General features: G+C 43.4%; 3 protein-coding genes across 9 annotated transcripts; 1 reads left to right on the forward strand and 2 right to left on the reverse strand.

The window, feature by feature from the left end:
* Window positions 1-4,191: 4,191 nt before the first annotated feature.
* On the reverse strand, window positions 4,192-18,275 carry ppp1r1c (protein phosphatase 1, regulatory (inhibitor) subunit 1C; the record flags this gene model as incomplete). The annotated part of the gene is made up of 6 exons (XM_083682075.1): window positions 4,192-4,486; window positions 5,560-5,712; window positions 8,856-8,922; window positions 9,853-9,884; window positions 16,489-16,549; window positions 18,195-18,275. 6 exons carry the CDS (start codon window positions 18,273-18,275, stop codon window positions 4,344-4,346), a joined length of 537 nt encoding a protein of 178 aa, XP_083538201.1. The 3' UTR covers window positions 4,192-4,343.
* Window positions 18,276-23,125: 4,850 nt separating this feature from the next.
* Window positions 23,126-55,064, reverse strand: itprid2 (ITPR interacting domain containing 2). 7 transcript variants are annotated; one of them, XM_083682456.1, is made up of 19 exons: window positions 54,960-55,064; window positions 45,108-45,348; window positions 44,528-44,570; window positions 43,218-43,270; window positions 42,576-42,629; window positions 39,086-39,128; window positions 38,779-38,877; window positions 38,244-38,452; window positions 34,435-35,156; window positions 33,647-33,707; window positions 32,138-32,226; window positions 29,076-30,821; window positions 28,179-28,253; window positions 27,713-27,840; window positions 27,275-27,419; window positions 26,646-26,711; window positions 26,102-26,548; window positions 25,140-25,273; window positions 23,126-25,007 (listed from the first exon to the last, which is right to left on the reverse strand). In XM_083682456.1, exons 2-18 carry the CDS (start codon window positions 45,295-45,297, stop codon window positions 25,166-25,168), a joined length of 4,278 nt encoding a protein of 1,425 aa, XP_083538582.1. In that variant the 5' UTR covers window positions 45,298-45,348; window positions 54,960-55,064; the 3' UTR covers window positions 23,126-25,007; window positions 25,140-25,165. The 7 variants fall into 7 exon arrangements, with proteins under 7 accessions (XP_083538582.1, XP_083538583.1, XP_083538580.1 ...); XM_083682457.1 differs by having other exon boundaries at window positions 23,126-25,273; window positions 43,218-43,267; XM_083682454.1 differs by having other exon boundaries at window positions 23,126-25,273.
* A 4,746-nt stretch (window positions 55,065-59,810) lies between these two features.
* Window positions 59,811-60,869, forward strand: neurod1 (neuronal differentiation 1; the record flags this gene model as incomplete). Its single annotated transcript, XM_083682463.1, has 1 exon — window positions 59,811-60,869. The coding sequence occupies one exon, from the start codon at window positions 59,811-59,813 to the stop codon at window positions 60,867-60,869; it is 1,059 nt and encodes a 352-aa protein (XP_083538589.1).
* Between the last annotated feature and the right edge of the window lie 11,220 nt (window positions 60,870-72,089).

Consider the following 72,089-nt stretch of genomic DNA (forward strand, 5'->3'; position numbering starts at 1 on the left):
AGGATTGTGTGACAAAATGTGTTTTCCACCAGTGGAAAAGCTTAGTCTGGAGCCCTCCCACCCCATTAACGGCGACTTATATACTGTGCTGTACTTACACTCACAGAGCCCTTTATTAGGAGCACTATACTAATACTGGGTAGGGCCTCCCTTTGCTCCCAAAACAGCCTCAGTTCTTTGTGGCATTGATTCCACAAGATGTTGGAAACATTCCTTTGAGATTCTGGTCCATGATGACATGATTCCTGCAGATTTTTCAGGTGCACTTTCAAGCTGTGAATCTCCCATTCTACCACATCCCAAAGGTGTTCTATTGGATTCTGATTCTGATGGTGACTGGGAAGGCCACTAAAGAACACTGAACACATTGTCATGTTCATGAAACCAGTTTGACACGACTTTTGCTTTGTGATATGGTGCATTATCATGCTGGAAGTAGCCATTAGAAGATGGGTAAATTGTGGCCATGAAGGGATGCAAAAAAAACATTTCCCACACCATTACACCACCTCCACCATGAGAAGGTGTACACGTGTTCCTAATAAAGTGCTCACTGACTGTATATGGTCACTCAATTAATAGCCTCCCTAGGCCTTTATAATGTGCTGGAGAAATGCCATTTTGAGTGAACCACAATTAATACAGCCGAAAAAACAAGAGGAGGAACATTTATAAATACAAACGGTAAGTGGATACAAGACAGGACATATCATTTGCAGGTTGGGGTAGGATAATAGGATAACAAATCAAGTCAATATGTTGCATGTCAAGAACTCACAGACAGCTGCTGTGAACCCAGCAAGCTCTGAGAACCAGGTCCTCTCAGAGCTGAAGAAAAAATGGGCCAATCATGACGCACAACGCATACTGTACCTGGCCTTAGTGGGAGTGAATTTACAGAGTAAAGTATATGTTATTTGCGAGGCGTAGCTCAGAATCAGAAACATGTGGTGTGCAAGCACCGTACATTTTCGTCACTCTTTCTATTGGCTTAATGAAGCCCAAGTTTGACGTGTTGGTCCACCAGATCTTTCGGGGGAACAAGGCTAGTCCGATCAAGGTAGAGGCACCCAAACAATGCATACCTACAAAGCCAGTACAAAGAAAGGGCACAGCGGAGCTCTCCCCCTTCAACCAACGGATCATGGCAATCAAAACGTGGCAGTGATAGTGGTAGATAAGGGGGGATACGGGATGCCCCCTAACATGGATATTACAATTAATGACGACAAATTCTCTACCACAACGTCTAGACCTAATAAAAGCAAGATAGAAATAATAACCATAATAATTCAGCCATGTGTAATAACTAGAAAAATAAGTTCCAGAAGAAACTTTGTGGGCTTGCAAAGTCTTAATTTGGTAGTGGAAAGAAGTGGAAAGATGGTTTGGACGATCGATAGATTTGCTGGGTAGTTGAAATAAAGTGAGAGTCTTATTATAGTAGCGGATAACGTTAAAGATGCTTTGGTTGGTTGGTTGGTTGGATGGATGGATGGTTGGTTGGTTGGTTGGGTAGATGAATGGTGAAAGAGAGGATGGATAGATGACAGAGGGGAGGTATATACAATGTAGTGCATCCTTAACGACATGTAGAGTGAGTCATCCGCTTCAGATGAGTGTAAACTCCTCGCAAACCGATTCATCTTAACTTGAGGGCATGGTAAAATAGCATTTTGGGGTATTCTTCATGGAATCTAGGGTCCGATATGATCGATTGTCTGTCACACAGGGATGAGCAAAGCATTATCAATCATTATTAACCATGAAATATATTTTGGAGTCAGATATACAGTAATGTTAACTTGTGTTGATTGGTCATGTGACCACTCGTGTTGAGTTTGCTTCATCATGTCCATAACCGTCTTTAGTTGTACTGGGGAATAAATGTGTGTTTTTATTCTTAACCCGTCCTCTATTCTTCAGTGTTTTATTTCCAGTTCTTCAGATAGATAGGTAGCCAAAAGTGTGCATTGTTGTGTAATCATTCTAAGAATGTGTTCAGCAGGTCTCCTGTTGTGTTTATTCAAGAAAGGTCCATAGCAATTGCAGTAACAACGGTGGCTCTCAGAATGTTGGCCTAAATCAACATTCCACCATGTTAACCGGATGAGAGTTTTTGGAGTTACAAATACCTTAATAGTTTACAAAGTTAAATAGGTATCAGGAAGCTTTTATCAGGGTTGATAAAGTTGTAGGAGGAGTAGCACTGCAAATAATTGGAATAATAATAATAAGTATGTTGAAGAACAATAGTTGGACGTTACTGAAGCAAGCCCACTAATAATAAAATAGTTGTGAGACAGGTTCCCAGGTGCGCGCTTGGCGTCACCTTTGATCTTACTTGATGATGTTACTGTATGCTGCTCCAAAGTTCAATTAAACATACAGTATAAAGTGAGAAACACTAAACCTTTCTCCAGTGTATAATATGCACGTCATACATAAGTGGTGACAGATCCCCAGTGTTTAATTTCCATGAAAGAGAGAGTACAGTATGTTACTTGTGTAGCGCTTCTCACAAACCCAAACTTTGCCTCTACATTGTGCGTACACATGGACAAAGGTTTGCATTGAGGTAAGCACATTCACATGTCAAATTAAAGTTTTATAAATGCTGACATTTGCATGAAAACTGGTGCACACATGTTTTAGGGTCTATTTAGTGCATATGCAATTTTTATTAATGAGGCCCCTGGAGATTATCAAGAAATACAGGAAACATTTACATAAGCCTACATTTGGTGATAGGTAACAATTTATCTTCAACAAGACAAGCAATATTCCAGTGTTATAATCTGATTTGCTACTACATCATATCAAAACTGCTCATGAATAAGTCTCTGAAACACTGTTATTCAATGGGTAATATGTCTCACTTGGAGGTGCTGTTGCACTCTTTTTCCACTGTAATACCCCTTCCCCCCTTCCCCCCCCTCTTCTAGTTTACTCAATAAATATACTGAGCACGTATACATACATTTTATTTGTATTCTGAAAGATCTCATAATTAACAAGAGTGACTAAAATAAGCCTGGCTATGGCTATACACATATAATATTTCAAGACTCTAACTTGTATAATCTGGCATAAAGCATTGAAAGGAAAACACATTTCGATGAGTCCTCAGACATGCAAAGGAAATTGAAGTTAACTATAAATGGTACACTTGTAAATTGACACATCAGTGACTGTTGACATAAGCAAACTTATCCTGAAGGAAGAAGGAAGGAAGACTAAAATGTTGTGAGAGGGTCGAGTTCTGATGATGCTCCATTTTATCCATGGCAACGGTCACCATCACGGTCACCAGACAACCTATCTTTTCTGTGCTCCTCTACAGTGTCCACTAGGCTCAGGAGAACGTTTGAGTAACATTTGTTAGTAATGGTAAGTTTTTTTGAGAGAATTGAAGGGTGAAGAAACTTACAGGTATAACAGCTGTTCATAAAATGATGAACTTTATTATTTGGTCACACCAGTCTTGCACATGACACAGACGCTTCAGACCCTGCAGGGAACTTATTTGTACTAAATACACAAGTCTGTTAAACTGCATATACAAAAGCCCTGCTTCAATATAAAATACTACAAAAATATCAGAAGTCAATCCATCTGAAATATCAACCAGAGTGTTTTTACATTATAAGATGATACTACCAGGAGCCAAAAATAGAAGTAGACATTGTGTTATTTTCTGTTATATAAGAAAAACAAACATTGGTGCGTTTCCAAATAAGTCAGTATTGCTGTTTTCCATATACTCTCTTATTACAATCTTTAATGATAATTAACAATTTCCATAATAAATCAAAGGATTACAAGTACAGTTTTGGATGAGAGAAATTAATCAAAATGGTATTTTCTGAAGAACATAAATGGCCTGAAATAGCCTGACTTCAGAGGTGTGTGTGCGCTTTAGCCAACTTCTATGACTATAATAGTCATGCCATACAGTCTGGCCTCACCTCAATCTAAACCAGATCTGGGTTAAAATAGTATTTGAAATCATTTCAAATACTCGGCTGTGCTTGATAGTGTTTGCCTGGCGCAATTGAACCAATGGAATAGTCCCAAAAGTGCAAAACCCACCCATTTTGGCACTCCAGACAGGCTTAAGCAAACGCTCAAAGTATTTGAAAGGATTTCAAAAAAACTATTTGACTAGGTCTGGTTCAGTAATTCCCAAAAGCTGCACAAATCTGGAGCCAGGCTAGAAGAAAATGATTACCAGGTTAGAAATAACACAGTAATGGCATAATATATCACCAAAAAGTTCATAACCCACTGATGTCTGATCCAATCACGATGACCTGAAAGCCTGAAGGTCAACAAGCACTCGTTTACTTTGAATCGCACTTCTGTTCACTTTTGGAGTCTTCCTCCTCATCCTCTTCCTCCGTCTCTTTTTTCACCTCCTCCTCTTCCTTCTCCTCCTCCTCTTCACGGAACGTTATCTCTGCCTGTGTCTTCAGAAGCCTTGCCCCTAGGAGTGGAGAACAGGGTACAGGGTCATGCGTACTGGGCCAGACTCTGTGTCTTCAGAAGCCTTGCCCCTAGGAGTGGAGAACAGGGTACAGGGTCATGCGTACTGGGCCAGACTCTGTGTCTACAGAAGCCTTGCCCCTAGGAGTGGAGAACAGGGTACAGGGTCATGCGTACTGGGCCAGACTCTGTGTCTTCAGAAGCCTTGCCCCTAGGAGTGGAGAACAGGGTACAGGGTCATGCGTACTGGGCCAGACTCTGTGTCTACAATCACACCAAGGGAGATCAATATGAAACACCCGCAGTACACTATGTTCTACTAGCACCCACCCACCCACGCACACAATCTTATCCAGTGCCCTGCATAAGTAATGGAACAGTGAACCATTTTTGCTCTACACACCAAACGTTTGCGATTCTCAGCTTTTATTTGATGGTATTCGTGTACATATTGGTTTCACCATTCAGAAATTACACCACTTTTTATGCATAGACCCCCTATTTCAGGGCACCCAAAAATAATAGACAGATTTATCAAATGTCCAAATTAAGCACCCATGTTTATTATGTGGTCGGCAATCCTTTGCACGCAATAACCGCCTGAAGTCTGCGACCCATTGACCCCACCAGACACTGAGTATCTTCTCTGGTGGTGCTCTGCCAGGCCTGTACTGCAGCCATCATCAGCTGTTGTTAGTTTTTAGTGTTGTTTTTTTTGCCTAAAATCTTACATCAGGAAATAAAATGCATGTTCAATTGGATTTAAATCTGAAGATTTACTTTTTTCCAGACCTCTGCAGGCTTTTTAGGTACTTTTTTTTTTTTAGCAAACTCTAACATTCTTTTTGAGAAGGATAACTAGTGGTTTGCACCTTGCAATGAAGCGTCTGTAGTTCGGCTGGTGACGTATTCTGCGGATGATAGTCTCTGACGCATTGACACCTACCTCCTGGAGAGTGTTCCTCAACTGTGGGACAGTTGTTTTTTTGATGTCAATGTGTTATAACCTAAACTGCCCAACCCCCCATTGCTATGTAATGGCAGTGTTATTACACAGGTAATAAGAGGGCCTACCTGGAGTGAAGGGAGGCTGGTGCTGGTAGGGGGTGTCTTTACGTCGGGGGGGGGCCCCTGACGACTCCTCTGAGGCTGTGTCTGAGTGGGAGAGCTGGGAGAGTCTGTCTTTGTCCTCATGTCCTCGCCAGGAGTCTGCCGAGGGCTCCCTGCCTGCGGAGGGGAAACAGTACACATAGTACTTAGTACATAGTACACAGTAAACAGTCCTGTTAAACTCTGTAAAATTTGAAAACGTTTTTGTTTCTGTCTGTTCTTGAGAAGTCTCCTCCTGTGAGAAGTGACCAGGAACAAAATGCCATCATCAGACAAACAACTGGTGTCATAGTATGTGGTGCTACAACACTACCACAGACTTGGGCTGGAAAGTATTTAAACTTGGCTGTTTGCTTAAGCTTGCCTGAAGTTTCAGATGGGCGGGGTTTGCACGTTGGTTCCACTGTGCCAGGCAAGCTTAATCAACCACTGCTATGCAGTATTTGAAATGATTTAAATATTGTTTAAACCCAGGTCTGCACTACCTGCAACCCTGCAGTCAACACAGGAGACAAGTCAGTTGTTTTTATTTATTGAGTTCTTGATCATTTCACATTGATCATTTTCAAACTGAACTACAAACAAACATACAATAATGTGCACTAACGCACAGTATAAGAGAGGAAACAACATTGGCATACTGTGCTGTACATGCACTTCATATTGAAAATGAATTTCAATGTCATGAGAGATACAGATGAAGGTATAAAACCACTTACAGTGCAAAGCTGAAAAGTACACAGTTGGTAAGAGATCACCTTAAGACTTGCAGCAGGAGGATTGACAATACTGTATGTGTGGATAAAGCATATCATTTGTGGTTTTTTTGCAGTTGTCTTTTTATTTTCTACATTGTATTTATTTTTGTCTGTCTGTTTTTACATTTGTATGCCAGCGTGCGGAAGAAAAATGTCAATTTTATGAACATTTCATGGGCAATAAAGTGTTCTGGTCTTATCTTAGGACAGTGCTTGTGGAATACAGTGGTGTTATCGTGATATAGACGATGGACTCGACAAGCTTTTCTGATCACACTCTGGTGTTTCAGGCGACTCTCCTGTATGATACATAACATAATATAACATAGGGACACAACAAAAGGGAACAAGGACACAAACAAAGTGGGTTCAATACACAACTCATATATGATACAGTACCATGGTCACATATATACGGATATGTCATATATCATATATATATATATAGTATCATATAATATATAATCAAGCCTATGTTTGATTATATGTATTATATATCTATATTGTATCATATATAATCAAGCCTCTGTTGATTTGCCTGATGGTTTTTCTCATTCAAAACCAGCCTCTGCCTGTTGTGGACTGGGTAGAGTAATAGGGTGTATGGAGTGGTCCAGCAGATCAACTTGAGACCTATGCAATTAGTAGCCGACTGTACTGCATGTGTATTTTATATATTTTGTTGCCCCTAGTGTTTTCGTTCGTTGCCCCCTGAAGTACATCTAGCCTCAACACCTTCAGCTACGTTTGGAGGATGTATGTTTGTTTTGTTGTTCATTTGGAATTGTCTCTTGATACACAGAATGTTTTTTTTGTTTTTGTTTTATGTTCCATAATTACTGATAATTAGTGAATCTGTAAAAGCATCCTGCTTTCCAGCATGAACAAGACTGGATAGATAATTTTACTGTAGGGATAGTCAACATTCAGCTGAAGTACTGACCATTTAGCCTGAGGCAACTGGCAATAATGAAAACTCCAATATGGGTATATTTACAAGCAAGATCTGTAATGAAACCTGAACTGAAACTGCTCTTTTTCTGTACTAATTGCTGTGGTATGAATCAGGCTATTCAGACTACGGTGCTCAGATTACTGTAAGTAGTTTGTTCTGAGTCTGTGTTACCCTAATTGTTCAAAGCTGATAAGATAAACTTTTGACAAATACTGTAATCCATAATGGAGAAACTAATATTTATCAACAGAGTCCTACGATAATTCAAAATGATTTATTGTTTGCAAACCAAATTAAGTCAGATGGACATAGAAATGACCACACAATGATTTAAGACCAACCATGTGAGATAAGTTGAGGATGTTGATTCTTAAAGCCATTGCTTCAGCTTTTGTGACCTACTGTAGGCTGTATAGTCTAACTATTGACAACATTAGATTGAGGACATGGTTCTTTGTTGAGCCCTGAGGGGTAGCTGTCTGACTGGGATGATTTAGCTCTTGCGGTCGATCAATAGTTGAAGCTAATGTAGATTTAGAGTAGCCTTGTCTTTCCAGGAAATATTTTTATATCTATGAGTCAGCAATGGTCTTAAACTCCCAGTCACCCTCATCAGTTACAGTATGCTGTTTTCAAAGTGAATTTTGAGCATAAAGCACATAATTACTTGTGTAGTTATCTCAAGATATCTCAGGATTCAGTTGTCCCATACTAAGACTTTAACCATTAGCTTAAACACATTATTTTTTAATTTTTTTTACCGAACAGCAAATAACTGTTAAATACATTACTGTATGGCACTTTCACCTCACTTGAATGTAGTCTACTGTATGTGTGTGTGTATGTTTGTATACTGTATGCTTTTATGGACTGGTGCTATTAGTTAGTTAGTTTTTAGTTGTTGTTTTTTGCAGGGAGGCTTGTGAGTAAGCATTTTACCTGTATCTGTTGCTCCATACCTATGTAGTAACAACATTACTGGAGTGTTGTAGACAGTATTACTACACAGGTATAAAGCAATTCAAGGTAGAGAGTGTACTGAGGAATCCTATGATCATGCACCACTGACATGTATGGAGGCAACCAATACCACCAAATGAGTCTATGCAGGATGCTAATGTCTTACACATAGTTTGTATTCAACCACACACAAATATTCAAATGAAATGCAAAAAAAAAAAATCACTTGAATGTGTACTAAAAATAAACGTGTTCTAAAATAACAGGAAGCAATGCACCAAAGGGACATGCTCTGATGATTTGCTTCTAAATTCCCTTCTAAACTACAGACCACAGACAGCTCACATGCATCACTGAGTACATTCAGTAACAGCAAACACACACGGGCAAAATAAGTTGAGGAGGTTGCAGAAGAATTCATGAGGAAAACAATGGGATAACTAGCCACTTGGAAAAGCACAGTAAAAGGAAAACGTGTGTGTGTGTGTGTGTGTGTGTGTGTGTGTGTGTGTGTGTGTGTGTGTGTGTGTGTGTGTGTGTGTGTGTGTGTGTGTGTGTGTGTGTGTGTGTGTGTAGTGTAGGCCTACCTTTCATGTTGGGCTGAGTGTAGACACTGTGCTTCCTCTGGGCGGGACAGGGCTCTGCATTATGGGCCTGAGATGAGAGACGGGGTGGAATGGAAAAGAACAGCAAGAGAATCACAGATCAGATTTCCCTGACGCTATTTCAGGAGCCCAGCCATGCCAAGTAATCAATGATAACTGCATCAGACATGCCTCCAGATTGCAGATAGAGGCCGTAGCCTGCTATGGAGCATCCTAGTGATGTTAACACGGGGCTATCTGGCTGTCATACTCTGCTTATCCACATTATTATCGATCTGTCAATACAGACATCGCTCTCTCTTGTCCACCATTTCTCATACACATGCCAGCCTGACCTCATCAATCGTTTCATACGATATCCTAAAGTAGAAGTAATGCCCCAGGACCTGTAATGACGTTTACATATGGGCAGTCAGTGTGACATACAGATGTTTACGTATCCCCTCTCGGCAGCCAGAGTGAACCCAAACAACCTGACGTGAAGATGGAGGACCGCTTTGCATCAGGAAACGGCAACCGACGGGAAGCTACACAAGTAAGAATGCTTTGCTAGGAGGTACGTTGGGGGTCGGGGAGAGTGTATAACCAAGACTTGCATCCCGAAAGTCGCAGCTTTTCGAGTTGGCTTTTGGGGAATGTTCGGGGGAAAAAAGGGCTTTTAGCTTGTTGCTGATGGTAATGTTTCTCCTGACAACTTACTCTTATCCTAGTCACTCCTAGTTCATTCCTAACCGTAACCCTTACCTTAGTTAATGGCTACAGTTGCCACGTAAGCCGTTGCTAACACTGCTTCATGGAAACTTTAGGATACACATGGAGGTCCCACGTAAGCATCTTTGCGTTTTCTGGGAACATTATTTACATACGATATCGATATTTACGTGAAGATCTCCTTGATTACATTGAACATGCACAAAATGCAACTGCACATACTGTATCACCTGTGTTTTTCATAAACAGAATTATCTTTTGGGCCTACCTCTCCTTGATGACTCATCGTCTGCCTGTCATCTGTGGAGAGAAACATAATCATAAACATAATCATTAGTCAGTTGACCATTTCAGTGTGTGTGTGCATGAGTTGATTTTAGAATACAGTAGGAGGGGGGGGTTGTCATGCGTTAATGGGTCATGGTTTATGGTTCAGCTGATAACTCACAAACTCATATTACTCAGTCATTACTCTTCCCTATTGACCTTCTCTGAACTCACATTGATCTCTGGCTAGCAGTGCTGATTCATTGGGATCATTGAATGGCTGGTGATGAGTTTTTACCCAATGAACTGTAGTAGACAACTGTAGTAATTAAGGTTGGCACTGGACCACATGAATGGCACTGGACCGCAAACCAGCCTGAGGTATTTTTCCGAAAACATGCATGGCACTAAGATAATATTTCGCCCATTGTCTACAATGCGATCAGTGAAACATTTCTCAATGAAAACAAACATTGGTCTCTCTGGTTCTTTTTTCTAAAGTGCAACACCATGTTCTGTATTGTAAGGTTTTCTTTTCCAGCAAAAAGAAACATAGAAACCTGTGTCACCGACTCCAACTGCTGGTAAACATGTCTAATTTAAAAAGCAACGTCACAGCTTGTGACTTTTTGTTTTAGGAGACAGTTGGAGATTTGGAACTTTAAGATTCAAAATGCTACATATTTTCACAAAAATTCAAGCAAAAAATATTTCAAACTAAAATAGTTTTTTCAGCTTGAAGAATGGACATTTCACTGAAGTGGGCTGTTTATGTCATCTTAGTGCTAAGATGCTTTTGGGAAACTCACTCTTGTATGATGTTGTCATACCAACATACATTACACAGGCACTAAAGACAGCAAAACATATGGAGCACATTACCAGTCAGGAAATGTATAAACTGTTACCACACAACAATAGCTGAATGAAGTCAGTGTATCCAGAAGGAAAAAGCCTACAGCCATGGGAGTGCTATGATGTCACACAATCTGCAGTAGTGGGCAGGAGAGTGCATTAGCATTCCCAAGAGTCATGTAAGGCCTTTATAACACTCCTAAGCGCTGCCTCTGTTGTCACGCCAGTCATACACACTGGTCCAAAAGAAATGGCCAGCTGTGGTTTAATACATGTTTTTATGCCTGAACAGAGACCTGAAGACCTTATGACACATCAACACTTGCCTTTATAAAGCGAGTGGCTGGAGAGAAGGTTTTTTTTGTTTTTTTTATAGCTCAACCATGTCAACAGTTTCCACCAAATCACTGAGTCAGCATTGAAGCGACAGTCAGTTTAGCGCAACAATGTCCACAGTTTCCACATATTCTCTTCCACACAGTCAGCGGACTGTGGCTTCAAAGCTACAGTCACCGCAGCTCAACTCTGATAACACAACTGGTTCTCAAGGCGAGAACTGGATGCATGATACACAGTAGTCATGCGACACCGTAGGACAACAGCGTCGACCTTCGTAAGTGGCCTCTTGTAGAGATAGAATTGAGATCAGAGGGGAATACCATTGAGACAAAGACCTGCTTGTACTGTAGCTGGAATAATGGGCCATGGCTGAATAGAGTCCCACGCCAACCACCTACAAGCAGAACAGCATACAGTACACGGCTGAGCAGCTGAGAAAGTGTCACTCTCTAGCTTCAGTCTAAACTGTCCAATAACATCTAGCCGACAACTGTCGCTTGGGATTTCCCAGAAACTTTCTTGCTATTTCCCAGGAACTTTCATGGTAAAATGCCAGTAAACGTAAACACAAACAGAGTTTGTCAACACAACAAAGGGGGTTGACATTGACCACTGGCCTTGAGGAACGTGTCCAGGCTACTCCTCCCAGAGAGGAAGAAACCAGAGTTACTGTGAAAACCGAAGACTCCCTTTGGCATTGGTTATCTAAAGGCTGCTATAAAACAAATGCCCTGGCATTGAGAAGCAAGTTCTACATGCAGCCTGCCAAGAGAAAAGAATCAATGGACAACCAGACAACTTGGATCCATGGCTGCACATTAACGCCATCAAACTGGAAGCCAAGCTGTGAGCTGGTGGATGGATGCGGGGTCTGGCTACTGTCAGACTGGCTGGTAGATGGAAGGTCTGGCACCCTGCAGACATTTTAATTGCCACCCAGCAGATTTGTGTGTGTGATGGTCTGTTACTGAGACAAGAACATTTCCTGCCAGCTCTGAGAGGATATGGCCAGGCACGTCCTCCATCAATTAACAATCAGTCACAAATTATTGCAAAGTCTAAGTCTAAGTAAGTGAATCAACTATATAACAGTCATCGTAGGTAAAACCTCTGATAAGAACAAGTGCCATCGGCAGGCACAGTGCTAGAGCAAGTTCTGGTAATGTAGGGTGTTAGCAGGTGCAGAGGTCTGAGAAGGAAGAGCCCAGGTGTACCCTAAAGAGATGAGTCTTTAGTCTTCGGCGGAAGATAGGTAGTGACTCTGCTGTCCTGACAGTGGTGGGAAGCTTATTCCACCACTGGGGCTCCAAGACAGAGAAGGGCCTTGACCGAGAAGAGCCTTGACCGAGAAGAGCCTTGACAGAGAAGAGCCATGACCGAGCAGAGCGGCTACTATGTCCTCTTAGGGATGGCGGTGCCAAGCGGCCAGCAGAGGTGGAAGAACAGAGTTCGAGGGATCGGGGCTCTGTAGGCGAGCACCAGAGTCTTGAATCTGATGCAAACTGCTACTGGGATCCAGTGAAGGGTGCGGAGGAGGGTGGTGACATGGGAGAATTTGGGGAGATTGAACACAAGACGGACTGCAGCTTTCTGGATGAGCTGCAGAGGTCTGATGGTGAAGGCAGGGAGCCCGGCCAGAAGTGAGTTGCAGTAGTGTAGGCGGGAATGGGTGTATCCTTTGAATGTCCTTTGAATCCTTTGAATGTTACAGGAAGAATCTACAGGAGCAGGCCATCTCTGTGACGTTAGCCACACACGAGAGTTGGTTGTCCAGGATCACCCCAAGATTCTTTGCTGTCTGGGAGGGGGACACAGTGGACTTGGAGAGGGCAGGCTTTCCCAGGAAGGAAGAGGAGCTCCGTCTTGTCAAGATTGAGCTTAAGGTGGTGAGCAGACATACAGGCAGAGATGTCTGCGAGACACATAGAGACACGTGTTGCCACCTGTACTACATACTGAGGATGACCAATCAAACATCTCTATGTAGAAACTGATGACCAACCATATGTCCCTATGTACTGCACCTGCATACTGATGACCAACCAGATGTTCCTATGTACTGTACATGCATACTGATTGTAGACGGATTTAGACAAAGACAGTGATTGTTTGATCTTCCACGTGTGAATGGTGGTCAATGCCCCCCTCTCTAACTATTTACAGTTGAATGAGCATGCCTGGCAGACATCCTGAAGAAATCGCACTTCGCCATTTGTCAATTCCTTTGCCATTGTAATGTATCTCACACGTACGCCCTGTTGTTGGGAATGATATTTAAGGAGAAGGACAGCAATATGTCCTTTGAGTTACTTGGGTTAGGCCCATGGTCACCGGTCTCCCCTGTTGTTCTTGCTTTGAAACTGTTAAATTGGTTATATTGTTGATACTCCATTCTCATTCTTCCTATGTGCATTAATGTGATGTTGTTTACTAGATAAAGGTTCTGTTAATACAGCACAACATAATCGTGACCAGGTTCTCCCATCTATTGTGAACATGCATCCTTAAGGACACGTAGAGTGAGTCATCAGCTTCAGATATTGGCCTGAGCGTAACCCCCTCGCAATCCGATTTATTGATGTCAGGGTACTTGAGGGCATGGTAAAATAGCATTTAAGGTATTCTTAATGAATCTAGAATCCAATATGATCGTGTGTCTGTCACACAGGGATGAGAAAAGCATTATCAATCATTATTAACCATGAAATATCTTTTGGATATTCAGATATAATGTAATGTTAACTTGTGTTGATTGGTCATGTGACCCCTCGTGTTGAGTTCGATTTATCATGTCCATAACTTTAATTATTGGGAATAAATGTATGTCTTATTCTTAACCCGTCCTCTATTCTTCAGTGTTTCATTTCCAGTTCTTCATTGATGACCAACCAGATGTCACTATGTACATACTGATGACCAATCAAACATCTCTCTGTATATACTTATGACTAATCAAAAGTCTACAAGCACACATAAATGACCTATCAAATGACCCTGTGTACGCTGATGACGAATCAAAGATCTTTATGTACATGATGACCTATTAAACGTCTCTACAACGTACACACTGATGACCAATCAGTCGTCTCTATTCTCCACTCGTAAGATACTTGGCCAGGCTGAATGAAAAAATGCCAGGCTGAATGCCAGCTGCCAAACACAGCAACACTGTCTATAGAGGTAATACTCTACCAGTTTTGCTGTGACATTGTGTATTACTCTAGTGGCAGGGGTGCTGCTGTCATGCTGTGTGCCTTGTTTGAACAGAAGGCCAAGTTGATGTGCACAGCTGTAAGGATGTGTGTTTGGTCATCGTCACAGTCGGTCAGTCACGTGCTCATGGTCAGGGTCACCGCGTCGCCCAGTTTGTCTAATGAACCCAGCTGTTCCCTGCGGTGAGAATGGTAACCTTGCATCTCACTGCTTTCAACACATAAGGGATTATAAATGTGACCATTTTGAACCAGGACAACCTGAAGCATGGGCAACACACGTCTCCACATCTTAGGTAAGGTTGTTCAACATGTTAGCATGGTTCACCAATGTGTAATGTCTCCATAACTGATGATTGCTGACAGTTTCTATTATTTCTCAGACTTCTCCTTAGTTAAATCTATGCTGTTCTGTTGTCAAAGTCCCTGGTTGCAAGTAGTCTTTCCTCTATTCCTCCCCTCCTCTCTCCTCTCTCATCCTCGTTTAGTTCCCAGAAAGCATTGGAGGATAATATCTTAGGGAAGGAACTTTAGATCTTCTCCTCCAATGTGTTTTGAGAAGGAAATGAGGAGGACGCAAGGAATAGAGGAAAGACTATGGGACACACCACCTGTGTCATCTGTAGTCCTGGGGTACTTGGGTTGTTATTGGCACAGGTTCTTACAGTCTGTAGTGGCCATTCCAACAGCAGTGGGGGAGAGGACTCCCGACCGGCTTCAGCTGCACTGGAGTCTGTGCTATGCTGCTAACTCCATATGCTGACGCCACAGGGAGGTTTGTTTGTGCTGATCTCAGATCAGGTCGGGGCGCCACAGGGGAGTTGTTTGTGCTGATAGCAGATTGTGAGCCATCGTCACACACAACATGTTCTGTATGCATCTCCAACTCAAGGCTAGATAACACTTTCACAGTTCCATGAATGAGCTCATGCAGACACAACAGTGTCCATCATTACCAGTCATTCATTATCATCAATAGTCATTGTTTTTATAACTCATTTGTCTCTCTACCAGAGTGATGGCAAGTGTAAAAAAGAAATCCACGGCATACCACCACATCTGTGAAATATGGTGGAGGGGCTATGGCTTGGTTGTGTATGGCTGCCACTGGAACCGGCTCACTTGTCTTCATTGATGATGTAACTGCTGACGGCAGCAGCAAAATTAATTCTGAAGTGTACAGAAACACTGCTGAAGTACGAGCAAAGCCTTCCAATCTCATGGGACGGCGCTTCATCATACAGCATGGAGTTTTTCAAGGCCAAAAAGTGGAAAGTTCTAGAATGGCCAAGTCAATCTCCAGATTTAGATCCAGTTGAACATGCATTTAATTTGCTGAAGAGGGAACTTAAGGCAAAAAGACCTCAAAACAAACAACAGCTGAAGATGGCTTTAGTACAGGCCTGGCAGAGCATAGCCAGAGAATATACCCAGCATCTGGTGGGGTCAATTGATCGCAGACTTCAGGCGGTTATTGCCTGCAAAGGATGTCGACCAAATACTAAAGTGTGCTTTATTTGGACATTATATGATTTTTTCCAATACTTTTGGAGCCGTGAAATTAATTGAATAAAAGCTGAAAGAATCTCTACTTTGACCCCATGAGTGATTGTTTGATTTCAAAACCAAACCGTTGGAGTATAGAGCTAAAAAAAAAGAGACAAAATGCAATCCTCTTTCCAATACTTATGGAGGGCACTGTACTTGTACATTTATGAAGATGCTTAATAATCAGGGCTGAAATCCTAACTCCAGATCCACACCTTCAAATCTCTCATTGACCTCAGTGTGTGATTTACATGAAAGTACCAGTTACGCACGGGGCTCTCAAGTTAGGATGTCGGCCCATTTGAGCACAAAACAGTTCTCATATGGGTGATACGTTTAACGTCCATGACCAACACAGTCTCCTGAATAAAGCGTGTAAACAATAGTATGCATTCCCAATTCCGTGGACGATACGTCAAAAAACTGAAAATATGCTACGTGAGGGTTATGTGAATTGGGTAAGAAGTTCATCATTATTAACCTCGAATTGCATGGTGGTTAGGCAGTATTAGGCATTATCTTCGAGTGGTTAAGGAAAGGGTAAGTTCTCAGTTGAAGGCATTAGCATAGATTAGCATTAGCAACAATAATATTGTCCATAGCACGATTCGAACCAGCAACCTTGGGTTAGGGTTAGGGTTAGGGTTAGGGTTGTGTATATCTCCACCAGAGCAGTGACTTACCTGTTGTTTCTGGGCCACGATAGATGACAAGGGTGGCTGGTGTTGGTCTCCTCTTACGAATCTGGCACAGAGAGAGAGAGAGGGGGAGGGGGGGGGGGGGTAAGAAGGTGTAGGTGGTGTCAAAATACTTAGAATAAAGCCTGAGCAGCACTTCATTAAAAGGTAAACTCTGGGATATGACGTCAATGGGAAAAGAGTGGGGCAACGCTACCAGAGATACATGGAGAGGATCAAGAAACCAAAGGAGACAATCAACTCCGGCCCACATATCACAATCCCGACATCTAACGAGTGACTACCTATCTTTACTGACTAACTCATATCTTTGGTACAAGTTGCTGTGGCTTCGTGGCATGACGTCATATCTCAGAGTCTACCTTTAAGTTAATTAATCCCTGCCTCTGCTATATAATTTTTGAGTACTCAACCCAAGCCGATGAACTAGTCGTTTTTGGACGTTTTTCATCGACAGGCCCTTGTTTCATGGATTTTGTTTTTGTTGTTGAGGAGCAATTCCATTGTTCTTTTGTTTATTTGTATCTTTAAACTGCATGCAGAGACATACAAACGGTATCGATGAATTCATCTCACTCTGGTTAAGTAGTAAAAATGAACTAGGGCTAAGGCCTCTATGAACAGATGAGAGAGGGTTCGAGAGAGACAGGGAGGAGGAGGTATTTCTTTGCATTTGGGATGGACAGGGAGAGGACATATTCATATATTGAGGAGGTGTTGATGAAAGAATGGGTACAGACAACATCCACCAACCTCCAAGTATGGTAACGTACAGACCTGCTGTGTGGACATGTTTTACAGAGTGGTTACTAGAGTACAGTGTCAATACAATCAATGGCCTGGGTGGGGAAGTGGTTGTGTGTGTGTGGGGGAGGGTGTCAAAGCTGTGAAAGAAGCTGTCCTTCCAATGAGTGAGTAGTAGCGATCTAAACGGTAGTCCACCAGACACTGCTCCATCTCAATCAATAATCACTCTATGACTTTATAATAACATTTGGGCTGCTAAGAGCTGTCCATGATCTCACCAGAATTACGTCTGTTCTTTCGACAATAAAGCAAAGAGAAATTCTAATTGCTGCACTGAAAAGCATTGTCTCTACAAAAGTACGTCATCAGCATATACAATTGTTTTTGTACAATGTGATTTGCAAAATATATATTGACCAGTCAAAGGCTTTTAAGGTACGGATATGGGATTGAACATCTGTCATGCACTCTACTTACTCTAAAATTGCTCAAAGTAAAGTGCATGTACGAGTAGGAGTAGCTCTCAAAATGTAGCCTGAGTATCAGATTTCAAAACCAATGCAGACTGCAACCGCCTATTCAATATTGAGGCAAACAAATATGAAATCCCTTCTTCAAGGACTTAACTGAGAGTTAGCTCCTTCCTAATCTTGCAGAGCCAGACAGTGTGTACTGAGTATTGCGTAGAGGTAAAGTCTGGGTCGAGATTAGGGTCAATGGTCAGTAAACCATTAATTCATTATTCACCCAACATCTATACAGTGCCCCACTCCAACCATACAACAGCATCTATACAGTCCCCCACTACAACCATACACAACAATTTAACAACATATATACAGTCCACCACTACAACCATACGCAACCATTAATTATCTATACTGTCCTCCACTCCCCATACACAACCATTTAGGAACATTGATGTAACTGAATATTTTACTCACATGCTCAGCTGCCTGTGGGTCTAGTTGGCTCTGAAACATTGGCACAGCAAACTGGATCTTCTTTGGGCTGTTCGGCTCCATGTTTCGAATGGGCAGAGTGAGAGAGAGAGTGAGAGAGAGAGAGAGAGAGAGAGAGAGGAGACTGCACACAGGGAGCAGCTGCTAACAGCAGCAGCAGTAGCCTCTTGTCTTCCCTCCTTCTTATGAGTGAGCCCTGGGACTGTACAGCTCACTCTGGACAGACCGCCTCTCTTCCCTGCCCTGCCTCCGTCCAAGAGAAGGGAGGGAAAGAGGGGAGGAGAGGGGAGAGAGAAGGGGGAGGATAAATGTGGGGGGGGGTAAAGAGTGAGTGAGACAGAGAGAGAGAAATAAAACGGAAAGAGAAAAAGAGAGAAAGGAAAGAGAGAGAGAGAGAGGGAGGTGGGTGAGAGAGAGACAGAGAGAGAGAGAAAAGGAAGAGAAAGAGAGAGAGAGTGTACACCACCTCAGTGGCCAAAGAGACACCGCCCCTCTAACACCACCACTGCTCTACTGCCCCCCCCCGCCCCCCGGCCCCCAGAGCTTATCAGACTGATATATTCTGAACGCCCTCAGTGGCCTCTGGTGAGCTGGGTGCTCTCTGACGACCACAGGACATTCAGACTCTCCTCTCTGGGTAGCATTACCCCAACCCCCCAGCAGTGCAACATAAGCCCCCGGTGGGAGTGAGTTGCTGATGCAGCGTTAATTATTGATAAAGCCAGGTTCAGGAAGCCATTGGGCTCTTCAACCCCCTCTCATCCCTGTGTTAGGCTGTTAGACCTCTCTGTCGTCCAGGCCAATCATTCATACAAGCAGTGTGAACCTCAAGGCATGCAGAGTGGACTGAAACATTTATAACACTCGATAACCCCGGGCACGTCGTTACATGGGTTTTTAATCATTCATACCTTCGGTCGTGGTATATATCATCGTCAGTTTGGGAGTGTGTTTTCATTATTATGGTTGACAGGACTATTTTGGGGTAATGGATATCATCATGGATCCCATAGGCCTGGATGTAGTCGGTGATGTGTGCTTAAAAAAAGCAGAACTCATGAGACAACATAAAGTGCCTTTTTCTTATGTCTAGAATTGATGACGGTGCATTTTGGTGATTCTGATACACACTCAGCAAAGCACACAGTCTAATAGAACGGCATGTTCGCCAGTGCCTTGAACTTGAGCACACCTCAACTCTGCCACAAACAACATGTTTGTCCGAGAGTGACTCAAACTTTCCCATTTCAGCGAGGTCTCGTCCATGAGCTGAGTTGCAGATTACATATTTTAGCCAATGAGCAGACCCTCCTATCCAGAGCGACAATAACTGCATCCATCTAAAGTAAGTGAAACAGCTGTAATCACAATCATCGCAAGTAAGACCTTCTGTACGAATCGGTGGTAGTAACAGCCACAGTGATGGAGAAAGGGAGGCAAACAACTGTTACTTTGTCCGTCATCTTTGGAATCCAGGTAATGGTGTTATAATGCTGTCTGGAGGAGAAGGGCCACTGTACTGTAGCTGTACTGTAGCCCTCAGTCAGCACCACTGTCTGTTATCACCCCCAGCCCTCCTCCAGGGAGAGGGAGCACTGACAACACAGGGCAGTGAGAGAGAACAAGACTGCTTTCTTGTCAAGGTGATTGTGAATAATGATGCAAAACTCCATAGGACAGATCATCTGTCAGCTCATTTCAAAAGGGTACAGTACACACACATAGAATGGGCTAGTTTAGGAAACCTAGATAAAGCCAAGTCCTGAACTAAAAAATACCATGTTCGATGTAGAATCCCCATTGAAATTGCTTCAGGAATAGGCCTTATTCTATGTCTGGGAAACTGCCCCAATATTCTCACTTTCTGATGGTGATAATTATAATAAGTTCATTAATAGATGAATGTTGATAATTGACCCGTTATTCTGCATTAGTGTCAAAATCTAACATTCAACAGTTTAAACAGAGTTTCTAGTATTCAAGGTGTAACACTGTAGCACAGTGAGACCATACTATAAGGGGGCTCTAGAGAAAAATAATACTTACGCAATGACAGACTACAGTAGTTATTCATCCTGGGCCAAGTCGGTGTCTGTGTGTGTGTGTGTGTGTGTGTGTGTGTGTATGAATGACACACTGGCCCACAGTTCCAGTACCTAGCTTGCAGTGTTATTGCCTCCCTGCCATCCATCAATGGTGCCTAGTTATGCTGAGGTCACCCTCTGTCCAAACACCACCCTAAGAACACCTAATACCTCTGGGGGAAGTGCCAAGCAATTACAGTTAGGGCCTACGGGGGGCAGCGATGGGTAGAGTTGGGCAAGGGTGATGCACAGTTCATCAGCACATCGAAGAACAGTGGCATTACCAGTTGCGTATTATGCTGAGCTTGATAAGGTCCAATAACTACAGATATTGCATGCGGCCTCAGTCATCTCTATATGATTCGGCTCTCAGTACTACTAGCGTGCCCACGTGGGACATGGTAAGTGTGGCATGGTAAGTGTGACATGGTAAGTGTGACATGTAAGTGCCATTGCGTCATATGCTATGGTTGGGTACCTGTCTCTGTCCAACAACCAGTGATTCAGTGTGTCTGCCTGGGCTGGACCAGGGCTGAAAAACGCAGTCCGACCAGGGCAGGAAGCCCTTTAAGCCAGACAGTGGCCCCTTGTGTCTGATTGGAGGTAGGAGAGGGCTGAGTGCAGGCAAATCACTTGTCGGCTCCACGTGGCTGAGCAGGGCTGCAGCTGGGTCAGAGGGTTCACGACATCAACAGAAGGCCATGCAGGAAAGGACAAATTCACTCTTAATATTTCACTCTCAGTCCTTAAAATCGGACTGAATTGAACATCAGTAATGACACTGTTGTGATTGATTGTAATGCCCCAACTCTTTTTTCATTGTAATTCATGGCTTTCAAAGGATATGTTTCACATCTGAGTTCACTATGAAGGAAATTAAATACATGTTTAATTGGATTTAAATCTGAAGAATGACTTTGCCGGTCAAGAACTTTTTACTTTCACTCCCTAGTTGCTATGGCAGTATGTTTTGGGTTGTTATCTTACTGTATGATGAAGCGCCATCCAATGAATTTGGAGACATTTGCTGGTACTCGAACAGACAAGATGTTTCTGTACACTTCAGAATACATTCTGCTCCTGTTGTCAGCAGCTACATCATCAATTAAGACAATTGACCATCCATTTTGAAGGTTACTAGTGGTAACTTGTGGTTTACACCTTGCCATGAAGCCTCTGTAGTTCGGCTGGTGACGTGTTCTGTGGGAGTCTGACACATTCATGCATAACTCCTGGAGAGTGTTCCTGATCTGTGGGATAACAGGCTGGTAGGTCAAGGAAGACTTCTACAGTGGTGACTGAAGAATGCTCACCATAATTAAGAAAAAACCCAAACAACATGCTGTTGCCGTGCTGTTTTCTTATTTTTAATGATGTTCCAGACTCTTGATTTTGGCAAGCCTAAGGTTTTGGTTATGTTTCTGATTTCTCAGCCTAATAATGGCTTCCTTGACTTTCATTGGTCCTCATGTTGACAGACACCAATAGCAGACTCCATTGGCAAAGCTGAGAATCAATACCAGACCAAACTGACAGCTCTCTTATGCCTGCTCAAATTATGCGACAGAACACACCTGACTAGCCAGAAACCCCAGTCAAGCCAATTGTCCCATTACTTTTGGTGCCCTGAAATAAATGGACTATGCATACAAAGTGTAATTTATAAATGGTAAAAACAATATGTACACACATACCATCAAATAAAAGCTGAGTATTTTCTGGATTTCAAATCGAAACTTTTGGAGTGTAGAGCCAAAAGAATACAAAAATGCTTCACTGTCCCATTACTTATGCAGCACATTGTATTGTTCATTAATAACATTGGGCTTTGCTAAGCGACCTTCACTGCAACAATGCCTAGGTTTTTAAGAAGGTACTAATATGAGTTAGCAAGCATGTCATGTCGCTTGCTTTATAGCAACTTCATATCGGAATTGTGCCCGTCAATCATTCATGAATACTGTATGCAAATTACTCTCGCCTTGCTCACTGACTGGCTCCCGCTCATGAATACAATAAATATTCATTAGCCTACCCTTCCGTGTTGGTGGACGACTCCCATTGAAACTGAGCTCACGTGCATTTTCTCATATATTAACGTTCTTTGCCCATAGCCTCTCTCTCTTTCCATAATCCCTCCGGCAGGCCCACAACGTGCCCTCTCACAGGCACACAGTAATCTTAATTTTTCTGAACTGGTGGTCCTCTGTGGTTCAGTGTGGTCCTCTGTGGCTCAGTGCGGTCCTCTGTGGCTCAGTGTGGTCCTCTGTGGTTCAGTGTGGTCCTCTGTGGCTCAGTGCAGTCCTCTGTGGCTCAGTGTGGTCCTCTGTGGCTCAGTGTGGTCCTCTGTGGCTCAGTGTGGTCCTGTGTGGCTCAGTGCGGTCCTCTGTGGTTCAGTGCGGTCCTCTGTGGCTCAGTGTGGTCCTCTGTGGCTCAGTTGGTAGAGCATGGCGCTAACAACGCTTCGGTTGTGGGTTTGATTCCTGCTGTGAGATTCCTTGATTTGATTCCTTGATTCCAATCATCTATGGGCATGTTGGGGATGGTTCTTGGAATGTAACATCCAATTAAATTGTGAGCACATTCTACCATCGCTCCATCCAAGCCAGATCTCTAGACCTCCAAAAAGAGGAGTGAGATCAACACAATTTGGAGATATGGCTATGCGAGACCACTGAAATTGTGACAAAATAATTGTGTCTAAATAATTAAGTATAAGTCTAAATAGGTATTTAGAAGCAACACATTATGTGGAATCACTAATATAATCTTTGTAAAAAAATGCGACAGAGAAGAGCGACGAATTTACAAATTGAATCACTCTAAATGTACTGAAAATAAATACATCTTTATTATTTGCTATAGAGATCATCCCTCATGCATCCCAGCAGACAAAGGTAAACAAAAACAATAACAAACACCATTCAAAAGCTCTCCGTTAGCAGAAGTAGCTGACGTACGCTCGTAGAAATCAGTTAGTATTACAAATCATTCAGGAATAAAATAATCAACACCTGTGGAAAATATAATGTGTTTTTCTCATAATTACAAATACAGCAGGGCAATACATTGTTGTTCTAACACTTTGTAAAGTCTTAAAAGTCACATTTGAAATAAGACTTATAAATACATAATTATTTCTGTAAGTAAGAGAAAGTAAGTACTGTACTTATAAGAGCTATATGAAAATCAGCTGATATTGATTCTACCGTTTCGCTCTGCAGCCCACCATCTTGTTACTCACAGGATATTTCTACACAATACAAGAACATATTTCAGGACAATACATTTAGTGGTTTTAGAGCCTGTTCTATGACGAGATACGTAAAAAAGTTAGGAATGTGAAGCGTTTGTCGTCGTTAGGTTTTTCACATAAGTGAGAGTTGTTTTTTTTTACACAGTGAAAAATGAACAAAAGGTGTGGAATACAACGTGTACATTTAACAGTGGTGCATACAAAATAAACAGTAGTTGCTATCAATCTTTTTCAAGTTCAAAGTAAAATGTATTGCACAGTTAGTTCCTCATAGAGGCTGCATCAGAAAAGGGTGTGATTACAGCAGACAGCAGACACCCATACAGACCTTGAATCCCAAACTGACCACTAGCCACTAGGCACTAGTGTAAATATATTTTTTCTCTAGAGCACACAACTGTATGGCCTTACTGTGTGCTACCCTGTAACACCTTGAAAACGAGAGGCGTAGTCTGAGATCATTGCAAAATGGTAGTAGCTCCATCCTGCCCTCTGGTTGGCTGAGTGGATATGTAGCCATAATGGAGTACCAAGGTGTGTCGTCACTTCTGGTCCACACAAACCTTCCACATTCATTTTCTCCGTCTGGATTTTTCTGAGTAATTACTATTATTTCAGTGATCCAAACAATGCTTACAATTTCCCAGATTGTTAATCTTGCCAGTATCTTCTGTGCTATCTAAAACTGAACTGAACACATGGTCTCGTAACTTTACCATTTTAAAAGTCACAATGGCTGCTGTTCAAAAATACAAGTCATAACAAATGAGTGATTATCTGGGAAGTTGTTGAATGGGTGGGTTCATGCTTTCATATTTTAGAAATCACCCCTCATACAATGCCTACGGGCAAAATTCATGAGGAATTTTAAAGTGGACCCAGGAAGTATGTCGGCTCCTTGGTGCTCTATTTTTGAACTATCCACTCCTCTCAGATCTAATGTGTAGGGGTTAGTGGTTAGGGGCCAGCGGGGTGGATTTAGGATTCAACCAAACATGTTCACCAGCCTGGCTAAGTCTCTCTCACGCTTGGTGACCTTTCACCTTTCTGGACATGCACTTGGACCCACATCACATGCTTAAATACAACCCAACATACATCAGGACCAGATATCCTCCCAACAACACAAACACAAACACAAACAATAGTTTACAGTCTTCAGCACATAAACAACACACTCTCTTCAATCACATTCTGAGTGTTTGAAATAGGACGGCTAGAGGAGGAGAAGAGCAACATTCGACAGCAGCATCAGTGTCTCCCAAGGCATGGTCATCACGACGGCGTTAGGCACCATCGGCACATCAGGCAACAGTGTTAAGGCGTAGAGGAGCTGTTCTCAGTGCAAGGCTTCACCAGTGTTAAGGATGGGTAGACTTTTGCCAGTGTTCAGAATGATTAGGCTTCATTAGACCGAATACACAGGGATCTCTCCTCTTCAGCTGCAAAACCAATCTACATGCAAGCAGACACCAAGGTATCATCTTATACTGCCTATCATTGACATTTACTCTACTGAGAATTTAACTTGACATCTTGTCTGTTAAGATGGCTTATCTACTCTGAAGTGAAAAGCCATAAACATACATTAGACGTAGGATCTGTCCACGTGATCACAGTGGGTATTCTCTGGTAGACACTGGCGATCTCAGTGGCGACCCTGAGGCAAGGAGCTCGTTCATAATCTCCTGGCGGATCTCCTCAGCAATGCTCTCTCTGATCTGCAACAGGGAACACAAGTACACACAAAGACAACGTTCAAACAACGTAACTTAAGCATGAGGGAAAACCCCATATCCCAGTTCTGTACATGAATGTCCTTTTGACATGTTGCTTCATGAAATAAATGAAAAACCTCAAGTAAGAGATGGCCCCTTCTCAATCATGAATATACTGTACAGTTGTATGTGTTCCATCTTCATAAATCAATTTAAACATATGATATAACACATGGTATTATTGAGACTGGCATGGATGCTGTGTATTGAGAGTTGAAACACGATGAAAGAGCGAGAGGGAAGAACATCCACTTCATGAAACCTCCTGAGGAACAAAGGAGCCAAACACTGACATCAGGCCTCACGGCTGACATGGTGCAAGGAGGCCTCCTTCCTCATCCAGTCTCATCTACGTGTTCCAAGTTTCCCTCTTTGAGCTTCAAGGGTTCTTCACCAAAACTGTCACTTAGCCCACTGACTATTTTTCACAAGCATTACAGTCAGTAACTGTGTTGACAGAAGAGATGACTACGTAAATGACCTTTCTTTGCATGGCCAAGGACATATTAAAAGACTCAGCAGAATGACATCATTAGGACCACTGGGAGGACGTCCTGCACAAGAACATCAACAAAAACCGAATGTACTGGGCCATAATGGCATTCCCTGTTCAAACCTGGAATACTAACTTGTCGGGCAGGTCCAGATTGGGCAGACACAGTTCAGCGAGGACATGCTTTTACATAGCAAATCGGCAATCACATGGTGCCGTTTTTCATTGATGAACATAGTGATATATCCTACTGTTGTCCATCTCAAGAGCTCCCTTACCTCCTTAATGAGCTGCTGCAGGTGTGGGTTGTCTGTTCTCCCTCCTCCTCCTCCTTTCCCACCTTCTCCTCCTCTCCCTCTCTCCTCCAGCAGGTTGCCATCTACAGCTGCTGTCCCTCTTCCCTCCTCTTCTCCTCCCTCCTGATGTTCTCCTCTCTGCGCCTGCTCAGCAACCTGTTGAGGGGTCCCCGGTGCAGGAGGATGAGTGTTGGGGCGTGGAGGGGGGGCAGGGGTGAGACAGACGGTGGCCCGGTACACCCCCGTCCTCTGCGAGTGGCAGGGGTCGGGTGTGTGGGAGAGGTCTTGGTGGTGATGGCTGCTCCTCATTGGGCTGGCTGACCTGGAGGAGCGGCCTGAGCTGGAGGTGGGGGTGGGGGCCATACTGGCTCCGCCCTCGTACCCCAGCTCTGTTTGCAGATACAGCTGCTCCCTCAGGAGGTCAGACATCTGGACACACGGCGAGGAAACAAGAGACAGGAGGGTCAGGAGTGCTGTAACATGATAGCCAGTTCAATGTGGAGCGGCCCAGACACCCTACACTCACCGGCTCCATGGCTCTCAGAGCAGAGCTGTTTGACAGACTGTCCACGCTGTGGCCTCGCTGAATACCCTGTGAGAGAGTGTACAATACTCATCAATCAATCACTCAATCAAATGTATTTGTTTAGCCCTCACGTCACAAAGTGTTTAACAACAAAAGCAATCAATAATATAAACTAAAGCTGGATCGAGCATCCCCAAATGTAAGCGGAAAAAAAACGACCCATATGTGAATACCATTATACAACCATTAGTTCCAGCCATGAAATCTAATTGGTCGAGAAGCATTCCATCTGTACTGATAATTATGATATGGTGTGGCTCAGAAGTACATATATAGAAATATATATAATGAAGATATGTATATACTGTATGGCTCTGCTATGGATACCTCATCCTTTTTCCTGGCAAAATAAAATCTAATTGATTCAAGACTTCAGTTAAACTCCTAGTAATGAATGGTTGTTGTAGTTGTGAGTGGGTATTCATGCGTTTTGTGGCATGATGTAATGCAAACTGAAATCACAGAGCACACAGCACTAGTGCTAACAGGCAAACCGCGTTATTTATCAAAACCACTCAGCTGTATTAATCAATGTGTATCAATGTGGCGCTGCAGTTGCGGACACTGACCATGCGGTGGCGATAGAGGTTGGCATGCTGGGCCGAGCGCAGCTGCTCATTCAGAGAGAGCAGGCGATCCTCCAGCTGCAGCTCCAGCTCCTGCAGCTCCTGTCTGACTGCAGTCCGCAGACCTTGTAACTGCTCTGCCTCTTGCCTGACAGGGAGAGTAGTACACACATTTAGGGGAATGCCACTTACCACTATCTATCTAATACAGCTTTTTTCATTTGGTTTGACAGTAATATCAGCCCAGAAACAACAACAGACATTTAAGAGGAGATACAGCAAAATATAATGATAGAGCACGAAACACATATTTGCATCTAGTGCTCTATCCATCCGTTCATCCATCCATCAGTCCACCTAAAAGTTCAACAAAAAAAAACATCCATCCCTCCCTCACTGTAGAGTGGTACAGTAAGTGTGCAGGCCTGACCTAGGACCTACCTCTCATCCTGACTCATGTGCTGATAGACCATGGCCTGCTGTCTCATCAGGGAGAGTTCCAGGTCCATCATCTGGGTCCGGAACTGGTTCAGACTCCTCCTCTTAGCCTGCAGCTCCTGGAGAGAGGCCTGGGGAGAAGGAGGGTGGGAGTAGTGATGTGATTGTACACTGGATGGAATATTTCTGAACACCAACCCTTCTACACATTAGAGGCAGTTTCACCTACTTCCAGAGAGTTTTTCAGTCAAATTGATTTTTTTAAATTTCTTTAGAGCAGTTTATACCTTGGGAGGTTTGGCTATTACAATCAGAAACCTACTGGTCTCGATGTCCCAGGTCAATCTTTTTTGATTCCAGAACATCTAGATGTACCAGATCTGGTTCGCAAAAAATGTCCATTTGAACCCAGGTCTGATAAGTGCTGGTGTGGTAATAGTATCTTGTCCTTGTTTTAGTCAGTGCATACCTCAAATAGTGGCTGGGCAGGTCTCTGAGGGTTGAATATGTCTGAGGGAGTGTCCACCCCACCCACTGATGAACTCTGTCAAAGGAAAACATCAGAAACCAGACACACACTTAGTCATTAGTGAAATAACACTGTGCATGCCAACGAGCCAATATCTGCTAGCTTTTAGGGTGGGGACGTCTGATCAAACAGAACGGGCCTACCCAACATAACAATCAAGTAAGAAAGTAAACTGAGGGATGTATGACAGAATGTAGACAGACATGCGAGAGAGAAGTAGAGGAGTCTTGGAGCAGTGTAGCAGTTGAAAGTGGCTTCCTCTCCTGTCTCTTTCCTGTCATTTACAGTGATCAAAGAGCTGGACAGGGGGGTGGAAAATTGCCAGGCATCCTCTATATATCAGTGTCACCCTGGACACTGTGGAGGTGGCCAATAGGAGGATGAGGACCAAACTCCTGGACATCATGGACAATCCCTCCCATCCCCTACATGACACTGTGGCAGAGCAGAGAAGCTCCTTTAGCAACAGATTATTACAACCACGTTGCACTAAGGACCGCTATAGGAGATAATAAGACTGTACAACTGCTCCTCCGGCTGGCTCGATCGGGGTGATCAGAGTCAGGTTGGGGGATGTTAAATCATACAGGACTGTTCTTATTCTATATAATGTTTTGAGATGTCTATTTTTTTCTATTATCACTTTATTCTGTTGTTGTTTGTGATGTGAGCTGCTGTAATGCCTTAATTTCCCCTCGGGGATCAATAAAGTATCTATCTATCTATTACTCTCATCCTGCCTGTGTTTTAAGATCAGTGCAGATGAAGGACAGGAGACAATGAGGAAGCAACAGTAGATTATAAGGAATGCGCCCCGGAGTGGTTGGGTTCTCTTACCTGAGACAGGTTCTGCACAGTTCCTCTGATGTCGTGAAGGACCCGTCTGAGCTGCATCTCAGTGGTAGACACGGAGGGGGGAGGGCCAGAGCCGCCGCAAGGCGTAACCAGGGGCTCAGAGGGATAGGGGAACACAGGGTTCCCAGGGTACTGGCCGCTGTACGGGCTACCATATGGGGTGGTGGAGAGAGGTGGGGGCCAGCTATACGGTAGATTGGAATAGTTAGCATGGTTAGCATATGGGCCATTGGTATTGTAATGGTTGCTGTGTGGGTTACTGAAGGCCCCGCTGTAGGGGTTAGCATGGTAGCTATGGTAGGGTGAACTGAAGGGGGCGCTATGAGGTGGGGTGTTGTAGGGGGAATGGTATGGGCCAATAGGAAACTGGGAGCCGTACGGGGGATTGTGGGGGAAGGTGTTTCCCATGTTGTTGCTATAAGTGGCCGTATGGTGGGGCAGGTTTGGGGACATATGAGGGGGCAGGGAAAGGTTCATATGTTGAGGGATGTTGGGGTCACTGTGGTGGGGATAGCTAGGGACACTTTGTTGGGGGTATTGGAACAGATTGGGGACACTGCCATGGGGCAGGTTGGGGTTGTGGAATTGGGCTAGGTTGGGGTTATTATGGTACTGGGCGAGGCTGGGGTTAGTATGTGGGTTGTGGCTGTTCTGGGTGAGGTTAGGCACGCTACAGGTGCTCCAGGAACGGGAGTGCTCGTTTAGGGGTCTCTCAAACCAGTCGGGAGGGGGGCTGCCACGCAACGAGGAAGTGGAGTTGGTCAGGTAGCGCGGGAGGGGCAGGGGGCAGGGCGGCACCCTCTGCTCTCTCTGAAGCCCGTGGGTGTGTTCTGTCTCGACAGGGGCAGAGTTGATGATCAGGGTGGAGCAACAGCTGGACTTGCCCTCCTCCATACCCTCCTCCTCTTCCACAATAGGGACTGCCTTTCCCACCCCCACCACCTCTTCCTCGCCCTCCTCTTCTTCCTCAGGAGTGTAGCGGTAGGAGAAGGCAGGTTGCGTGCAGTGTCGGACTGCCCCTTGGCCAAACTGGATCCTGACAGAGGAGACCACACTGGTAGGTTGGAGGAGGGACGTGGGCAGGGAGCGGGACCTCTGGAGGGGGGCTCTCGCTAAGCCTCGGCCCCGTCCTCGGCCTCTGAGCAGGTCCCTGGGGCGCAACTCCACACGAGGACCCTGCTCCTCACACACAGACGAAGCCCTCTGCTGGGCTCTGTAGAGAGCCACACGTACTCTGGCTGAGGCACTAGAGTGGCTGCAGCTGCTGCCACTGTCTGGGGCAGCGGAAGAGCTGCAGTCTGGGTTAGATCGAGGACCCTGTGTAGGACCAAGCTCTTCAGCAAAGCCAGTCTCCTCCTCTATATGTGGATCTGCAGTAGAGAGAGGTTCAGGTGCTGGTTGAGACTCAGGAACAGAGTCTGTCCCTTCAGTAGGTCTTGACTGTTGATCTGGTTCTTGGTCCTGGTCCTGATCTTGAGCCGCCCCAGTGCCTGCTGGTCTGGGGATCTGGTGGACTGTATACTGTTGGACCTCTGATTGGTCCTCGGCCCCTCTGTGACTCCCAGACTCAGACTCCCATTGGCTGGTGGGTGTGACAGCCTCCGTCTCCTCCTCCCCCCCCTGCAGCCTATCGTAGGCAAGGTGGTCCAATGCCAGGGGCATGGTCACCTCCCCAGCATGAGAAGTTACCGTGGTTTCACTGTCACAGCTGTCAGAGCTATCCTGGACCTGCAGACCAATGACAACAAGGCCCTCATCATTACAACTGACTGGGATTTTACTCATCAAAGTCAAATACATTTTGGATTTGACAAAATGCCTTTAGCAGTATATCCTCTACCACAGTAGACACAAAATAAAAACACAGACACAGTCACAGCCACACACAACACCTACAGTGTATCAGTGGTTAATACGTGTACACTGACATCGCAGCAGTGGTCTACCTCAATGCCGCTGCTGCAGCGGACACGAGGTGTGAAATGCTGCTGAAAGCCACCACAAGGTGAAAAGGGAAGGCTTTGCCTCATCAGCCTGAGATAGATTGTCAAAATCAAGTTTATTATAGCAGCTCATGTATATATATTGTATATTCTTTAGTATTGTATATTTTACATTGGTTGGCATTCTGCGGACAGCAAAGCAAGAATTTCGTTGTACAGTGAAACATGTTTTCTACTGTGCATATGATAATAAACACTTTGAATCTTTGAATCTTGAATGAATTGCAGAGATGAAAAGTGGAAATGATTTAAATATCTGGTTATTTTAACGGGGACCAATCAATGGGACCAACTCCTATCTACTCTCATAGAATCATCACACATTCTCTCACAGTGCAGAGAAACAGGGGATTGTTTTAGTCTGACATGAATAAGCACGAGCCGGCTTTAATAATGCAATGTATTGATTACAGAATTTTCATGCCAGACTAGAGTAAGGATTTTGGATTTCAGTGGGATTGAGACCATCATTAAATCACCGTCATAATAGGGTGCAAACATCCACATTTTCAGCAAGGGCAGCCGTCTCTCATTCACACAATGTTATAATAATACTAATAATAATAATAATAATTTTTGTATAGTGCTTTTTGAGGGATCGTTTGAAGGGGGAGAGCGTGCTGGATAAATTGTCATGCTTTTGTTTGTTAATCGTAAAAAAAATTAGGTTGTTGTAAGTGGAGCTCAAGTTGGTTGTTTTGTTGAGGTTCATTCACTTAAATAAAATAATATAATATGCAATTTAGCTGACGCTTTTATCCAAAGCAACTTGCATTACAGTGAGTGCATACATTTCAGTATATATGGTCCCAGCAGGAATCAAACCCACAACCTAAGCATTGTTAGCGCCATGCTCTACCAACTGAGCCACAGAGGACCACATGAAATAGTCGAACTGACTAGTGCTGTCGCAGTACGCCTGCGACATCGTCACACTGGAGGCCACATTTTAAAACTCTGGCCTGCTGTAGGCACAGATACATGGACACAAAGGCACAAAGAGTCACACATCTACCATCACATACACGTCGGCCTAATTACCTTTAAATAGTTTGCGGATCCATCGGTGGAGGGGTCCTCAGCAAAGCCACTGCTGTCTGACTGCTGACTGCCGGTCCTCAGTAGTTGTTCTAGAATAGATGCAGTTACATTTGAGTGATTTAAGTTCATCAACTATACATTGCAGGTAAGACTGGACTGTAATAAAGGTAAAAAGAAAAGACACTGTAGGAGTTAAGAGGCATTGCATTGAGTCAAAAATACCACAATAACGGTGTAACAAAGACCCCACTTTACCCGCGTAGCGTGCGCGAGAATTGTATAATTAAGGTTTACCATTCTAATCAATTCTGCTATGGCTTTGTGTCCACGCCAATATAGGAACCGTTTCTATTTCAGACGTGCAGCTTTGAAAATCCTGCCCACCTCGTCTTCTCATTGGCTTTACTACTTGCATATTCCAAAACGTTTACAAAACAAATCATCCTGGGTGTCTGAAGAAGCACCGGGAGGCTATAGATTTACAGAGTTTCTATGACCTTGGAACAAAATATTACCAAGAAGTAACAGATAAGTGAATGGATTCTGGAGAGAAATGGCAAGGATGATGCACAACATCCCATTTGGTCAATCCTAGGTATGAAATCAAACTTTTAGTTAACTAGTTGCCTAGTTTTAATATCCAGGTAGGTTTTATATTGTTTGGATGTGCATCTGTCATTTTGCCGTTTTCGCTCACCTGTCCTGGTCTCTTTTGTGGATATACAAAGATTGACAGTCACTCACGCGTGAATAATGTGGGGCTGGTGTAAGAATTTGTATCTCTACCAATGCACACATTAGTAAAAGCACACCACGTTCCCCAGCAGAGGGCACTCTTTGTTCATTTTCATCAGCCTCAGATGTTTGAGTTTGATGATTCCCTCAAAACCATGTCTTGAAGGCTCTTTGACCACTAACAGACTTTTATCTAATAAAACTTCAAAGATCCCGAGGAACACTTTCTATTGTGGATGGATGGGTTACATCTAATTGATTGTCATGGCTGTCCTAAGTGGCAATGTTCTTCAATACCAAAGTTTACCTTAATTCAATCACTGTCCTCAAGACAGTCCCAAAATAGTGTAATGCCACTTCTCTTTGGACAAAGCTAATCTAAAACTTGTGCTAAAAAGATGTTGAGTGTGGAAAACGCTGGCCGGGCCGAACCTGTGTTTATAAGGCTTGTTGTTACTGTGACTGTTTCTGACGTCTCTCACTCTCAATTACAACAATGTATCTGGTTTTACCTCTCATAAAAACCCACAAAGTGGGTTTAGGAGAGGAACTTGTTTTTTTAATGTAATAGAGTGGTTCTCAGTCAGAATGGATATCCAGTATGGATCAGAGCTGGGTTTAAATAGTACAATCAATATGTCCAAATACTTAAGGTGTGCTTGATTTGGCAGTTTGGAGATTATCCCATTGACTTCATTGCGCCGACAGTACAACAAAAATATTTGGACATTCAATTATATTTCAACATAGGTGTGTATACATCCTGAAGCTTACCACTGCCAGCTCTGGAGGTGCTACGTGTTCCAGGTAGAGCCTCGTCTTCATTACTCTGCACCTGAGGAGAGGACATTTTATTACCTTAAAGTGGTAAAATAACAAGGCACAGTTTCCCGGGCCCAGACTAGTGAGTCTACTCTTGGGCTATAAAGCACTTTCAATGGGGATTCTCCATTAAACATGGTCTCTATTCTCAGAGTAGGTTAAATCTGGGTCAGGGAAAACAAGCCTAAAACAATTGAAAAATACTTTAAGCAAAGTTTAGGTGACTTGTACACTTGTATGTTTCTTGTATACTTGTATGTAAACACAAAACAACGTGTACAAACCACAACAAACATCCCCCCTGGGCCTGTATGTTTTTACTGCTCTGACTTATTTATAGATTCATGTCACAACCCCAGCATTTCTCACAACTCAGCTACTGAATCCAGAGCCAGAGTCACAGGAAACACGCCAGCATGAGAACCAGACGATGAAGGACAACAAAACAAAAACAAGACAAAAATGGAACTTCCGACAGAAAGCAGTACTACTAAGCTCACCGCTGAGCGAGAACTGACACCCGGGTCAAGTACATTAAGTCAAATAAACATGAGATGGACTTATGCATTTAGCTCCCCTGGCACAATGAAACCAGTGGCATAATGGTACCATTTGTGAAAACTCCATGCATAATCCTAACCCTTTTCAAATTTGACATGTACTGTATTTTAGCCAAGTCTGGTACAATTAGCCCCCTCTTCCCCCCCCAACCCGAGAGATATACATATATCCAACCATACCTCCTCCATCTCAAAGGAGTCCTTGGTCTGTGTGCGGAGGTGGGCTACGTGTGGGTTTGGTAGCAGCAGGCTGGGGTGGTGAGGCTCCTTGTCAGGGGCGGAGGTAACAGCCCTCTGCTGGCTCTCCTGCTCCTTCTCCAGGCAAACCTCGCTGGACAGGCTCAGGAAGCTCTCCTCTGGGGCTACGCTAACCACACTGAAGGGTCCGGTGTGGTCCCCTACGCTCAATGCCAAGTGATCTCCATTCAGTAAGGGAGCACCTGTATTCAGCTCGTGGTCATCACCTCTGAGCTCCTGGCTGTCCACACTAAGCGAAGGCTCTGAGCCGCTGCCGTTTGTCTCCTCGGTCACCGTGGCCAGCGACGGTGAATCCTTCTTCCTGAAGGCTTTCTGCTGCTTGTGCTGCTCCCCCCGGTGGTCAGAGTCGGTAGTGTTTCCACTGTTGTCCCCCACAGCTGGACTAGCAGGATCTGTGGTAGAGGACTGTACCGCAGGGCTACTGGGGGAACCTTCAGTCAAGCCCAGCAGGTTGTGCCTGGTGATGTTCTTCTTGAGGATCTTGACTGCGTTTAGAGTAGAGTTGTTCCTCTTCAGAGGAGCGGGCTCTTTTGGCTTGTCATCGAAGCTCCCGATCTTCTGAACTGGCTGGCCCGACACTTGGGAGTAGAGCTGGAAGAACTCATTGGCCACTGTGGTCAAGACCTCGATCTGACGGAAACGACCTTTGGGAGAGAGAGAAGACAGGGCAAAAAAGAAAATGAAAAGAGAGGAAACTGGACCAAAATAGAAAAATGCCCACCCCCGAGAAACGCTCTAGACTTAAAAACGACTGAACAGCCATTTCCTCTTACAGCAGAAAAATCAGCTCTCATGGGTGCAGTTTGGAGAATGATGAAAGCGAAATCTGTATTTAGTACAGACCAGCTTCTTGGGCACAGACTTTCAAAGTACAACCATATTTCATGTAATCCTTCTTCACAATGAAAGACAATGATAAAAATACATTTTTATGCAGGACTCTATGTAATAACAAACCACATGCGTCACCATTCTATCTCTCCAGTGCACATGTTTGTGAGGGAATGATATAGTTTTGCAGGTCATAGCTAGTAATCCATATTGCCTTTGACCTCTATCTCTGAGCCCAGTCTCTTCCTGCCAATGTCTGACTCAGCAATAAGGCAGCATACAGCACGGGACAGAAATAGGAAGTGAAGCCTTTATGAGAGAGTGACACATCCCCCCTTGCTGCTCCACCGCCTCCCAGGGACATTTCATCCTTTTCAGGGAAGAAAAACAGGACTTGCATAACAACCGTCAACATGACATTGAGAGAGCCTGCTGTAGGCCGGCTTGGAGCTAAGAAACATTCTAGAATGATCCCTGAGAGGAGCACTGCTGCTTTATGCAGGCTTGGAGCTAGGAAACATTCTAGAATATCCCTGGGAGGAGCACTGCTGCTTTATGCAGGCTTGGAGCTAGGAAACATTCTAGAATATCCCTGGGAGGAGCACTGCTGCTTTATGCAGGCTTGGAGCTAGGAAACATTCTAGAATATCCCTGAGAGGAGCACTGCTGCTTTAGGCAGGCTTGGAGCTAGGAAACATTCTAGAATGTCCCTGAGAGGAGCACTGCTGCTTTAGGCAGGCTTGGAGCTAGGATACATTCTAGAATGTCCCTGAAATGACGTGAGAGGATTCTAGATAAAACACCCCCTGAAAAATGCCCTGAGACGGCATTCCTTAATCAGTATGAGGCAAGGGTTCTAGAAACCGTATGAGAGTGTTCTGGAACAGCATAAGAGAGTTCTAAACTATCCCTGAAACCATATGAGATAAGGGTTCTTTTCAATTCCTAAGACTGCATGAGAGGATTTTAGAACAACCAAGAGACCGCATGGGAGTGTCCCACATTAGAGCATCCCTGACAGTGCATGTGAGTGTTCTGCGACAGCATGCAGCTTGAGTGTGTTCTAGCTAGATAGAGCATATAAAGCATTCGAGTCATGCATGTCTCAAGGATGTTCTAGATTAGAACATCTCTGAGACAACAAGAGACTGTTCTAGAACACTCATGTTGTCTCAGAAATGTTTTAATCTAGACCATGCTTGAGACATGCAGGACTTGAATGCTCTAAAACATTCCTGAGACAGCATGAAAGTGTTCTAGAACAAACCTGAGATAGCATTAAAGGCTGCATTCCATCATTGATAAATGAGCCCTTGCCTTTAAGTCCTATATCCCTGCAAAGCTCACTTGACAGTCAGTACCCCTGATACGACAAAAACCTTTCCAAATATAAAGCTCATAAACATTCACCCAAAAACCCAACTGAAAGAGGAGACACTTCAAAAGTAGTGAGACATACAGTGCCTTCGGAAAGTATTCAGACCCCTTAATTTTTTCCACATTTTGTTGTGTTATAGACTACATTTAAAATGGAGTAAATTTAAAGAATTTGGCATCAATCCACACACAATACCCCAGAATGACAAAGCGAAAACAGTTTTAGAAATTTCAGTAAACTTGAAATACAGAAATACCTCATGTACATAAATATTCAGACCCTTTGCTATGACACTCTTAAAATGAGCTAAAATGCAAAAATGTCATCAACAAATCACTCAATAAGTTGAATTGAGTCTTAATGCAAGGATAACAGTTAATGTAATTTTGAAATGAATATCTTTGTTTTTATAGGGGGTCTGATTTGCATAGGAATCAATTACACACTGTATGAGGTATTTCTGTATTTCAATTTTAATAATTTTACTGACATTTCTAAAAACCTGTTTTCACTTTGTCATTCTGGGGTATTGTGTGTGGATTGATGGCCAATTCTTTTAATTTAATCCATTTTTCAATTGAGTCTATAACACAACAAAATGTGGAAAAAGTGAAGGGGTCTGAATACTTTCCGAAGGCACTGTATACTCATCTCCCTCTAAGTGAAACGCTAAGCTGACTCGAGAAGAGCTACGTCGCAGAACTGTTCACTGGGCTGTTCACTGGGCTGCGGTTCAACAGTTTACAGACAAACAGGTCCCTGTTAGTGGGCCTCCCTCACATCTCTGCGGCTTCCTGTTCCGCTCTGGCCTGTGTGTGGCGGCTGCTTTGTGCCCACTTCGCCAGCCACTAAGAGTTATGCAAATGTGGGTTAGTAAAGAGGCGGGCAGAGCCCCTGGCTGGCAGACTGGCCGTAGCCTGTCCCATGAGTGAGTGGGGAGCAGAATTGGGCCCTCTCCGAAAACTGCCCGTTCGCCACACTGTTTGCCCACACGGGACAAAGGCCTCCTTGTGCTGCGGCTCTTTCACCCTCTCTCCATTCCAACCCCTCCCCACCCCATATCTACAGGAGCTTGGCAGAGACAGCTCAATCTGCCAAAGAGGGGAAAGACAACGAAGGTTCCGCCACAAATCAACCACAATACAGTGGGAACGAAACCTAACTGGCTGATAGGCACATCATCCATTACAATCCTCACTCCAACGTCCCCAGGTCATTACACCGCCAACAAACATCCACTCACCCCCCACAAGTCGTAGGTTCTTGAGAAACAACAATTATATTATCACCAACCCACCCCTCAACCCTCCAGGTCATACTCATCACCACTCAATCTTTCCATCCCATATCCTTCATTCATTCGTCACTAACGCCTGTGCGAGTCCATACTTGCCATAACATGGTTGTTGTCTGGGCTGGCCATTTTACGGCAGAGGCAGCGATACAATCTGAGAGAGGCCACAGAGTGTTTTCACCGCGGTTTGAAAGGCGAGTCGGAGAGGGAAGAAGTGAGAGAGCGTACTTGTCAGAGCATAGTTGGGGTTCTCCAGCTCCATACGCTGCAGCTGGGCGCCCAGGAAGACCTTGATGTCGATGCCCTTGGCGCAGGAGGTGTCGTTGAAGAACCGGGAAGGGATCTTGGAGGCTATGTCTGGTTCCTCGCGGCCGAAGCCCAGGTTGTAGAGGATCTCCTCCGGGTCCTCTTCATAGAGGTCCAACAGCTCCGACACACTGGACGCACAAACACAGCCCATCGATTATTATAGGTATCCATGCATAGAAGCTTTCAAAACGAATATATAATGTACTATATAAATAATACATTGTTCTAACATCGTGTGATGGCGAACGGTACATTAGGCGAACTTCAAACCACCGAAAAAAACGACAATGACATACACATCCCCAAGTTGAATGCAGAAGTGAAGAAAGAAAGGCCCGCTTAATACAGTAAATGCTGTGCCCAAGTTATCTTGTGCCACTCAACACATGGCTTCCCCTCCTTGTCTCCTTCCAGCAGTGCTTGGCAGCTGAGGCCTACAGGTAGGTCTGCTCACCTGGAGACGGTAGCACTGCTCTTCCCTGAGCCTGTTGAGTTCATACTCCTGCCTTTCTGTTGGAACTGGGTCCTCTTGTCCCTCGCAGGCATTCCATAGCTGCAGCCCAGAAAGAGACAGGGAGAGAGAGAGAGAGAGAGAGAGAGAGAAAGACAGAGAAAGACAGAGAGAGAGAGAGAGAGAGAGAGCAGAGACCAGGCAGTCAGCCACACTGCTTAAGACTGGATGGGGTGGGGTGGTGGGTTGTGATGGGGGTTGGGTAACCGGGGAGGGACCAATAGCAGAAAGGGGGGTCTCGCTTACTTACCAGGGTGTCTCTGTTTTGGCACTGCTGGGCTGAAGGTGGTTGGCTGTGAGGGAGAAGGGGGAGAAGGAGAGAGAGAGAAGAGAAAGTTGAATAAATAGATTAGCGACTCAGGCGCTATAAACTGGCTCTTAATACATGTGGATTGACCATGTCCTCTTCTAATCTGTTAAAATTAGTTTGTTTTGCACTGTCGTGAAAGACTCCTATTTAGGAAAGCTATGATATATTCTTATGAAAAGAGCAAGGAAAGAAGCTTTCGTGATGAGACCTCACCAAGGACAACAGATAAAACCAAGCATAATGGTTTGTTCTTGGCGTGTTTTCTACCACAGCAAACACACTTTCTCATATGTGACATAATCAACCAAGGAAATAGGCCTAGATGTTAAAACACAACCAAAGCCCACAAGGGAGACCATAATGACAGAATTATGGTTTATGTACAGTAGAGACCAGAGTCCTGGAGGCTGGACTGGTCCGGTCCGGTCTGTCAAGTGGAAATCCTGCTCCCAGGCTCTGTCTGTTTCCAGGCTGTCTCTCCCTACCACTCCAAGAATGCAAACTGTGGTGTGTGGACATTACCCAGAGGCCCCGGTGTTGAGACAGGGGACGTGAGAGTACACGTTGTCACACGAGCTGGAGCTACACTCAAGGGTTTATTTTAAATGCTTACTTCTAGTGACATTTGGAGAAAAGTATACAACGAATCTTAACTAAAAGACTAAACTAGACTTAACTAAAAACTTACAAAAAAAAAGAGGGGAACTTACAGAGGGGAACTTACTCTGGTACTGTCCAATCAGTCTTAGGGCCATTCAGACTGTACTGAATACCAGTGTAATTGCATTACCTTATGACAGGAATGGTCATTCTAGCGTGACCAGTGTGGCCTGAACTACCTGTCTTGCGAGTTATCAGACAGGTCAGTGTGGACGGAGTCCCAGTATCTATCACAAGACAATGGTGTGACTGTGAATGTGGATTTATTTTTTTTATTATTTTTTTTTAATATGTTTTTAGGGCATTTCTGATTTATCGGGATAGAGACAGTAGAGATTGACAGGAAGGATGGGAGAGAGAGGAGGGATGACATGCAAGATAGGTCGAGGGTCGGAATCGAACCAGGAACTTTGCGATGACGTGGTAAGCGCATTAGTGTGCTACGCCACTAAGCGCCCCGAATGTGGATATTTTCAATTAAACAACAATTGTTCCACTATTTCCATGCTACTGCATAACGCGTTACTCTCCTTCAGTTGTTCACTCAGCAGAACTACCCAACGTTAGCTACCCAACGTTAGCAAGTGCTAGAGATAAAAACCTGACACTGCAGCTGCAGTAATACCAGACAGGAGAAAGTTCCTTTTTCGAACATTGACATTAAATCACTTTTTACTCATATTCACTGTTTGTTATTTCCTACAATGACTTTACCCGGTGCTAGTAGGCTAATAGTGCTGCTAAAGCAGAGGCTGACGACGGCAGTGCTGCCACAGAATCAGTAACTTGTTTTTCTGAATAAATATCCTGCAGTGAAATAATCCTATTATTATTCAGGGAAACAATGTTGCCTGTTTCTAACATTGGCTAAGATAACGCTAACTCAATCAACCTAACTGGTTCTTCAGCTGCCTGAGCAGCGAGAGGATGAGGGCATCATTTTCCACTGAATTTGTCCTCATTCTTCTGTTGGGCGTGCTGCTCATTGACAGGAGTATTAAAGTGATGATGTTGGTAGCACGTTACTCTTTATGACACAGATCAGTATTTTAAAAAGTATGAAGTATTTAATAAAACGGCTAAAAAGTAGTTGCAAAACATAGGGATTACTCATTTGCTTCTTTGAGAATCACCAGTCAATAAGTATTCACCCCCTTGCTATGACACTCAAATCTAAACATTTCTTCAACAACTTACTCAATAAGTTGAATTGAGTCCATCTTGAGCGCAAGATAATAGCTAATGTGTTTTCGGAATGAATATCTATTTGCATAGGACTCAATTACACACTGTGTGGATTAGGCACTACCAACTCAACAAATTTCATAATTTTCTCTTGATCCTGCAAAATCCCTGCCAGCACACCCATAACATGATGCAGCTGCCACTATTCTTCACACGGGGGGATGGTGCGGAAACTGCATTGCATGTGCTGGATTTGCACTAAACGTAACGTGTACATTTCCAGACATTTTTTTCTATGTTACTCAAGGATAGGTGCCAGGAAAGCTCGTAGGTACCTGTTGTGGCTTGTTCCTAACGTCCCTTGGTTGGCTCAGACATTGACTTGTCATCTGTCGTTATGACATGAACACAATGGAGGGCTGGTCTGAGGTATGCTCCTGACTCTGTGTGTGTGTGTGTGTGTGTGTGTGTGTGTGTGTGTGTGTTTGCACATACACCCAAGCGAGGCAAGCGATCACTAACTCTGAACCAGCTGAACTGAAGAATGAGAAATATGAAGCTCAGTCACAGCTGTGACCACGCCAGTCAAGCATTACCACGGAGCATCAGAGACCGATATCATACAGGTCTGACTGCATTGACATTTCAAGGGAGAAAGGAAAACTAAAACATTTCTCCTATGAACCGAGACTGTGAGAGATACAACAGATTACTGCTCTGCACATTGTTAAACAATGGAGATCGTAAGATTTACACCTAGTTTCACTGAACTTCTATTCTTTATTTTCTATTCTCCACATTGATTTGATCATGTCTGTGCACTACGTATTCATTCAAATAACACGTTTCCTTTCCTTCTTCTACATGTTTTTGGGATGGGGAAGAGACAGACAGACAGAGAGAGGGAGGGAGGGAGACAGACAGACTGTTGGGCCAGGGAGTTCTCATGGGTGACTAGGGAAGGCCAAAAGTTCATTAAAGCTAAAGTATGTTTTTATCTGGATGAGAGGAGACAGCATATCCTCCCTCAACTCCCCCACCAACATGCACTTCACTCAGAGGGGAGGTCAGGGTGAAATGGTGAGGATAAAGATATGTTATCTGGTCACACCACAAATCTCCTTTTGAATCGTGCAACCTGGGTGGCTGAGGTTGTGTGTGTGTGTGTGTGTGTGTGTGTGTGTGTGTGTGTGTGTGCTGCAGTTAAAACTAAATGATTAAGCCCTCCAACACCGCAGCATCAAGCTCCTACTTCTCTAGCCACATGTGTCTGCAGACGGCTCATTAACCTCAGTGAAGCAGGTGAAATGGCAGGAGTGTGTTCCTGGGAAAGACAGTGCTCTTCAAATGCAGGAAACAAACACATTGATTTTAACCACTAAACCCAACCTTAACCCTACACTTCAACTTAACATGTCCAATTCCGGTACTTTCTACCAACTTGTGGGTTTGCCAAAATGTCGACCTATCAAAAACCCAATGAGACCTGACCATTAGCAGGCATGTACATCGCTCACCAACCAAAACACAGAATCATTTGCGGTCGTAGCCCATAGTCTGGGCCTGTGTTCTCTCTCATACTCACCCTCAGCTCCCAGTGACAAGTCATCTTCAAAGCTGCAACCATTCCTTACCACTCCTGTAAAAGACAGGGAATAGTCTTCATTAAGAGCACAGCTCCTTTGAAAGCCCACAATAGACTAAATAACCTTTCAAATAAAACCCTCCAAACGAGCCCATTAAAACAAAACAAGTGTGGTTGACCGCATTTCAAAACTGAGGATGACAAACACAACGAGCCATGACCAAATATTTACGGCTAGGGCAAATATTTACCATCAAGTAGTTTTATTGCTGCTTGGTAAGTCTTACCTATGTAGTCATGGATCAAAGGGCAGTCCATCTAGTTTCACGTTACCATTAAAGCAAATAGAGGAATCCGATCAATGACTGTGTGAGTTGTGTGCCTGGCTCCGTGTCTGGAGGACATGAGGACTTGGAGAGAGCTCCGACCGACCTGTATGAGTGTATGACTGTATGTATATGCATGTGCCTAGGCTACAAAGTTCACTAGGGCTGGAAGGTGTGGCAAGACAGTTGTGTTGCAGAACACTCTAGAGCCCTAGACCCAAAAAGATAGATTCACTCACACACACACACACACACACACACACAAACTCTTCATCAGTGAGGTATATGGCTGGCGTTACTGTAGAGAGTGACTCACCCTTGGACTGAGTGTTGCTGTGTTCATCCAGAGAGGCCCCGAGAGGAGTCCTGCTGACACCATAAAAGAGACAGTCACACCCAGTTGTTGAAGCGACCAGTACCTGTCATTTTTCTTCTACTTGAGTAGCGGCACCTCTTGAACATGTCACGGTATGCTCTTGTCAGTATCAGCATCATTGTCATTCGGAATTCAAGACCTGGTTACACAACACACCCTCAACAACACAGACCCATCAACACGTCCCTAGATCTCACAACAGTATTATCATGAGCTTTACAAACCTACCACACACACACGCACACGCACACAACTACGACATGGCTACAGCATGTAAATCTTGTTACGCTCTCCCACTCACAGATCACAGCCTCCGACCTCTCCTGCTAGTTTCATTTAGGACCCAACTCAAGTCTGTGCAGCACTGTGAGAAAAAACACCAAGTCAACCATCGGCCTCTGAGGCTAAGAATAGCAATCCGACAACGCCACGCCACGCCACGCAACACGTTACACAACAGCGGAGTCGCTCTCTCACATCTCCATTAATTAGGTCAATATCCAGCCACTTCCATATCGACATTCCCTCACACCAGAGCTGAGTCCTACTGGCTCTCTGATGCACACTGTACTGCACTGCTACACCGTAAAACAATGGAACAGTTGTCTGTATAGCAGCCACTGCTATGAGACAAGAGGTTCACATTAAAAAACGGTTATTGACATTGCGCAAGGTTCTCTTGACCAATATCATCGTGCTCTGTTTGCTCCCTCCGTCACTCTGTCCTAGTCACGTCACTTGCTGGGGATTTTCAACCCTCTAGGATATTTGACTGAGCAAACAGATTCATGGTCCCGTGGCGGTTTGTTTTATGAACTAAGCTCACGACAGTGAGATTGAATGCTGATAACACAGGTTGCTTCTTAAACAAACGTATCTTTAAATACAACCATGCTGTTAGTAGGAATGCTGTTGGTGAGAATTAATATGGGGCTGTTTAAACTGTCACAAGTCTCAGCGGATCCCATATATCAAACAAAACAGTCAAATACAAGCTTCCCCCTGTAAATACCGAACAATGGCTGGTCCAATAATACACTATTAGTCATGACAAACAATGACTTTCTCGCATAGGCACTAGGCAGCCACCCACAAATGCCATTAAACCGCAAGGCTGTATTCAAACGTCAGTGTGAATACACACTGAGTGAAGTGAATATGCCAGAAAGTGACAGTAACAAAGGGTTGCAGTTAATCTGAATTACTAGTGACAGGATTTTCAGTGTAAAAATTAATAAACTCTACCATACCTGCAATCATTGAGCCAGCTTGCAATCTTGTTAGGTATGGGCCCTAAAAGAAGATACAGAGGAATTCAAACCAACACTCAAGTTTTCACAATAGCATTCTATCTAATGTGTATATCCACAGCCGTCGAGAGACGGATTCAACTGACAAATAGAAAAATGTGCTTGTCATTATAGAATTATGCTTCTCTTGTGGCAAATAACCCTGCAATACAAGGCTTTATTGAGCCTTAATTGGTTTATCATGACTTACATGAAACTGCATCAAGCTGCTTGTCAGTAAGCCAAAGTAGACCAATTCTCTCTGCTCCAAGCTCAAATCAGATTGAGCAGCCAGAACAATGCTAGGCTGAAGTAAAGTCTCATCAAAGCCCCAGTTAAATGAACAGCCTTAACTTTCGCCTCAGCAACCATCAATATTATAGGACAGGCTGAAATAGAATGACATTTAACAGTCTCATCACTACCCAACTCCCCTCTCCTGGGTGAGGTAGTAGCTTCCCTCTCCTGATTGAGGTACTGTAGGTGAGCCAAGGGGTAGTAGACTGGACATGTCTGACTGGTCTGATGAGACCAGACATACCTGGCTCTTCGGCAGGGGCCGGTTTGTCACCCTTGGGGGCCTGTGGAGAGAGAGTCTCCGTTGGACACCCATCCTGGGACTCAGAACCCTGCCAGGAGTCTCGGCTCTGCGCCCAAGCCCTCCTCTTCATGGTGGCCTCCTTCCATGGGTGCTCGCGATGGCTGCAACCCGCGCTCTCGCACTGCTCCATGGCCCTCTCCTCCCTGTCTGAGGGCCGCTACAGTGCTGGGGGGCAAGTCACCTATAGGACAGGGGAGGGAGGGAGGTAGATGAGCCACAAGAGCGAAGCCAAGTCACCTATAGGACAGGGGAGGGAGGGAGGTAGATGAGCCACAAGAGCGAAGCCAAGTCACCTATAGGACAGGGGAGGGAGGGAGGTAGATGAGCCACAAGAGCCAAGTCAACCTCCCTATCCCTCTTTAGTGATTCATGACCCGGTTACACAATCATGACAATCGTTAATAATGTGCTGGTTTGGATCACCGGCACCCAGGACACAGACAGACAGACAGACAGACAGACAGGCGTTGCACAGAGACAGAGAGACAGACGTCCACCTTGCACAAACAAGAGTTTTATCGATATCGACGAGGGAACGTTCTGCAAACACAGGCTGCACTGTCATATACCATATGCCTGCATCATAATGCCTGCATCATAAGAACATACGCACACAGCTTAGAAATGGAAAACCAACAGTACATTGAGCAATAAATTAACGATGTCCCTATACGGACTCTGAAAACAAGCAGTCGTGCCGTGCAAAAAAATAATCACACTTAAAAACAAGATTACACGACATAACCCACAATAGAATCAATATCTTTAACTTAAATGACTTAAAAAGTTAGGACAAGGATGCCTTTGAACAAAATTTGATATTTTCTGCAACAATCACAAGACATTATATTATAATATAATATAATATAATATATAATATAATATAATATAATATAATATAATATAATATAGTACAGTACCTCAGGATCCCCCCCTGTCCTGACCAGAGTAAAACGTGAAACCGAGCCACCAAGCAGAAGAGCAGGACAGAGGCCGGCCACAACACAGCTGGAAGGATGGTCGGTGCGGCTAAGAAGTCTTACAAGTCGAACAGGAAATGTCTGTTTAGTTGAAAGATTACGCACTGGTGCCAAGTCATTTCCTGTATGGGATCTGCACTGTTCTGAAGACGAAGGGCTGCTAGGAGAGCGGGACAAGAGTGCATTTTTTTGGTGTAAGAGTGCAGTCCCCTAGGGGATGAGATAGGGGAGCTATTATTAGGTACCTCCTATTTCCAGAGTAATCGTCACAAATACGCAGGAACGCAACCCCAAAAATACAAACAACAGCCACTTAACTTTCAAAAACACAACACTGGCTGCAGCCTGTAACAGGCTATGTAAATATGAGACTATACACACACAAACATAAACAAATAGCCTATTTAGATGTATGGGAAAGTGTGGGGGGATATTCTGTTTGGAATATTTCTGCAAACCAGATGTTAACATGGCCTTGTGAATCAATAGCAATGTTGAGTTTCCTGATGTCTGCATCAGAGAGTGTGTCACCATCCAGACCCACCCCGCTTCTCTCTTTTACAATATCATTACCCCGGTCTGTCAAGCATAACCACCTCAATCATATCATTCTCTTCCAGAGCTGAAGAGTACTTGCGATACCTCCCTGAGCTAAATTGCCTAGGCTTTAGCTCTGCGGGCTAACACAATCTTGTGGTCTATACAATCTCTGCAGGCCTATATATGGTCCCAAAGGGGGGGATCAAACCCACAACCTAAGCATTCCTAGTGGCATGCTCTACCACCTGATCCACACTGGACCTGTAAAATAGGCCTAGCCTTCATCTCTGGCAGCAAAGCCATGTATGTCCAGCCATTTATGATATGCAGAGCCACACTCCTGGCAGCGGTGGTCTACTGCAGTAAACACAGAACCATTTTAGACCTGTGGTAACGAGACACTATTGTAAACAGTCAGGTCTGAGGAAAATACTCTGCTCTAAATGGATATAGGCCGGGGAGATGGATGGTGGAAGCTCTGCTTTAATCTAAATAACTGGCTTCCCGCTACGGGCGCTCTCCCGTCACTGTCCATGGGAGACGGAGAGTCCACACAGGTTCTGGAGAAGTCATCTCTTCATCTCATCTTCCCAATTCAACTCTTCTCTTCCTCCGTCCTCTCATCCCTGTCTCTCCTCTCATTAGCTTTTTCTCCCCTTACCCTACCTCCCCCTCCTTTAATCCATCCCTCTCTCTTCTCATCCCTCTCTTTCTCAGGGTTTCCCAAAAGACAGGAAGAGCAGACGTGAGAGTGGCCGAAGCCAGCCTCCAGACCCTCTGGACGTGCCCTGTACCGTGGCTGGGCTGTGAGTTAACAGGAACTGTGCAGCCAGCTGTAGATACGATTGAGCTACCCTTTGCTCCATACTGTACAAACATCCACACATGGACAATCAGTTACACTGAGTCACACAGCACTGGGCTTTACTGTATGAAGACAGATGCAGGACCGAGAGACAGAGAGGAAGTAATATAGCTGTTTAAATCATCTCTGAGCCCACAGATACACAGATGTAAGGGGATATGCAGATGGGTTGTTGGATAGAGAGGAGAGATGAATTCCTATGAATAGTGGCTTAATCATAACATGTTGATGTGTGTTGATACAGTAAATCACTCTCTACACTTAGGCCTATCTTCAAGATCAGAATCCTTGGTACTCGCTGCACAGTCCTTCAGCTGACTACAGTAACAACGCCTTGCCTCAGGCTAAGAGGCTATTACGTATCAAGTCTTTTGAAGCTGCCTTCTTACCTCAGAGGCCAGATTATGAATATTTTTTGAAAGCGCTGACACAGTGAAACAATAGTGAATTGGCTTGGCTCTGTCCTTTCCCTTTCTGAACGGCTGCCAAAACCACAGCGCAAGAGGAAACGTTAGCAACCATGGCAGACACCTGGGCGTCTTGGCTGAAGAGAACAGCTGGAGATCAGCATGTCTGCGTGGAACTCTGGATCCTATAGAAGCACATCTCTGTTGTTAAGCCAGTCAAATAAATCAAACTTTATTCAAAGTTCATGTAAAAGGATTCAAATATAAAACTATCAACCTAAAAGAGTGATAAATCATTGATATAGGCCATGCTTTAAACATGTTGTTAAATAGTACTTGGAAGGGATAAACACTACTCTGCTATTATCATGCCCATCTTCAACCTCTCTTGAGACCAAACAGAATGGTCTAGCGAGGATATCTATTTTTAGGTGCTAGTCTGCACCCCCTATACACACACCAGTGCCCTGACCCTTTTCAGCAAAGATCAGGATGTCCCAGTTCCCACATCACTGGCCAAATCTGACTCATCAACCATTGTGACAGTCCCCACGTCTCAAACTTCATGTTTAAACTTCCAGATTCAAAACAAAGCCCCTCTAGCACTACTCAACCAAGTAGCTCAACATGTCAACTTTTTTTTTTTTTTTTAAAGGTTATTTTTTGGAGTGTGGTAGTCCCACTCTCATATGTTTCAGTTTTTATTAGATAGAGGAGAAAGACAGGAAAGTAAGGAGGAGAGGGTATGTCCGCAGGGCATGGGCGGGATTCAAATCCATGCCAACATGGGCATGTAAACTGCACAAAATCTGTTACTATGGACTAAGCACTTTCAATTGAGGTTCTCCATTGAACATGGTATCTAGTCCAGGACTAAGACAAAAATGGGTCCAGGAAACTAGCTTGCCTAAGTGGTTTTATGGGCCTTGTCGGGTTGGTCCCAAAGGAATATTAAGTAAAAGGGCACAGGAAGGTTCCTCTACCCACCACTGAAGTGGGACACCGCCCCGCTCCGTTCTATAAAACAATATCACAATGGAGGTATGTGCGTCAGTGTGGTACGGGAGCTGACTGCCCAAGTTGATAGCTGTGTATGATGTCAATAGAAAAGGTCAGCGGGTCAGTAATGTTGTGCAGCTGAGAGGCAACCAGAGGTATTCCATCACTGCCCCAGACGAAGCAGGTGTGGCTCATATTGCCCAGAAATCCAGAGTTGACTCCTGGCACAGACTCTTCATTATAATTGACTGTTTGGATTTACTGAACTTTGACAGGTTTTTGTTAAAGTATATTTGGCATAAAGATAGGCCATTGTTGGGACTGATTTACCCAGAAGAGGTTGCCAATACTGGTCAGACCTGGGTTGAAATATTATTTACTTTACTCCAAAAGGTTTTGAGCTCCAACTGATAAACCGGAGAAGTACAGCAAGAGTTAAATGGTTGTTTTGCAGGTTGGTAGGTTGGGGATGGTGAATGGGCATAACCCTAACCCTTAACTCAACCTTTCAGGCCTCTTACCTAAACATCATTTTCTAACCCTTGAAAATGACTGAGAACCTGTCAAAGACCATCACAAAGAAAATGTTTCAAACATTCAAAGGTGTGTGAGATTGTGTTGACCGTTTCCACCTTGGTCTGGGCCAAGTTTGATAGTGTTGTTGACCCATGTTGTTGACTGCTTAAACAGAAAAACATAGCATAGCACCACTGCACAATGTTTGACGAAGACTTGGAGGACATGAATGAAAGGCAAAACATAATACACTAGTTAGTCCAAGAGCCTTGAGAAGCTAGCTCACCCCTCAGTTCTAGCACTTCTAGGACATTAAAGAGTGCTCCTGGACTTAGCATGAGGGTCTTCTTGGAAGTTGATCTCTTGTACAATTTATACTGTACTCCAAGCTCTGTAAAGATTGATCGTTTATGCCCCCTGAAGACCAACATCTCAGCAAATAAAGCTGAGGATAAATCTTATGGACCTACTCTATCCAAACTCTCAGGCTTGATCAAATGCAGTCTCAAACTTCCCCTAAGACTGTATAACTTGCATGTGCAGGACTGGGACCAAATCCATATATATCAAGCACGTAATTAAGACACCACTTTATTTGAAGAAAGGTGACACATTGCTTATCAGAGCATCAGCACTCTTGGATAATGCTCCCATTCTGCTAAGGTAGAGCTTTTCCGCTTTAGTTTAAACAGACGGCAGACATGGCAATGTGAAGCAAGGACAAATCCTGAGGTAGATCAAACTCTGCCTGACCTCACGAGTCGCCATGCTCGCCAGGGCGGAAGCACTTTCGCTCTCAGTCGCCACGTCTAAGGGATCCAGCCTGTGGTTTCACACCTCTGTTCCCCTTGCCTGGGTGTGGATAGTGTCAAACGCAGAGGATAAATCTGTCTCTCTGCTCTAATAGAGAGGACCGGAGGTGAGAACAATGTACAAATCACACCGCTCTGGTTCAGAAAGTGACAGAGCTGATAATGATAGTGCTAAGCTAACCTTGCAGGGTTGGGGTCAATTCAGTATAACCAGGGAATCATAATCATGAATAATGGTCCATTTTCATTAAATGAATTGAGTTTCAATGCATCCCCTGAAATTTCTTTTTAAATTCAACTGACTACGTTCCCTCTAAGCTATGTAATTCTGATCATGACACCATATCATACACATTTCAAAGGGTAGCAGATACATCTAGTGTCTCCCTATACCAGCTGACGAATAGAGAATATTATAATTTGTCACAGTTCAGCATGAGTTCAACACCATGAGAACATTGATTGTTGTTAAACTGCACACAAATTACATGGCTAAGCCCTTAAGGTGTTTTGCCATGGCTAAGGACATTGTCAGACCTTCTCTATGCTAAACTGACGTATTTCTCCATAGGAGAGACATTGTCTGTCCCTTTCTAGGTATTTGTTTCCCTCTTGGTGTTCCTTTTCCCTGGCACACTTTGTATGCTGAACAGAGCATTACAGAAAGAACAACCATGGCAGGGGCCAACTGCATGCCAAGGCAACAACCAAGGACAAACAATCCATTACAGCTGTCTTCAGGCTCTAGAACACACAAGGTAAAGTCTCTAGGAGAAAGTGAGGGGTCAGGGGCATATGCCTCTGCAGCTGAAACCCTGGTCCACACCTCCACTGAGTTTTATTTTGATTTCATTATTTTGATTTGTTTTTAATTGGTTTGCTTATTTCACAATTGTGAAGAAAAAAAAAAAAAACACAAATACATATTAAAAAATTGCTTCATAGAGGTCCAGTACCCAATTACCATCTACAGGTAACCATCTGTGAGGAACACAGCACTGGCAAAGCAAGCAGCATTACTATTTAACTAGATTTCCCTAATTTAATAGCTTCGCTGAAATTACTTGGAGTTCACCAGTAATTATATGCTTCTCTAGTGAGACTAGTGCTCAGAAAGCCAGCTATCTCTGAAATCACAGAATGTACCACAAAGCTTGACCAATCAGCAGGCTAGATTGACCATGGAGTCACATGAGACTGTTTGGTTTGGAAACCATTTTGGAGTTGGAGACAGCTCTCCGATTTGCAGCACATAAATGTTGTGCCTGCCCCCCTATGAAAGACCCCTGGGCTGTCCCACAATGAGGCGAGTGGCAGCACAGGACCCACTAAGAAAAAGGGGACTATTCACATGTGTAATACAAACAACCTGTGTTGTTTACAGGTATTTACAATAATAATTGTAATAGATGCATTTAGGAGCATGTACCTCAGCACCTGCCCAACTGGAGCAAGTGGATTATGTGTACAGTATGTACTCTTCTCTTCCAGTACAGGACTCACTGCCCCCGCCCCCCCCACAACTCCTGCCAAAAATAGTCCGGGAACATTGTCCTTCGAGTTCACCTCCTCAGGCTGGTACGTGTACCACTAGGAACACGGACACGCCATGTACCGTACCTTCATTATCATAACACTGGTTAATCATTAGCATAACCAGGCTCAGCGTTGCCCTGGGTTCCCATCTGACTGGTGTGAAACAAACATATGGAGAGGCTGAGCTACAGGAGATGTAGGCTAAGGCCAGAGCAGTGAGCCAGGGGGTGGGCTGTTAAACTTCCAGTCTCAAAACACACACACACACAGACACAGACACAGACACACACACACACAGACACACAGACACACAGACACACAGACACACAGACACACACAATACCAGGCCTCCCTCAATAGATTCTTAACCTCAGAACACATCCTGGTAAAAGAACAGTGAAACTAGAAATGACTACAGACTGCTAGAAAGAATTGCTAGTTGCATGTGACAGTGATTACATAACCTACTTTTCTCTTGCTAGATATGGTGCTGTGTTGTCCCTCTGGAGCAAGTTGGCTGTCTTGACGTCCGGCTGATAGGGGCTGTGCAAGGCATGATTATGAAACAGAGATGACATGGCAACAAGGAACTACAATGCTTCATCACTTAGCCTAGCTTAGTTTCACAACTCAAAACAGAGGCAATTATGTCCAATCACAACAGCACCTTAAAACCCCACAATTACATGATTCAGGACTCTCCCTTTATGACCGCCATGGGAAGGATGGCACAACAACACACAGTAAGCTTTACTACTGAGCAAAAGATGTCAACAGAACAGAAAGGTCTGGAAACATGACAAAATATCTCTCTCTCTCTCTCTCTCTCTCTCGTGGGATGACAGCCAACTTCATTTCCTGTGTCCAGGGCCTCTAAAGTCCTTCACATTTCATGGAGATAGAGACAGACAGAACCCACATCAGTGGTGTTGGGCTACGTGACTGAAAGGACCTGAGCCTGGCAGACAAACAAACCAAGAAGAACAGACTGTGACGGTGTTAAAAGTCTTGTACATTGGTTCAAGGGGTGAAGAAGTACATTGGTTCGTGGGGTGGGCCTTTTTGTACACAGGGATCTTTCTCACAGAGTGGTGATGTGAGAGAGAGCACAAGCTCAGGATCGTCAACTACTAGCTCTACTAGTAGAAATCAGAACCTCCTGCGTCTCCAACAGAGCACAGAGTGACACTTAGACGCTGGTCTTGGGTCCATTTTGTGTTTTCCCCCCCTAATAGTTAGTGTGAGGATTTGGGGAGGGGAAGCTCATCCTAGATCCATGCCTCGGAGCAACTTCTCCCCAGACCTGCTCTGATTGATTCTGATTAAAAATCTGGCCTCTCAATGGGAACACATTCAACGCAGGGAAACACAGACACCGTGGCTCGTTGCTGCTCGGGTCTTGACCGCTTACAGCCAGACGCTTATGTAATTCCGCACGGCTTGATTTTGCAAAAACTGTGCCTCATGCCAAAATAAATCATGCAGGTATGCAGGCCAAACACTGCTTGCTTATGACGATGACACTGCTACAAGAATCAACCAGTCAAAAGGTGCCTTTGAAAGTGGACGTCTTAAGGGTTGAATTCAAAAGATGTGCAAGTCGTTTTACATGATTGTCCCGAATTCTTCTCCTACAACAATAACACAGAGCAGGATGCCTGCCATGCATACCAGTTATTTTCAGACCTCTCCCTAACATAAAAGGAACGCGACTGACAAACACTTTCACAATCTTGGGAGGAATGCAGCAGACATGGGTCATGGTTTGTGGATCCATCTGTGTTAGCTCTGCAAACACTTAAGCCTTCCAGGAAAGGTGTGGCTCAAACACACCTGGACGACGTCACAGAAAGACACACAAGCTGGTGACACCAGCGAGGCAGTTTACTCAAGGAACGTTTGTCCTACTTTCTAACATGTCAAAGGACATTACACAGGAAAGATTAAGGGACCCGAGTTAGCTATTGCTGCCTATGGGTGGGTTAAACCAATGTAGTTTTTGTCATATACTCTGAATACTGCTTTGGGCAAGCTAGCTCCTCAACAGTGCAACAATGAGTCATAATAAAAACAACAATATGAGGTAGCAGAGTCCTTTCCAGTTTAGTGTTGACTTTTCAAAGAAGCATACACACCCACAGAAACAAAACGTTTACCCAGTACTGTACATGCAAAAACATAACCGCATACACACCTTCACTGGAGATAAAAATAGAAAGAAACGTTGGCGTATTCGGCTTTAATGCAAACATGGAACATGAACTTAAAAATAGAGAAAAAAACATAATTGCTTATCACTACAAACAAGAGGTTGTGGGTTAGTGACGCATTAAATAGGAGACAAACTTTTAGTCCTCTTTCCACAGTATTACGGTACATAGTAATCCATAGATCTTCCTATGATAAAATATTTCAAATTAGGCTACACTTGTCATGCTTATTTCAATGCCACATCTATCTGCATTAAAGGTGATAGGGCTGTTAGATCTACAGTTCACTAACACATTGTCCAGCCTAACGCGCTACGCTCTAACAGAGCTGCAAGTGTTTTGGGAACCCTGTCTGTATTACAAAGGACAGTTAGATGACCCAAAATACAGTAGCCTACATCAAGGACTGAGAAAAACATTTTCTTTCACACTTAGAGAATGCATGATGCAATGTAGCACTGTATGCCGACTTGTCTTGACACCTGTCAAATCATCATACAGATTTACGGTCAGGTCGCACATGGGGGAATATTGGAAAGACCATATTCGCATTAGTTTTCGTGTCACAATGAATACAAACCAAGCAACAGACAAGTAGCTTTGCAACCAAAAAGTCGCGACAACGAAAAAAAAGTACTTTCATTGTGAATTGTTGACAACACCAATGTATAAGAATTTTTCGTCATTTACAAATGATACACAGCCTGACATTATCTTAAATTATATTTTTTTAAGAGATTTTCTTTTCCGAGTTAACTTTCCCGACACACCTGACATAAGAGCTGTCAAACACACTTGAAAACGATGCGAATCGAAATTAATGGCAAACACACCAAAAGGGCATCAGGCAAAGTGCGACATTGTAAAAGTTTGCCAACAAACTCAATAACATCGCCGTGCGTCCCCGTCAAAAACATAAGCACTCACCATTATAATGCGGTTTGGAACGCAGTTGTCGGGACTGAGTGGCAGCTCCGTGGAATTTGATTAACTTTAGAAAACTTCATTTAACAAGTAGTAGTCTTCCGCTTCCGGATGGAGTGTGGTAACATAACAAGGGGCGAGTCTTAAAAAATGGGATGAGGTGACGTCTTCCAGAAGGATATTCTGTAACCTGCTGGAGATGTGAGAGCATTGCAAATATTGATGAGACAGAAACATCTATCTCTCTGGAAGATACTTGGTCGGCATCAGATGTCATGTACTTCTTTCTTTTATCAACCTGGCTGTGATGTTCAAGTCAGAGCATGAAGGTATGCTACAATGTGACACGATAAGAGAGGTCTGACTGTTGCAGTGACCGATTTTGCGGGCATATAATTGAGATACACACTGCATCAGTTTTAAATATATATATATATATTATTCTCGTCCAACTGAATACTATCACATCTATCTGCATGTCACATATGGCATTATGAGAAAATAAAAACATTTTAGGTTATCTCACGTTGACAGTAAAAAAATAAATTAAAAAAAAAGAATATACAAAAAGATGAGGGTTCTCTGATGCCACCGACGTAATGTTCAAAGCTCACCACAAGACGACGCCATTGTATATCCAATACAACCACTACTTATCTCTCTCGCAATAAACTTTGGGAAACAATTCCTACGTTGTAGCCTAGGTCTATGGCCATTGGCCCTAAGCGAGGAATATAGCCGACTGGACTGAAATAAATAATAAATGCATAGCGAAGGATAATGAGAATAAATGCACAGCGATGGAATAAGAATGGTACTTTATAATCTGCCTAATTGATCCTGCATTTCGATGACTTTTTAACACACAGCACCCTTTCCTTTTTTAAGAACACATAAGCACATAGGTGCGCTGTAAAAACAAAAGGTGAAGGATATAATGTTGTTGATATATGTTTTTGTTTTATTGTAAAACTATGAATTCAAATAAAGTCTCCGAAATTGTGCTAATGAACTGCTTCGACCTTATTTACACAAAATATATGAATATACTACTATACTTATATATTGATTTAGTTTAGTTTTTTTGCCTCTAATTCTAAAGAAATCACGATGAATAATTTGTTCCGTATGACTGAAGAACGAAAGTAAAAGATCTTCCCCGGTTAGGTAACAACAGACCCGGTTAATTGTTACGATCATTATTGGTGGACTATTACCAATTGTAGGCCTAACAATAGTAAGCCTATCATAATTGTGTTGTTAATATCAGGTCAGTGGTAAAAAAAAAAAAGTCATGAAGAATCCTAATCCTAATCATAATCATAACAATAGTAATAATAATAATAATAATAATAATAATATAAAACACACCATCATTGTTATTAATATCATTATTACTTGTTTTAAAAAAAGATATATATTTATTGATTTTTCTATAATGATCATAATAATATTATTTTCACCATGGAAAATAATACCTGCAGGAAATGTAGGTCATATGTGCATAAGGGATCAGTCAGGAACGCGTGCAGCAGGTGGCTGTACCTGCCACATGAGCCCGCCGGAAGGGTTCCTTATTAGTGAAACCACATCCCGCACTGGGCCACAGCTGGGTCGCCAGCCAAAATGTTACGTCCGTACCTTCCAGCATGATTTATTACACGCAAATACCAAATAACTAATCAGTGGAGTAACTAATTAATACAAATCTGCATTTTTGCATAAGCAATTAGTGCGATGAAGGTGCCACGAAATAGTTCAATCTAAGCGACTATTCAGGCGGAAGGGCATTGGTTGAGAGTGAGGGTTCTCGCTCTGGGACCGAGCCTTTTGATTAGGGATAGGGAATAGAAGGTCAGATCATCATATTCATGTCGCTCTGGAATTGGCTTATGTTAGCAACCAAACACCGATGGGTTGCACCCAAATACAATCCCTTGGCCCTGCATAGAATATACATTTGGATTAGGTGCGGTTATTGGAAAAGGTCTTGGCTCTTACTGATATATTCAGACACCAATATCACAGTTTATATTTTTCCATTTTATCTCTGGGAGATTTCAATAGTGAATTCAATGGGAACTTATCGATAACAAGACACAATATCAGATATCAGCATGTTTTTACAAAATGGCAACATCTCCAGACGTTTTCTGCATGGGTTCTGTTAACACAAAGGTCCTATCGAAACTATCGAATTAGGCTATATTCTAGGCTGTAGCCTATTTAGTTTTGTAGCCCTACAGAAAGGGAATTGGTTTCGAATTATGATGAATAAATTGTTCAAACTCTGTCACATATGTCTGCAATTTGAAGATCTTATAAACACAAAGCTGAAAACAATGTCTGATCTTGTTATAGTGTAAACCCACAATGTTTCCTGTTTACGAGAGTAGCTGTCGGTGGTGCTGAACTCTCCTCCAGTTTCGTCTACATGCTACATATACTGTATATAGCTGTGAAACCGCCTCCACCTTGTTCACCAGGACTTTCGACCAGCTTAACTTGTCGGTTAATTAGACAGATAAGCTGTTCCCTTCCACGCAGCACTTTTACAAGACGAGAGTCGGTGGACACTTGACGGTTACCTAGTTATCTCACAGCGGACCTGCTCTGCGTGTCTTTGCTGTGCCATTAGCAGATGTTAAATATAGACCGATGAATCAGAGCAACGCAAACGGTGTGAATGGTAGACTATTTGTCTCGGGTGGTCAAACACCAAAACATGGTTGAAATATTGAAATGAAAGAACTTTAGGCATTTTATTTAAATAAGCAAAATGTCTTCAGCACACGTTCTATACATTTGTCTTAAAGAAGTGAGCTTCTTTGATGTCTATTTTCAAATTTGTAAATATAGGCCTAAGCTTGGCCTAAATCCTATACCCTCAGTTTAAACATGAACATCGCAAATTGGCCTGGAGAGCCACTAACGGTCAACTCCATTCGCATCTTGCTGATTTAAATGCTGTCATATCCTAAAGGGTTAACTTGGGTTACACTTGATGAATGTTCAATGGTCGATCATACAGTAGATGATCATACAGTAGAAGCAGATGCCTTCGTCATTAATATGGACTCATTGTATCGGCCTACTAACTACTCAGGGCTAATATTCATGTGCTAAATGTGTGTGTCTGATTCGATTGTCTGGCGTTTCCCCTCCACGAGTTACGCTTTCTGTTCAACGGTCAAGACGTCGAGTTTTTTTTCGGCTTGATATTGAAGAGAAGAAGACAGCAGATTTTTGGACGTTGGATCAGTCTAGTCAGCCGTGAAACAGGCTTTTGTTAGTGCGCGTGCGACTCGCGTGCCGACCAGCAGTTTGAAAAGAGGGGGGACTCATTACTTCAGACTCGACCACCACTGTTTAGAGGACAAACAATAGCCCAACAATTTAACTAGTTCCAAACAACTCAAATGTGCACAGAAAATTTTAGACAAATATTAAGACACTGAATTTAAATGTTTCATATATTGTCAGGCATAGAAATATAGGCTTAAATCTTAAAATGTATTGCTTTTATTTGGAAAAAAAAATAGAGGCCTATTTACGGTTGTTTATTATAGAACGTAATGAAGACTCAGGCTACACTATCTGTGATAGCCGGCCTATACTGTTATTGGCGTGGATGTGATATGCTCAATGTTCTCAATAAGTAAGAAATATACCATAGTCTAATATACCATATATAAAGTTTAAGAATATGCCATAATTATGAGGGCTACTTTGTGGTTAATCACAAAGCATGTTCAGGGGGACACACGTGGGCAAATGGGGTGGGCGCGAGAATTAGAAGTGATTGAATATGTCCTATGCTCGAAAGGGTTAATTCATCCTGCGGGTACAAACAGGTCCACGGACTCTCTAACTGGCGACAGATGGCCACTTTCTTTTGGCCACAAAGGGGATGGAATACAGAGCTTTGGCGAATACAAATGGAAGATGTCACGTGACGCTTGGGGCCGTTTTCCTGACGTAGATGACCATATGGCGCGTGCCGGAGTAAGGGGTGGAGCCTGCTGCCAGTCATTGGTGCAGTGGTATTAGCATCAGACATACATGTTCATCTCTCAGCATCAGCAGCAGCACTATATAACCAGAGCATCCGTAGCGCAGCCAGCCACATTACCACTCACAGGAACTCACACGTCAAGAAGGGCATGCCAGTATCATAACCAGACACTCAGCCTAACACAGGTATTTATTATCAATCTTACAGTATTTCTATAATGCATTGATGTACTTATGTATGCACATGCTGTGGTTAGGATAGAATTGCATGAGGGAAAGTGCTTTGATTAATTGTGTTTGACATTACCATGTGTAGTTATTCAGCAGGTACATTTGTATTCATCTAAGCGAAGTGAAAGGACAACATGTCACCTGTTACCGACACATTCTGATTGAGCTGAGAAATGCAATTTTGTAAAAAAAAAACTAAAAAAAAAGAATTAAAAAAAAAACTGACAAAAGTTTTATGAAAAATAATTTGGAACAATAATTTGTATTTGATTGCAACTGTTTAGTCACCATACTCAGGTGTTTAATTGACATGCAATCATGCAATTTATTAAACAACAAAGTAACAACAATATATTGTTGGCTAAAATCCTGACCTTATCAACCTCACAGGCCAGTCATTCAGTAGCTCTATTGCATTGTCAATCTAATTATATTCAGTGATATCTGATCACTGTATTATATAACGAATTATATAACGGGTTTGCAATACATTTTATTCGGCTAGTTTACATATAAATACAATGAGAGTGTAAACCATTGCTGCCTGGAATGATACCGAAAGGACGTCACTAATCACTGTTATTCTCTCTGTGTTGACAGAGTTTCAAAATGACTAAGTCCTACACAGAAGAAAACATGATGTCAGACCCCCAAGACTCTGCCAACTGGACTGACGACTGCCATGGATCCCAAGACGAACAAGACGTGGAGAAGAAAGACGTGAGGCAACATGATGAAATGCAGGGGGATATGGAGGATGACGACGAGGACGGTTTCAATAGACTGGAGGAGGATGAGGATGAGGATGAGGAAGAGGAAGAGGAGGGCGACGATCAAAAGCCTAAAAGACGTGGACCAAAAAAGAAGAAGATGACAAAAGCGAGGATTCAGAGGTTTAAGCAGAGGCGCCAGAAGGCAAATGCGCGCGAGAGGAACCGTATGCATGGGCTCAACGATGCGCTCGAGAGTTTGCGTAAAGTTGTGCCATGTTACTCCAAAACCCAGAAGCTGTCTAAAATAGAGACACTACGTCTGGCTAAGAATTACATATGGGCACTGTCAGAGATCCTCCGGTCGGGTAAGAGTCCTGATCTGATGTCATTTGTCCAGGCCCTATGTAAGGGACTGTCACAGCCCACTACTAATCTGGTGGCCGGCTGTCTGCAGCTGAACCCCAGAACTTTCCTCCCGGAAGAGACCCAGGAAATACACTCTCATATGCAACCAGCAAGTGCTTCCTTTGCCGCTCATCCCTACTCCTACCAAACCCCTGGTCTTCCCAGCCCTCCGTATGGTACAATGGACAGCTCCCACATCTTTCATGTCAAGCCACACTCGTACGGAAGCGCGCTGGAGCCGTTCTTCGAGACCCCGCTCACAGACTGCACTACCAGTCCGTCATTTGACGGACCCTTAAGCCCACCACTGAGTGTGAACGGGAACTTTTCCTTCAAACACGAGCCTTCGTCAGAGTTCGAGAAGAACTACGCCTTTACCATGCACTACCAAGCTGCGGGTCTGGCGGGGCCGCAGGGGCACGCACCCCTTTACGCAAGCTCCGCACAACGTTGTGAGATCCCCATGGACAACATCATGTCCTACGACGGGCACACTCACCACGAGAGAGTCATGAACGCCCAGCTTAACGCGATATTCCACGATTCATGAATACAATGAATGAACCTTCATCAAAGACTGATAAGCGTCACGGTACTCTCATATCACTGATGCGAAAGAGAAATTATTATTCGCTTGATCCTATGTATGTATTTATTGTTGTTACTGCCTTTAGGAGAAGTGAGAATGCGTATGCATACCTCATTCACCTTCTGTATTGTATTATATAGCGCTTCTACATTAGGGTCACATGTGGAAATAGTGGTGACCATACACAGAATGTGATGATTATCCATGTTACAAAATCACAAGCAATAATTTGGAAACTATGCAATTTTTAAACGAATACTGGGCCAATACAAATTAATAAAGATTTCTATATTTTTCAACCAACATTTTGCAACTGATCTATCCCATACTGAATTATTTTGTTGTGATTTTGTACAGACCTATGAATTACTTTTTTATAAAATCGAGTTCCTATTCTTCATTCCACGCAATTCCATGTTCATGTTTTATATGATAGAGCTATCTTCTGTTTATATGACACACGACAGCCCTTTTATTAATAATTAAATATATACCAGAAGGCAAGTGCTTAAACAAATCTGTTGCCTTAGCAATTATTTACAAAAAAATCATGCAAAGTTGCACAATATTGATAATTTCTCTCCCCCAAGACATTATGATTAAATAATGTTATATCGTTGAATGGGTGGACAATATTAGGCCTACTTGCAAAGTAGGCTATACAGTTCGTATTTGATGTAAGCGCCTTGGTGAAACGCTTGACTATCACTTGAAATGCTCCTTGTGAGAAAAATACATTTTTTTCATTTAACAAAAGCCAAGATTGACCGTGTACCTTACTCCAATTGATCACGCAATTCATCAGCGCAGCACAATTTATTTTTAACATGCAGATAACCTTTCCTTATCTCGCCATATATTGCATGTGAGAATACAGTTCATAAGAGCTATATTTGCAGCGTGATGCAGGTACTTTTATGTGTAGCCTACTGTATTTTGTTTGTAAACATTATGAAAATGTTGGCTGCTGTCAGGACGCAATAGGAACTGAATGCCATTGACCTACTCGTGCTTACATTTTGTTTTAACGTTTAAACGCTTCCAATGTAACTCAAGTGTACATAATTCCGTTGAGATCTGTATCCGTGTGTATCTCACGAGGCGCACTCTATTATCTGTAGAATAAAGTGAATGAATAGCTTACTATTTCTATCATTTTTCTGTGGATCCATGGACAATGTCGGAAATCTACAATTTCCTGAAAGATAAACATGATTTTGTAAAATATTACATCTGACACGTGTGGATCAATTCTCAACGACACATTCATTTGTGCATTCTAATTCATTTGTGTGAGTGAGAATGATCGAACCGCCCCTGTGTCGTCTATAGGTCTATCCAGGTATAAAACTAGACTTTTTTCAAATGTTTAGACCACCCAGGTAGATAGGCCTGCATCACAACCTTAAAATGATATAGATATGAACACATCTATTAGTGATTGACATTTGTGTGTCAATCCCCCCCCCGCCCCCCCTCCTTGTTTATCAATCATGGCTGAAGGACAAAACGAGCGTTTTTCTGCCATGCCACGGATTGCTGTAGTCAGCCAGTCAGTCAGTCAGTCAGTCAGGGGGGGCACGCATGCCACCATCTTTTATGCAGACCGAGAGAGGCACAGATGTTACTTCTGCAGGGGAGGTTTTAATTTATGAAAATGATCTTGTTTATGCATGAGCACTCACTGCGTAACCCAATACTTTTTATCATAGGGGAAAACACAAGCTAGCCAACGTCAATACGGTTGGCATATTATGCTGCTTTATTCCTGTTCAAGTTGAATAATAATTTGTGATGTCCTCAATATAAAACCATCGCCCAATAAACCAATGGAAGTATTGTTCCAATATTGGATATATTGGAAGGATTTTGGGGGCCTGAAATAGTGCGACAAAAACAAAGACAAAAACCTCGTGTCCACGAGAAAAGTCCCCAACTTATGTAATTATAGCACACAAGTTGTATTCATTTGGAGAGCCATCCCCCACGTTATCTTAGGCCTTTTGGGATCGGCCTAATAATGCAGGCAATGTTTGACATGTGGCCAAATTTGCTTCTGTGTCTACTCGATTTTAACAGTTGATCTAAACATTTTCTACAAAGATTCTAACCATTGTCTAGTAGCCCACCCGACAGTCATCATGGGCAACACAAGACACAACCATTTCAATGACATGTTGTGACCTAAAACGCCATAGCATGCGTCGGTGGCATGGGAACCTTCAGGGAGGGGAGCGCTCCGGCGCCACATTTGGAACTGTCCATGGTGCTGCTGCGCGCGCATTCAGTGTATGTGTACGTGTCATTGGGGCTATGGGAATGTATACACAAACTCATACTGTACAGTTGACTAATAGGGTATAGGCCTAGAAGTCTGACGATGTGTCAAACAGAAAGAAACAGGTTCAGTTTTATATCATCACATAACATTCTTGCAACTATGCTACATATTTTAGGTTACCTTTCAAAAACGTTTGATTTTACTATATTATTCATATAGCCTGGCAAGGTAGTAGGTTGACATGAATATGGCTATCCATAACCTGCGGGTGAGCGACTCGATAAAGTAAGAAACTATGTGCAGCAGGAAGGCGCGTGCCCGTTGGAACGGACACTACACGGGGGCGCGCGTCGTCTGACGACTTGAATGAGCACGAGGGAAGTTTCACTGAAGGACAAGAACCTTTCCAGCCGCGGGAGCGCGCCAAGCCACCCGGTATAATACTCCACATGGCACCATTGCGGAAATACGACTTTACCGTTAACGTTCAGGCTCAATAATGTTTGAGTCCCATCGAAAATCGATGAATGTCCTTAACGCCTTGTCTGATAGTCAGGAGGAGTTAAACGAAACGCAACCGGTGTCTCCCGTGAGTGCGCCCAATCGAGGGAAGAAGAACAAGAAGAAAAAGCAACAACAAAAACAACAACACGGGAAACGCTCCGTATCAGCTCCGCAGCTTTGCACCGAGGACACCCTGGAGCAGTCAGAGAATATGTGCATTGACTTTGACACAGATGAGCCGATAGTGAGAGGGATATTTCAAATAGGGAAAAAGAGCCACGACGTTATTCTGACTCCGACTAGGTTGACATGGACTCCCATTCAGCCAGAGACCCCTACAGGTGAGCAGCAGAGTGTTTCCCTGTTTCCATGACAATTGCAGACGAGACCATGTTTTCCCCCCCCTCCAGTGCGGCAGGTGACCACATGTTGAATCATTACCCCAAAACATGATTAACTTCAAAACATACGATTTTCGCATTTTTGTGGCTGTATGTTCACGCAGGCGGTCAAATTTCCCCGTAAATTAGCCTATTATCTATCTAGTATAGCCGACTCCGTTGTGGCCTATACAGGAATGGTTTGCTTCGGCGGCTCTGACTCACAAAGGTGTGTTTGGAAAATAAAGCCTAACAATGACGTAGCCTACTTGGCCTTTAAAGTCAGTTGCCCAGGCCAGGTTTATTCGGATTAGAAGAAAACTGAATTTATCTCTAAAGAGAAATTGGTTTCACCACATAATTATTCCCATAAAACAACAACAAACATTCCACAAGGACTATAGGACACAAAATACACAAGCATAAAATGAAACACATACTAGTGGTCCTTTGTGGCTCAGTTGGTAGAGCAGTGGGTGGGTTTGATTACTGCTGGAACCATATATTCTGAAATATATGCACTCACTGCAATGTAAGTCTCTTTGGATAAAAGCGTCAGCTAAATGGTATATATTAATTGCTGGAGGCCATTATGCAATCATTGGGAAAGTCAACTTGGCCTTAAAAAAACCCAGTTCTGCTAAATGTAAAGTGAAAGAGGAGCAAAGTGTTGTCTCGAGCCATCCGTACCAGCGAATGCAGTATGTCTGGAAATAATGGACCCAGCTTTTGAGAACCTCGAGAAGGGAAAAAAAAAAAATCTTCTAGGGAGGGTCTTGTACAGACAGACACCTCTACCAACAAATCCCAAGTTTGGGTCGGTGGGGGGTCAGAATGAAGGCGGAAGTGGAGCTCTCTATAAATCAAAATAAATAAATCTTTCTAGCTAACGAGGAGAGCTAACATCGACAAGCCTCTAGAAGTGAACGACTCATTTTGTGTCTGGGAGATGTTGACGATTCGGAAGACAAATAAGGACAGGCAGATTTCCGGTGCGTACATGTCCCTCCCCATCCGTCTACTCAGTTTGAAGGCAGTATGCCTCCAGACAGTATGCCGGGAGCATATGCAATTTGTGGGAGTCAACAAGTCTGGCCCCGCATGGCTAAGGCCTTGTCTACACTTAAATCAGACTTCTGTTATCAGAATATGATGATCAGATCATAATCCCAACACAGGATGTGTGTCCGTATCTGGTATTTTGAAATTTGAGTCGTGAGATTTTTAGAGCAAGGTGCTGTGGAGCCCTGCAGTTCCAGTACTTCTCACAGACTGCAAGAGCCTCTGTTGTGGGAAGCACTTTTCATGACCAGTCATGAATGTTTTCTTGACACATGTGTACCTGAATCAGGAAAAGCCCTATTAGCTGCAATGTGTAGACTGTGGTAGGATATAAATCATTATGGTATTAGGGAGATGTATTGATTGCATATAATAATATGTTCAGTTCATGGTTGTGTTCTGTGGTGATTGTTCAAAGAGAATTCATAGGATGTTTTATTGAGGATTTCAACAGCCATCATGTTGTCATCACATGATTTTCAAACAGTCAGAATTGCACTTCATTGTCCAACTTCAGACTTCACAGATGCACTGCTTTCGTGCACAGTCCTTACAGTTGTAACGCGATCATTCTATTGAACGAAAGAAGTTGGGTTTACATGTCAAGTGTAAACAAGACGGGCAGTAGTCATTCATGTGTTATTCATAAAGACGGGGCAGCTGTAACCAACAACTTCCTTTGCTGTTGTTTTTGCGATGGGGACAGAGGACGCATAAGCAGAGTTAATTGTCAGTGATTCTCCCTGCGTAGCCTAACCTACATTGAATGTACCTCCCATTTAGTATGGCACCATTGCAGCAATGCCATTCATAAACTGCTGTTAGACAAAGCCCGGTGGTTAAAGGATTACGATTACACAGATTAATTCGATCGAATAGCCTCACTTTACCATTAGAACTTTTGAGTATTGATGTTCAATAGGTTGTTCATAGGTAAACATTATGCTCATGATACTCATATTAGTGGGCTGTATGAATAGACTTAGTTTTGTGAGATTATTCTCAATATTGAATGTTCCTGAGCGGTTAGATGGCAGATAAATCGGTAAACAGATGAATAAAAAGAGATTCAGTGCAATGTTGCCAGATCGTCATATGGAACAGCTGTGGTGGTAATAGACCCTGGCCCACTGTTGTGACCACCTAAAGTAGGGCATCTGGCAGTCTTGTGGACAGTTAGCAAATGTCCAAGTAAATGATACTCAAATATGGCCATCTGCATCCTCACAGTTCACACAGAGGGATACAGATGACATGATGTGGTCACCGTGGGGAGGTCTTCCACTCAGTTGTAACAGAGGGAAGGGGGGGGGGGGGGGGGGGAGGGGGGGGGCACATGAATAAAGCTAGTTGGATATTTGTATTCCACGCAATTTCAAGGATTACAATTTGACTCAAATGTGTTGATTGCATTGTATGGGGTATTACCTCATAACTATGATGATGGGATATTTGTTTCATGATTGCCATTTTAGATTGAAGTAGGGTTGGTAACAGTTTACATACATGTGCCCCTGTACCTGTGTAACAGTGTTGTAATTACTTTTGTGACAAAACAGTATTGATGTGTTGTGACCAGGAGACCACTTTTTTGACCACAAGATGAAACCGAAACACTATGAAAAAACAAAATGAAAACACATTAAACATGTTCCAGGGTTTGAGGCATAATGTTGTCATATGGTTGTTGTTTGTTGTTTGGGATGGTATATATCCCTCTAAAGTATCGCTCAGTGCAAGTGCAAGGTTAAATATGCTTAAGCTTTTGAGACAGTACTATTTTGTTTTGTGTTATCGGTGATCCAAGCTAATGTTATTAAGCCAGCTCTCTCATTACACAGAACGCATCCTTCTAATAACCCCCTATGGCCTTTACCAAATGCTCTCACAAAACTGCCAAAACTCCACATGCAAGCGCTGATTCGCTGGGGCGCTCTATTTGATGGGTGTGCGGTTCTGTTCTGCCCGGGGACAGCAGCTATCGTAACTAAGGCCCTTTAGAACCATGTGAAATATGACCCACAGTGTTTTTCACATGCCAAACCCCTTGTTCAGAAGTATGCAGTGTTATGTAAATATGGATTTTGGTTGAATAACAGTCAGAATGATCACAATTTGGATTACATAATTGTATCATTAATCATTTAATCATTTTGATAATTGAAATATGCAAGTTATTTGTCATTCAGAATGTATTCCAGTAGCAGTAATATTTTGAATTCCTTATAAGCTCAAATAAATAAGCTTATTTATTTGATACCCTGATATAGTACTATTTCTCTCAATTATACCCCCAATATCCAAATCTAATGTTTGCCCAAAGGGTCCTATACAGCAGCTTGACCTATTGAACCCTGGCATGGCTACTGTTGCCCTGAACTTGACAACTGTTTTTGCCCCTCAGGTTAGTGTCTCAATGTAATTGGGAGAGTTGGATGGTGTTAAGTTCACACCTCCAGACCATGGAGAGCAGAGTCAGGGCTGGGAGTTGTAGTCTCGGCCTGAGGGACAGTACTGTAGAAAGGCTCTATCGTAGTCACAAAGCCACAGGCCACAGCAGAAGCATAATATTATATTCAAGTCTCCAACTTCATTGCTCAAATCCCTCTTTTCTGGGGGTGGGTGCCTCGGGTTTTAGACCTCAGAGAGTGGTTAAACAAGAAGCTGAAGAGAGTTAAAGAGAGGCTGAATCATGTCTATTATTCAGCCATATCAAGCTGTGGGAAAGGATCGTTGCAAATATGAAACTTGATCACATTTGGAAATATTCATTGCTTTACACTAGCTATGGAAATATTCACATATTGCTCTATTTAGCAACCTGCTATGCAATAATTCAAAGTGCCCTTTCAAATTGACCACAGAGAAGTTCAGTCACATCCACTCTGGCCTAGATAGATCAACATCAGAGAAGACCAGTGCCCTGAGAGAGGGCAATAGGTTTTGTGGCCAGTTGACTTGTGGGTTCTCTCTCAGATGTTACCGTGGTAATTGGCAGTTTAAATATATCCCGTTATTCCCAAGACTCTGTGGCTGCTTCTGCCTCGTCCTCCTCGTCCACCCCTCGGTCGCTAGCACCGGTCAGTGTGTGTCCGTCCTCAGTTCTGTGGGACAAATTGCTCCACAGAGATTCTTGGCCCTTTTTCGCAGTGTCCAAGGGGACAGGAAGGTCGCCGTTCTTTTTGGGCTGGGACACACTCTCCAGCTTAGAAGTGAGTAAAGTCTTAGAAGCAGGATCAGTCCTAGCTTAGACACAGCCTTCAGTTCCTGTTTGATATGTGGGTTAGTAGATGATTTCACTTTTTTCAAACATTTTTAGAAATGTCCAGCTTGTTCCATCTGTCTTTTGAAGGTTAGTGCATGGTAGGATGTGGTAGCTGTAGTTTAAATGCTAACGATGCCAACGTTGTTTTGCCCAATTACTGAAAAGAAACAGACTGTCTGGAGTATTTGTCCCACTCCGTTTTTTGGCAAAGGATTGCAAAGGATTATTATGACCAACTACTTACTATTCATTATGCTGGATCATGTAGTATTCAGAAACACCTGGGACTCTTTGATATGAGGTACACGTGTGTGTGTGTGTGTGTGTGTGTGTGTGTGTGTGTGTGTGTGTGTGTGTGTGTGTGTGCATGTGCATGAATGCGCGTGTGTGTTTGTGGCAAATACAAAGATTGATTAGAAGAAAAACAAAGTAATTGATGGACTGCGTATGTCCGGAATAGGCCTACTTCTTATCAGTTTCAGCTCAAAGAATCAACATTGCATGGTTTGCGTATTGGAAGTGCACCCGCCAGATTTGAAGGAATAAATTCAGGCCATATTTGCTCTACAATTTATGACAGTAGAAGTTAATTAGCTGCATGCTACAGTGGGTACAGTAACCACAGCAAGGGTTGGCATGTGTGACCCTGCCGTATTACGAGTGGGACAGACAGTGTCAGTCTAATTGCACACAAGGAACAAACAGACGCTGTCGTCTCCATTGTTTGCTTCCTGGGGGCTTGAAAACAGCAATATAAAAATGTAAATATTGAGTTTGTGTGTGTGTGTGTGTGTGTGTGTGTGTGTGTCTGGGCGCACATGCAGGCCTCTGCAGGCACAGGTGGAAAATATGATCCCAAGCGCCATACTGGGAACCACATGGCCCCACACAACATGGGGGCAAAGAGCGCCACGATGACCTGGCACAGGCTGTCTGTGCTTTGGACACTTGTCAACCCCCAGTGTCAGGTTCATCTGGGAGGGCTATGTACCCAACCACAATGGATACACATGACGTGGAACAAAGAGCTGTTTGATGCGAGGAGAAAAACAACAACAACAATAATTGATATTGTTTACTAAAAAATACGGTTGATTACACAGCAGAGAGCGAGAGAGAGAGAGAGATAGAAATATTTATAGCAGTCAGAATTTATTGTGTGTCTATTGACACATTTGAGAGTACACATTTGAGAGTACTGTCATGTCTCAGTTCGGTCGAAAGCTGAGTCAATTGAGGATATCAGATTCCAGTGGCATGTTTGAGATGGCCGTTTTTAATTGATGCGTTTTGTCCCTATGTTAATTAGACTATATGATGGCGCCCCCCCCCCCCCCCTATGTCTGCACTTAAGCAGAAGCAGTGCTGGGAGAAAGCTTGTATCCATCTGGAAGCAATAAAGTTTTCTACAAGACTGAGCTGTTTTATTGAATCTCTGAGCTCCTCACTGTGCCCCAGATGAGGGACTGTACCCATCATGTCACTCTGAATCAGCCTCATATTCTGACACGCTATGCTGGAGACCGCAGAGACCACCGTTTGTGTTTATACAAATACTGTACAGCACCAGGCCAGGGGAGTGTGGAGTGATGGTGGTAACTGTTAAGCATTCTGTCTTCTGTGACTTAATCAGGATTAACACATATTGAATATATATTTTTGGTTCCATTTGAGAGTAATTACCACTTTTAAAGCTTTATGAAGTTTCATTAACCCTTTGTGAGGCCTACATAATGTAGATGCTTCACAAAGCGGATTAAGCAGATTCTCGCTGTCAGTAATTGGTGTTATAGCCCTTACGTCTTTCACTTTGCCAAACGAGCAAAACTCTTTTGCTTACTTTTTAAAGCATCACATTTGCTGAAGCATCTATGATTTTTGAAGCATCTATGTTGGTCTTTATGAAGTGTTTTACGAAGGCTTCGTAAAGCATTTGTTTACATTGTGACCAGCTTTTCTGTAGTCAAACATATGAACAGCATAAGATCCTGTAGATGGATGTGGCACTGGACTGTTTCAGTGTGATCACTCTTAGAAAATGTTTTCTTTCTCTGCTTAGATGTAAGATCCTGTGTCAATAGACACAGACGACAGCAAACATTTCGTCGCTACGATAACCTTCCTGCCGCGTAACACAAATTGAATGGCTATCAGAGGCACTATTTGTTATAGGCATTCCCAATATGTGCACTGGAAGAGAATGCAAAGCCATTAGAGAAGAAAGCAGTGGTGTGGCCCCAGGTTTATCAGCTAGATATCATCTCTGGAGACACTCACACAGATCTATAGACCAGACCAGAGACTCTAGAGAGGCCCCTGGATGTTATATGAGCCTGTGTGTCAACAGACGTGTCGTATTGATTTTGCCCTTATACAACCATGACCCAGACCATATGGGCCGTCTTATGGCTGTGTGGCCTGGAGGCAGATACACACTAAGACTGTCATTTGATCACCGTTGTATGTAATTGTTGTGTGGTGGTCTGTGACTTTCTGCATGTATGTTACCTGAATAACTGTGTCATGTATGTGGATGTTTGTAAATGTTGTGGTGCTGTGCTGGTGTGTGTCTCTTTACGTGGGTGTCTGCGTGCTGTAGGACACAGGGAAAGTTTCATCATCATCATCAGCATCATCATCATCGGCATCATCATCATAACATATTATTGTTATGAATCTGTGGATCCTTCTCGAAGCCTAAACAAGGGCATTTTGAAGGTGTTATGACAACCTGTATGTATGTACTCATGTATGCTTATGTATGCTTATGTATGCTTATGTATGCTTATGTCACTTTAGCCATTTAGACCTTTGCCTGAGCTATGCTGTCAATGAACTGAAATCATTATTACATTTCAATTGAATATACCGTGACATTGAATAAATTAAGAATGGTCAGACTCATATCTATTTACGATTACTATTAGCTTGTACACAGTGCAGCCTATTTAAACTGGCTAATTCATTACTCCTCCTAATGATAGGGGATAATTAGTTTCAAGTGCCAAAACCCCTAAACCATGGAAGTTCTAAAGAGCTCTGAGCCAAGTGTGTGTGTGTGTGTGTGTGTGTGTGTGTGCGTGTTTGTGTGTGTGTGTGTGTGTGTGTGTGTGTGCATGTAAGAATGTCTGTGTATGTGTCTGTGTGTGTATGTCCTTGTGTGTGTATGTGTGTGTGTGTTTGTGTAGCTGGGTCTGTGAAGAGAGGGCCCAGGCAGTTCTGTGTGTGGACTCTATTGCGAGCAGCACCTGAAAGAGTGGACATGAGCAACAAAAAAAACTGTGAACACAATTAGTGTCAAGCAGATAAGTCTCGCTCTAATCCTGTTTACGGTCGGCATCAGGCAGATGTGCCAAGAATGATGCAGACAGGGCGCCAGCTTACTGTACTGTTGGAGGGGGAAGGGCGGGCGGGCGGGGTGGGGAGGGGGGGTCTCCCTTTATCCCCCCTTCCCTCAGTGGCTTTTCCCCGGACATCCCTCTTAACACTGACCCATTTGTCACTGGTCCCTGTCCGGCAGAAAGCTCTGGCTATGCCCGTAGAGATTAGCTCCACTTCCTCTAATTAGATTGACTGGGTTTTTGTCGCCACGACAATGGAGCGGGACCGAGGAGTTAAATAAATAGAGTTGATACCGCCGGGTTGAGCAGAAGCGCGAGCGCGAACAGATGGCGGCGGGCGTCCTTGCT

Source organism: Argentina silus (genome assembly GCF_951799395.1).
Source record: "Argentina silus genome assembly, chromosome: 12".
NCBI lineage: Eukaryota > Metazoa > Chordata > Actinopteri > Argentiniformes > Argentinidae > Argentina > Argentina silus.

Bases quoted from the DNA above. Each gene is read 5' to 3' on its own strand.
- itprid2 (XM_083682456.1), bottom strand. From the start codon at position 45,297: ATGGAGCAGTGCGAGAGCGCGGGTTGCAGCCATCGCGAGCACCCATGG. The intron at 39,129-42,575 runs GTGAGTATGAGA...TCTCCCTCACAG, and splicing joins CTTGTCACTGGGAGCTGAGG to CCAACCACCTTCAGCCCAGC. The intron at 27,420-27,712 runs GTAGGTCCTAGG...TCTCCCTGTCAG, and splicing joins CACATGAGTCAGGATGAGAG to GCAAGAGGCAGAGCAGTTAC.